At 34.5% G+C, this 72,089-nt stretch overlaps 1 protein-coding gene across 2 annotated transcripts; it reads right to left on the reverse strand.

Moving 5' to 3' along the window:
* Positions 1 to 7,177: 7,177 nt before the first annotated feature.
* On the reverse strand, positions 7,178 to 45,424 carry FAM174A (family with sequence similarity 174 member A; the record flags this gene model as incomplete). 2 transcript variants are annotated; one of them, XM_079145534.1, is made up of 3 exons in its annotated part: positions 44,767 to 45,422; positions 26,160 to 26,294; positions 7,178 to 7,731 (listed from the first exon to the last, which is right to left on the reverse strand). In XM_079145534.1, exons 1-3 carry the CDS (start codon positions 45,201 to 45,203, stop codon positions 7,728 to 7,730), a joined length of 576 nt encoding a protein of 191 aa, XP_079001660.1. In that variant the 5' UTR covers positions 45,204 to 45,422. The 2 variants fall into 2 exon arrangements, with proteins under 2 accessions (XP_079001660.1, XP_079001661.1); XM_079145535.1 differs by lacking the exon at positions 7,178 to 7,731 and having other exon boundaries at positions 26,156 to 26,294; positions 44,767 to 45,424.
* Positions 45,425 to 72,089: the final 26,665 nt, after the last annotated feature.

Consider the following 72,089-nt stretch of genomic DNA (forward strand, 5'->3'; position numbering starts at 1 on the left):
AAGGCCCCAAAGAAGTCTCTGGGTACAATTGACAATAGGGAACTCACTTAAAATTGATGGCATTGTGATAATGATAAGGGAGACAGGTCAGGCTCAAAAATATGCTGAGCTCCATTCCCTTGAATGCAGACTGGAAGAAAAAAAAGAGTAAGGTGAAGTTTTGTATATGCTGAATTGTCCAACCCTGTCCTGGAATACAATTTATTGTGTTAATTAAATGTACAGACAACAGGATTGTTACAGAATATTAATTTAAGAGAAGGTCCAAAATTAGAAATAAAAGAAAGTTATAGGTATGGAAATTTATTTTAATACAGAAAGTTATAAGGTAAAAGAAATATTCCTGGAAGGAGAAAGTATTTTGTCTGGTAAAGTAATGTTCTTATGTAAAAGTCCAAGATGAAAGAAGGGACAAAAATAAGGATGTAAACAAGTTGTGAATGTCTAAGTAAGTTGCAGAAGGTTTGCAGAAGATAAATTTCAAAAAGTTTGTGTTTGTGATTAAGTTGGCTATAATTAGAACAATTAGTCAAAGTTATTTGAACTTTAAATACTGATATAAAGCAAAGTCTGAAACATTTATCTGATCTTATCTATCAAGATACTTTTCCTGTATCTATTGTATTACTTAGGAAAACTATGTCTTAAAGGAATTAGGGTTTGTATGAGTTTTAAAGTCTTTTAAATGACTACTTTAACTGGTTAGATAAACAACTATTATTTTAGGTTTTAAAAATATTGCTAACACCCTAAATATATGTGACTAGATATAAATATACATCTGAGAACTATATATATGTGAGCCTTTTCTGAGTATAAAGTCAAAGTTTATAAAATGGAAGTTTATTGAGGTTTTCTGGCAAGATAACCAATAAGTGCTCTCTTTTATAAATTATATTTGACATAGAAGGACCACACTATCATTCGAAGGCCTGTCTTACATTTGTTTGCTTTGACTAAGTCAATTTCTGATCATTAACACTATTTCCTAAATGTGTAAGAGATTTAAGGCTATCCTTTGACATTTGCTAGTAATGCTAATCTATGCAGATTTGTGATTATTATTCCTGTAATCCCAGCAGCCCAGAAAGCTGAGGCAAGATGATTGTGAGTTCAACGCCAGTTTCAGCAATAGTGAGGCACTAAGCAACTCAGTGAGACCATGTCTCTAAATAAAATACAAAAGAGGCTTCAGGATGTGGCTCAGTGGTTGAGTGCCCCTGAGTTTAATTCCTGGTACCCCTACCCCCCAGAAAAAGTTAAGCTTAGTTAAATGTAAAGTTTAGAGGAGAACATTTTACCAAGTTGGTGTTCTCCAAACTAAAATTATATGTAGTAATATCTTGGACTTGTATAGATATAACTAATTTGGTTGGCATTAATCATGTCATTTGATGTTTTATAGCTGGATAAATTCACCTGTTGTCAATAAATTATATTTACAATTTTGTGTTATTCTTCACACTGGAATAGAATCTAAATGTATTTTTGGAAGGTTATAGGAGAGCCTGATCTGTTAGAAGGAGATAATATAAAACATGGAAGCATTCCACCACATTTCCATAAAAAGAAAGTTAAAAGCCTTTGTTTGATTCATGTTTCAGATGTAACATTATGTTGTGTTATTTGCCAAGAGCCCCACCTTACCTGAGATAAGACTCTGCCACTCACCTTACTCCATGTTAGAATGGCTCCAAAATAGGCTAGACTTCTGCCTTCTTAAAGTTGTGTTAACTATTTCAAGTTTTGTTAAAGGTATTACTGAGATCTCAAACTAAACAGGGGATATAAAAACAATTAAGTAAAGGTTTAAGATTATAACAATCATTTTCTTGGTTTATAGCTATTACATAAGTTGAATATCTTTTAGCTCTGTTAATTTCACTTTGTATATTCCTTGTAAACTTTATAACTGTTCCCTGTTAGTGTTTCGCAGAGGTACTGCTTCTAATAAAACAACTTTAGTTGATTTTGGATAATAAGCCATCACCTACAGGACAGATTGTATACAAGGCTGACTTCTAATACTACTACCCCAATTAAATGAAAGGGATAACTGGAAAATTATAGATATTGGAGTTATAATGTGTTACTCCCACTGGTGAAACTTGTCTGCTGGATGTTCAAAACCAAAAATTTGGAGACCAATCAAGGAAGTAAAAGGGCCAGGAAAAAGCAGTCAACATTTTGGCCCTTGCCCTTTAAGATCAGCCTGGACCCAGAGAATGACAAGAGCTTTCTCTGGGCCTTGCAACTCTGGTGACTCACCCAATCTGCTAATCAGGGAGATCAAGAGGACCCTAGAGAATAGGAAACCAACAAGTGCACATTCTGCCAAGAGGAGGGTCATTGGTGAGGGAAATGTCCCTGATGCTTCCAAGAGAATCCATGCATCATCAGCAAGACTCTGACCCTCCTGGCAGATGGCACCACTAGTAAAGGAAAGTTAAAGGAGCCAAGAACCTTCAAACATGTCCACTCCAACTCCAAAAAAAAAAAAAAAAACAAAGAATTTCCTATACCTATATTTAGTAGGCCATTTTCTACTTTCTACTTTGGGTTTGGAACGAATTCTTCAATATTTAAAATTTTTTTAAAAATTTGGCAATAGGCCTTTATTTTTTATTTATTTATATGCGGTGCTAAGAATCAAAATCAGTGCCTCACACATGCTAGGCAAGCGCTCTACCACTGAGACACAACCCCTGCCCAATTCTTCAATTTTTTGAGCCTCAGTATCCTTACTTGCAATATGCAGATTATAGCCACTCCTTCAAAGAGTTATTGTGAGATATAAACAAGCTAAAAATCTATAGTGCTTAGCACACTAGTATTAATTTAACTTAACTGTCAATTATATGTCAAAAGTAGTAGACTGTGGGAAAAGAAATATTGAAGATAACAAAGATGGGGAAATGATAGAGCCAGAATTCAATACAAGGTCTGTTAGTCCCAAAACTCAGATATAAATCATGGAGTGATTTATTTTCAGACTTGGAGAGGTTTTCAGTCTTGAAGTTGCAAAAAAGAGTCACTCCTGGAGTTCTCTGTCTGTCACAAGTGCTTAGGCCACTCCTTATGGCAATGCAATATACATTTCTGAGTGTGGGACAGCACATGTTCATATTTTTAAAAACTTTCTGTAGACTAGGAACACAGCACTTCCTATGGAAGTTGTTTTTCTCCCCAACTCTTCTACAGAGAATCCTTTTTGTCCTTTTTTGACTTTCAAGTTTTTTGGTATAATTTTATACCCTGGATATCATAAAGGGGCTACAGGTAAATAAAACTATGCATAAATATCCAGAGGAGGCACCTGTGCTAGATATAATGTTCAGTGGTGTCATGATAGGCAACTGTTGCAGAGCAATAAGCAGCAGAGCTTATGAGAAATATGCTTGATTAATCTGCCCTTATCTATCAAAATTTGTTTTCCCTTTGAATGTTGAAAATATAAAATTATGGGATATTTTGAAGTAATTCATATATGCTGAAAACAAAATACTAAAATCTATTAGAGAAGCCAAGCCAAATAACTGGGATGCTTGCTTTTGGAATTTTGCCATATTTCAAGAAATAAAGAATTAGCAACAGAAATGATCTGGAGTTTATCTTTTTTGAAAGACTATACCTATTAAGTTCATGTCACCTCTTGGTATGTGTTAAATATCCAGCTCTGAGTATTGTGTATTTTTATCTGACAAGCAAAGGGCAACTAATGAAGGACATAGGACTGTTGCTTAGGAACAGATATATCTGCACACTCTCTGCATCTCCTTGTCTTACTGATAACAGTCCACCAAAACCTTGGCTGACTTATCTACTAGATGCTATTGGTTCTCCATAAGCTTCCTTAGTACTGGGGGAAATATGAAAAATTGGCTTGAAATTCCAGCTAGAAGGTGCAAAGACTATTTCTTTCCAAGTCTGTCTGAGAGGTACAGTTCTCAAAAAAGCAAGTCCTATTTAGGGAGGGAGATAGATCCCTACAAAGATGAATAACAATAGATTCAGTGAGGAAAAATTCAAACAAGACAATAAGAGCTGAAGCCTGGAGCTTAAAGATTGTCATCTTTGTTTTGGAGATAAGATATTAGAAAGCCAGCCTAAGCTGCACTCCAGATCTAGAATTTTATTCAGGCAAGGGGGTGAAAAGCCAGAGGAAGAAATTAACTCCCAATTGTTTTTACATAAAAATAATAGGTGGGTGCCCAGGTTACCCAAAAAAAATCCTAACAGATTAAGGTCTGTCAGAGCTCTTGAGTTTACTTTGCTTCAAAAAACCTTTGAGAAAAACTACTTAATTTCACCTATCCTTTGTGACAGGGAATCCATACTGAAGAAATCTAAACACAAGAATGGAGACAGGTCTGATCAAAAACATGTAATATAGGAATCTGATGCAAAAATAGAGCCAGATACCTGGCTACAGAACCTCTGTTGTGGATACATAAGGAGCTCTTTCAATAGGAGATGAGGCATCTGTAGTTTCTTAACTAGTCAGATAAGGGTTTTAGGAGGGTTTCTCCTAAACCTCTTCTATCTTTACCCACTACCTTGTAAGATGCTTTGGCTCAGGCAGGCAAACTATGTTGAAAACTATGGATTTAAAATGTTCAACTCCTGTTGTAGAGATCAGATAATGTGAAATGAAAGGAAATACAAAATCTTAGTAAATCAAGCATAGCTCCTGTATTAAGAATAATCTTTGCTTGATTCTTGTAAGTCACAGAAGATAAAATTGTGTATAGAAAAAAAAAATCGTTGAAAATGACAAGATAGTCAAGGGAAGTATTCAAGAAAGTAAGTGTTCCAACTGTCCATGTTCATGGAATGACTCATTTCTCTGTAATCATCCTCCACTTAATTTTTCTTCAGGTTTTCTGCCTACCTTCCAACATAAGAAAAATATGAACTATCTTTCCTTCATTGCCTTTATAGAAGTGCACAACCAATAACAGAAAAGTAAACTAGTTAAGAATGGCAAAAATTTATTGAATTCATGAAAACAAGTGCAACTCAATATAAAATAACTTAAAAAAAAAAAAAAAGAAAGCCAAACCTCCCATTTTTAAAAGTAGAGGAGATAGTAGATAAAGGGTAAGAGAGTACATACCCTTGGTAAAGCAATTAAACCAAAAACCCATTGCAAGCTGACAAGGTGACGTTGTGTAACCAGCATAAGTGCTTTCATCTGTTTTTTCCACAGCAGTGAATCTCTAGCTAACAAGAGAAATGGGACAGAAAGAAACTACTTGATTTTTTTAGCTACACACAGTGGTTGGTCAGAAGCTTCCAGTTCAAGTGCACATCCTTAAATGACTCCAGCATGTATTCTTTCTATCCCTTTATTCTTTTCCTGAGCTGTGAACTCAGTTTTACTAGCTCCACTAATCTCCAATTCCTAGATGAGGGGATTATCAACACAATATCTAAAAGGAGGTAAAAGAAGGGAAGGGACAATAGTAGCATGTTTCCATAATATCAAAGGTATCACCTGTTGTTTTAAAATGTACATAAACTTTTCACTTGAAACCACTACTTCATAACACCATGTTTGTTACATAACTAATGAAATCAATATTCAGCTTACTGGTTTTGTAGATGATATTATAGATATAATACCTTGCACTTTAATCAAAATGTGGCTTATTGCAATAATTATGGCTGATAGTAATGACTAGATGAACATAATAAAAAAAGGGCATTTTTGACAAATGTGAAAATTTTCATAGTAGTCATCCAGAGCAGATGTATATTTCTAAAAAAGCTGCTGCCACTACTCAAAATATTTTAGAAGTATTTTTTAAAGGTAAAATTGGAGGTCATTTATGAAAATGATCATTAAAATACACTAATTATGAGAAGTCTTATTCTACGGTAGATTTGATTTTTTACTTTTAATTAATTTGACTACAAATGTTTACAAATACTAGCAGTTATTAAATGATTAATCTTTGCAAGATGTTATGGTATATGATTTTCCAGTATCACAAATTGCAAGATATAGGGATTAATTTAATCCAAACGTGTTTGTGTTAATAAAATTTTAAAAGAGGGCAATTTCATATAAGAAATCTGGAGTCCTAGTGACTCTTAGATATTTAAAACAAAGAGTTAACAACACTGGGAAGGTATTTCCTCATACTACTATTAGGGAGAGCTAAAGAGAACTGATTCCTTTAGCATAAGTGCTGTCTTCCCCTTTATTCCCTGCTACATGTCAAACACATATGCACTGATGTCAGGATAACTTGATGGGCTGTGCAAAGCCAGTTGGCATATTGATGCAAAACTAGTTTGGCTTTCCCCTGGCCCCTTCAGTGCTGAGGATCAAATCTAGGGTCTTAAAAACATGAAGCAAACAATCTACTATGGAGCTACATCCTGGCCTTAATTTGGCATTTGGGTGGGCAGATTTGACAGATTTCTCCTTTCCTAGAGGATTATCTATTCTTGCCTTGTTGGACTCTGTAGCATCCTTAGGGTTTGCTGGTCAATAAAAGGTAGATAGAATTGAAATAGGTGAACTTGAGGCAGAAGCTATGAAGTAGAATAGAGTTTGCCTTGTTTGGATGTTTAGTATAAGACAACATTTGAATCAGAAATTTTGCCACCAGCTTCGTACAGAGAAAAGAAAATGAAGAGAGCAGAATCAGAACGCAAAAAACTCATGTGGCATGAGAAATTAATCCTTGTTGTAACTCATTGTGACTGGGGCCCATCTTTTAATTCTGTATGTCCCAGCTCACATATCCTAACACACACATTAGTTTATCTCTTGGTGTCAGTAAGCAACTGACTTTGGGACCCGTGCTTTTCCTGTAAGTTCTCCTTTAACTATTAGAATGTGTAAAATTGAAGTTCACTGAAATTATATAATTTGTTCAGAGACAATGAGGTTATTAGTCTCTGTCTAAATATCTCACCTCAAAGTCTATGCACTTTAATTTCTTGCCTTCCCATATTTTAACGATTGAGGTTTTGAACTGTACCATTTTTGCGTTAATTCTGTTTCACATTATACGCTACATGAATAAAATATCTAATCAAAGTGGATATTGTATCTTACTTTCAATCTTACTTTGTCCCATGTGCCTTACTTTTACACATATTAAAAGTAGTTCTATTATCTTCAGATTTATTTTGTGAACATATTTTCTGTACCACATTTAAAGAATTTTATATCACATTTATTGTTTTGCATACAACTCAGACATTTATTAATATTTAAAAAAAACCAAACACAATATAATAAATTTGGCTTCATTTCCCCACAAAAATGGGAAATATATTTCACTAAAGGAAAATTTTAATTATATTTACACACCAGTTGCTTGTTGGGGATTAGGGTTCTATAAAATGATACAAGCAAAAATAATTAACATTAACTGATTAGTACATAAAAGAAAACAATTTACAATAATATGGTAAGCAATAAACAAAAACTCATCAGAAACACCCTGTTTTAAAATAATTTTCAAACAGATAAACTATTACAATATAGTTTATCCCTAACAACACTGAGCCCATTAAGAGCACTTCTATACATACAAAGGTATGACAAAGTGATACAGTATTTATTGCAGCAACAACAAATTAAAGGTTATCATAATGTATGTAACTTAAATACCCCTCCCCCCGTTGATATAGTGGCTTCGTATTCCTTAAACAGACTCTGCTCTTCACCTTAGAAGGATTAAGTCTTCTCATCAAAAGGCACATTCTTATCTGAAAGGAAAAAAATATTAAAATGACCCTTCTGTAATAAATTCAAACACATCTTAAAATATTCAGAAAAAATTTCAGGAGAGGGAAGAATATAATGAAAGTATTTAATCTACAGGAATCACAATGAAGGATACCATAAACACATGATTATTTCGTCTGTATTTATGACTTCAGATATTATCTTTTGAATTATAATTCTAATTTTCAAAGGAATTTTATATATAAATGCTAGGGGTGAACACAAAAGTTATAGTCACAATGAAATTATATCCTCATGTAATATTAATAAATAATCATGATTGACTTCAGTATGGAATATAGTTGTTTATACAGTTTCTATAAATGCAATTATTTAACCAATCCTGTTTTTAAAACTTCAGAAATGAGGATTAATTAAAGCTGCAGGCCTGAGAATATGATCTGGTAAAAAACAATGCTTTGTATTTTTACAGTATTGTAATGAAAATTGTCCATACAGAAGACAATAAATACTCAATAAACACAATGGGGCAAATTTGCCCATTTTTTTCTTACTGACTAGTTTACAGTATAAAGTTATATTTTTGTCACACACATTTTTATATACATTAATTCTAATTAATTTATTGTACTATTATTTAACTTTACATCACAATTTAAAGCATTTAGTAATACAAAAGAATAGCCAAAGGATTATTACAAATCTTCTTATAGTTACCAGTAATGCTCAGAATTTCATTGGAGATACAGCTTGAGCATTAAGTAAAGTTCTTTTTCACATTTTTATCCAAATCTTAGTCATCAATCTATAACAGATCTTTAAATTAGCAAAACTTTCAAAGATACCTTGAAGGTAATTTTGAAAAAAATGTGAAACTTAGACAACATTTTTCACAATTCTTATTCTTTCAATGCTTGAAACATGATTATTTTTTTAATGGATTTATGGTTTGTTAAAAAAATCAATCTTAAAATCCTTTTCATAAATAGGAAAAGAAGACAAAATTATTAGAACTTAATCAAATTCTACCACCAAGTATCCTTTTGAACTTGGAAGTAACTGAGAACCTAAGAAAAATCTGACTAATGGCACCACAAGATGATTTCTGACAGAGAAGTAACTGGGACAAACAAAGATTTTAATGTATGACTTCAGAAATGCATCTCAACAGTCATAATTTATCTCACAACAAATGTGGATAAGCGTAACTATTATGATATATCATATCACATCATGCCCAACGTGTACTGAAACTTTATATTTTACAAGACTATAGGCCAGTTCTCCCCGCTTAAGAGTATACATTCCTTGGAATTTTCCAAGAAATCCCTTGTATTGGGATTTCCTCAAATTTTATCCTGGATGTTGCCATCATGACCAACACCTATTGTGTGATATAACTGCCATTCCCAACCCCTTCCTGGCATGACCAAATTAAGGATTAAAGTTAATACTTAGATTATTACTTAGATTATTGTTCTTTATTTATATCCCCCCGAGGAAATATTTTTAATGCATCATTAATCAAACCCTATCATTTGACCACCTTAAATCTGGTATTCCTCTGTATCCTCCTAAATAGTGACAATATTGTCCACTTTATCACCATTCCAGTGGAAGCAGGGATGTCACTGCTGATTACTTAGGTTCAGACAACTATTATCCTGAGTCTTATTGCTGAGTAACATTATCAATGTTTTCAGTTCCATCCACTTCAAACGCTAGCTTCCCTCCCTGTTTGAAACTCTTCACCTGAACTGAAATAGGCTCAAAATATTGTACCTTAGGGTTTCCAAACTCTAATTAATCTCTTAGAAGCTCACTGGAACCATCTTCTCGAACATAAATATGTTGGGATAATTCCTGCATTCAAAAGCATTTGATGTCTTGTTGAGAAATAAGCCAAACCCAAAAGACCAAAGGTTGAATGTTTTCTCTGATATGTGGATGCTAATTCATAATAAGGGGTGGGAGATTAGGAAGAATAGAGTAATTTTATATTAAAGGGGAGTGAAAGCAGGGTAAGGGGCATGGGAGTAGGAATGATAGTAGAGTGAAAACAGACATTATTACCTCATGTACATATATGATTGCATGACTGATGTGATCCTACTGTATGTACAAAAAAAAATTAGAAAAATCAGAAAAATTAGAGATTGTTTTCCATTTATGTATGAGTTATCAAAATGTATATATGCATTCTAATGTCATGTACAACAAATTAGAACAAATATAAAAAATTTAAAAAAGCATTCGATGATCCATGAGTCCTCTCAATTGATAAAATCTAAATCCTTAGGGTATTGTTTCCAGATTTGGTTCTCTCACTGATTTTTCATAACCCAGTGTATATCCTGTATTTCTTTAGGCCTTACAGCATGTACACATTCTCATACAGGGCCAATCCTTGGCACGTGCTTTCAACTCCACTTGACATGGAACTTTCTTCTCCATCATAGGCTCTCTCTTGGTTATCTTTCATATTTGTTAAAATAACCACAGCTCAAATATAACTTTCTCAATGTAATCTTTCAAGTTGCTATCTCTACCTGAGTTGCTCCTTCTCAGTAATATCACAACAATTTGGAAGACTGTTGAGCATTATTATTGCATGAGGAAAATAGCCAAGAGTTCCTATCTAGAGAAGTGATATAGAAGTTGTACAAGCTGTAAAAGGGGACTGGCAGACTCAGAGAAACCTTAGAGACAGAACCAGAGTGGACAGTGTAATTTGTGGAGATTTTTAACAAGAGTCTTTTTCTTCAAAAATGGCAGAGATAGAGACTGAAGCTCTAAAGCCAAGCAGGACCAGTAATGCCTCAGCTGTGGCCAATAAAAATAGAGGACTATATGTGTACACTCTCTTGTGAACAGTACTGCATTTCATAATATATAACACAAACATTTTTAATATTCCAAAATAACTGAACTTGGAACACATCTTCCAGTTGGTGGCATGATAAAATTGCTATCACATAAGTGGTATTACTTAAGTAGTCATTATTATCTGTATGTGCATAAGATTGGTCAAATCTCTTTGTATTGCTGTCACTTCAACTGAAACATTGTTAATACATTGTTAATAAGAGATGGACTTAATGATGTTTAAAATACCTATAAAATTATATCATGAATCATCAATGAAGCCAAGTTATTATATATGAAGAATCTTCATCATGTACAACCATAGAAATGAAATGATGTACCCCATTTGTGTACCATGAATCAAAATGCAGTTTGTAAAAAATTAAAAGCTAAATATAAAAAATGATAACAATAAAAAAATGATTTTTGTTTCAGAGCTCATCAAATTTTTGACCACGTATTATGTAGTATATTTTGACTGATACAGATATGCACTGTTTTCATAATAAATGCTATGAAATTTTAAAAAAAAGAAAGACATGATGAAAATAGTAAACTATAATTTGATGTTAGCAAAGCAAACATTTATCACTAAAACCTTGGTTTCAATTCCATTCATTAGTATCAATTCTACACATTTTTGCTCAAAATGAAGATTTTTAAGAAGAAATGACATGCTAATTTCTGTTCTGATAAATCATTATTTACAAGGAAATGCAACTGCAAGCAGAAGTTGCCAATTTCATTAGAAGGGATGAAATATGTAACAGTATTAAAAGGCTGGTGTGCACAATTCCTGAATAATTTAAAACTATCATTGCATTGCTTCACAGTTAAATTGGTGGCCATTTCTTTCCTTTCCTAGTGGTCAGATTAAAATTAATAGTGTCTTAGATTAAATGAATACTGGTGTAAGTCTCCACAGAAATTAGGCCACTTGGGAGTGAAGGGAGAGGAAAAAAAGATAGGTAGATTCTTTCATTAATGATATTTAAATATTGAATTGATAAAATGTTTAAGCTGAAAACAACTGAACTAACTGAAGTTCAGAATTTGAAGCTCTTTAACAATAGTATATAAAATGTAGAAAAAGTAAGAATGTTCCATTCTTGCTAAACCACATCTTACAGTAGTGACATGACAACCAGTACAGAAATATCTGTTTCAAATGCAGTCTTCCATGAAAATAAACACAGATAACTATCATATTTAATGCCTAGTGGCTTTCAATGTATTTTAAACAGGAGAACATTAATTGAGCTGTGTGTGTATTTATGTTTAATAGCCAAATATCACACACACATATATAAATACACACATTTAATCACTCAACACATTCATTGAGTTTTTCTTAACCATTAGGAATATTGCTTCATATTTGGGAAGATGTTGGTGATCAATCAATTAATTAAATAAAAGGAAAAGTAAAATTCCATATTGTATTATTATAAAACCACAAATACAGCTTAGAAAATATTCAGAAGACAAAGAAACCTTGGTGTAGGTGGGAAGTCTGGATACTAGTACCATGTTGTCAGCTTTTTCCTGGATGTCTTTTTTTAAAAGGGATAAAGCAAATAGTTTTCAAGGGAATATGAAGGACTGCCTTTTTATTGTTATCTGCAAGATGAAACTGGCAATGATTACAGAACCCCAAAACTGGGAAGGAGTTAAGAGATGTAGCCCAATTACATCATTTCATGGGTGTATAGATAAAGCAGGAGGAATAGAGACTCAAGAGACTGACCTACGGTCACTCTGCTTGTCAGTAACAGAAGCTCAAGAATCACATGAATTTATGTAAACACTCTCAATACCCCTTATTTACCACAATACCTTTCAATCATGTTTAATCATCGAAATTTAACAATTAGATGAGCTGTCCAATGCTCAATTTTCTATCATTTACAGTATTCCTGCTGTATTAAAAAATAATAGAGTAGAAAAGAAATGGACAAGACCTACTCTGATACTCTGGTTATGACAATGGAGTCCTACTCCTTCTAAGAATAAATTTAAAAAATACTATTGGTATATTATAGGTTTTGTCTTAATTATTATTTCCTTTGGTGCCTCTGGCTTCTCTGTAAAACTGCTACTCACAAACAATAATGAAGGTACAACTAAAATATATATTAAAAGAATGATCTGTTTTTATACATCATTCAATAATACAAGTGATTTTTAAGACAGTATTTTAAGAATAGCTAAAAAAAATTCAGAAAAACCTACCATATCAAAATGGCTATTAATATAAATCAAATTTAAACAGAAAAACTGCTTTGGTGCCAGATCCTTAAGGTTCATAGTGAAGTGGATTAATGACAGAGGCAGAACATAATTAGTCATATGATTGCTTTGTGTGGGCAAATTGCAGGACAACACTGGAACCAGGAACTCAAATTTAGAAATGGGAATACCCTGAAAAATTTGCAAATATTAAACTCTTGAAGTTTTTGTTTGTTTCTCTCCTTCTCCCAGCTCCTTTTAAATAAGAAGAATGTCTTTGGATTTTACATGCTGAACACTACCTAAGAGCACTAGGAAAGGCTAATGCCTTTTTCCGCTATCTCATTCATTCATCCACCTCACTATGAACATTAAAGATTATGCAATCTAAACAATTGCAGCAAAATGTAAATCCTGAACCAAAGCTACAGTCATTTTGTAAAATGGATTAAATACTATATAAATAGAAACTTTGATTCATCTGTTATGTAAGAGCTTTCAATAAATAGAATTAAATGGGATCAAATACTTTTGCTCCAGATCTGTACTGTGTAACACTATAGCCACTAGCCACAACAGCAAATTAAGTAGAATTTCAATTAGTAAAACCTAAATAAAGTAAAAATGTCAGTTCTTCAGTAGCACTAGCCACATATAAAATGCTCAAGAACCATGTATGGCTAGTGACGATTGAATTTGCACATTGTGATGTCTAATTGCTAATGGAACAAGGAAAAATTTCTCCTATGGCTCAACATGAACTGAAAAGTAAAATGTAAAAAGCAAAACAAAAACCTACATGAAAATTCTTTTATTACTGGGTTAAGTAATGATGAATATGGTATGGTTTCTTTAAATGGATAAAGAAAGTATAAATTATTTTAATTATTTTGCATGTCTACTAATAAGATACCACTGGACATGCTGGGTTAGAAATTTCTAAAACAAAAACTGACACATTAATACATTTCTATATTCTATTTACTTTGAATAACTTTTGTGTTTATTCTGACAATATCTTCTTTTCCTTCTTTTTTTTTTGGCATCAGGGATTTAATCCAGGGTGCTTAACCACTAAGCCACCATATCCCCAGGCCTTTTTATTATTTTATTTTGAGATGGTTCTTGCTAAGTTGGTTAGAGCCTCATGAAGTTGCTGAGGCTGGCTTTGAACTTGCAATCCTCCTTCCTCAGACTTCCAAGCCACAGGCACCACCACACATAGCTACTCTGACAATATCTTATACTTAACAATTAATACAGTATTTTAGAGATTACAACTACTCTGAGATTGACAACCATTTGAATATGATCTTTTAAATTAGGTATTCTGATTAAACAGTAATATGAAAACTGTTTTCTGATTCTGATATGCTGATAATAGCCACAAAGTATTTTATGGTCAAGTAACACTGGAAAAAAATGTAACCAATACACTTAAATAGCAAATCCTATGAAGCAGAATAAATGTAGCCAAAAAGCAAATTTAGAGCTTTTTAAATTACACACTTGATACAAATTACTAGACTAGTCTTGAAGTGACAGAAGTACTAGCTTTTAGAAGAAGTTACCATAAATTTTAAAACATCTTCTAGTTTACATCATTATAAATAATAATTTTCCATTTAGTAGAAATCAAACATAATAGCATGAACATTTTGTTTCCATTTGTTGTTCTCTATTATAAAACTATGCTTTAAGTCTGTTTATTAGAGCCTGGTTATGGGTATTTGTTATCAATATTTTGCTTTGAGAATAATAAGGATAATATGTACTCAGAATACGGTCTTATTCCTTATCAGATTTTCTGTCTGAAGGAGCTGAGAACTCTACACAACAATTTAAAAACTGAAATTTGGAATATTCATATGTGGAAGAATGAAACTAGATCCTTTTCTCTCACCCTGTACAAAAATCATCTCAAAGTGGATCAAAAACCTAGTAATTAAACCAGAAACACTGAAACTACCAGAAGAAAAAATATAGCCAACACTCCAACATATTGGAGCAGGTACTGCCTTCCTTTAATAAGACTGCTAAAGTTCAAGAAAAAAAAAAAAAAAAAAAAAAAAGAACCAGTAAATCTGATAGCATCAAATTAAAAAGCTCTGCACAGGAAAGAAAACAACTACGGGAAGAGAAAGTCCATAGAATGAGAGACTATCGTGGCCAGTGGCTCTTCCCACAAGGGTTTAATATCAAGAATATATAAAGAACTCAAACACTAAAAAATATAACCCTATGCACAGGAAGCCAGGGCAAGAAGATTTTGTTATTTGACTTTCCTCTTTCTGCATTTTTCTGACACAACTGATTTTTGTTTGAGTAATCCACTGTTGTCTACAGAGCCATGCATTTAATGTGGATGTGGTTATCCAAATCTCTTTCTTAGTCATTTACTAAAGGTTATATTTGATGCGATATTTACTTAAAGTATATGTCTAATGAGGAAATTTTCAGAAAGATTGTTCTTACTGATTAAAAAAAATGCACAGGAAGAGATGGCTTCTTTTGTTCTGGTAGATATTATTGGGTCTGTATGGGACATCTGGAAATGTTTAGCCATTTTGTAACCATAAGGAGAGCTTTCTATGAACAAATCTGGCATGTTTAGTATGGCAGGACCACAAAAGAAAAAGAACAAATTCTGATAATGTTATTGAGATAATGAATTAATTCACCCTACTGGGGAATAACATATATGAAAATAAATTTTCCTTCTGGTTAAAAAAAAAAAAAAAAAAAGTAACCCTATCAATAAATGGACAAATGATCTAAGCAGACATTTCTCAAATGAAGAAATAGAAATGGCCAACAAATACAAATTTTCACCATCCACAATCAGAGAAATGCAAATCAAGACTACTCTGGAATTTCATCTTATTCCAGTTAGAATGGTGGCCTTCAAGAATACAAATAAATACTGACCAAGATGTGGAGACAAAAGTAAACAAACACTATTGGTAAGATTGCAGATTAGTATAACCACTTTGGAAATCCATGCAGAGATTACTCAAAAGATTAGGAATGAAACCATCATTTAATCCAGCTACACCCCTACTTGGTATTTATCCCAAAGAACTAAAATAAGTATCTACAGAAATACAGGTACATCAATGTGTAGAGCCATAGAATCAACCTAGGTGACCGTAAAACAGATCAACGAATGAGGAAAATATGGTACATATACTCGATGGAATTTTACTCAGTCATAAAGAAGAAAATTACAGCATTTGCTGATAAATGGATGAAACTGGAGAACATCATGCTAAGTGAAATAAGCTGGACTCAGAAAGTCAAGGGTTGAATGTTTTCCCTTATAGGCACAAGTGAAAGGAGAGACAAAGAGAGGGGGTGGGAAATAAAATGATTCTTAAAAAGGGGGGTGGAATATCGTGAAATAGTGAGGAGACCAATAAAGTAGAAAAAGGGGATAGGGAAAGAGGAAGAGCAAGCATGGGAAGTTCTGGGGGAAGAAATCTACAAATATACCACAATGAATCCTGCTTATACATAAAATCACAATGAGTTCATTAAAATAATAATGATAATAATAGAAGGAACATCAGTAGAGTAGAGCAAATGGATCAGGAGGAGGGAAAGAAAAGGTGCTGGGGAATGAGATTGATCCAGTTATGTTCTGGGCAGGTACAAATATGACATAATGAATTCTACTACTATGTATCATTATAATGCACCAATAAAAATACAGGCAAACCCCTGAGATTTTTCAGTTTTATACTTCCTTTGTGTAAAACGTTTCAGTAAGTGAACCAAAGTAAAATTAGTATAGCAACAGCACACAATCAAGACAAGTTACATTAATGGAGTGGTTGAAGATATTTTTGTTGTTGTTGTTGTTCACACACCTACAAATTTTCCCCATTTGACTGTATCAACTTCAGTGCTTAAAGCACTAGTATAGTGGTAATGGTGGGTATCTTCAATATGCTTTCTACCTCAAATGATGGTTCTGAGCTAATCATGATACTTCATTTCTTTCTCAGGTTTTAGATTAGGAATGAACACATCACCCAATCCTGGCCAATGAGATGAAAAAATAAAAATAACACTAACGGAGGGCTTCTGAGGCAACTTCTCATTGTTAAAGAGATGAAGAGAGAAGTCCCCAATTTCCACTGAATGTTACTACCTGGCTATAAAGACAGGAAGGATTGTCAGCTGAAGGAGAAGCAAACACAAGACAATGCAGAACCCAGGGAAGCCTGAGGAAAGGAGCCTGAGCCCTGTTGTGTTTTGAGTTGGCCCAATCAATTCTGCTACATGTATATGAAAAAGCATCCTTTAGGAAATTTAGATTAAATCATATATTGGCAGTTTTTACAGTTCAAATATGAAGAAGGAGTGGAAATAATTATCCCATCTCCTACTACCAACAATATTCACTGTTAATATTTTGGTGGATTTAAGGCCAAATTAGAAACATTTCTCTTTGAAATATTATAGAAGACAGTTTTATAAAACTAAAAAAAAAAAAAAAAAAAAAAAAAAAAAAAAAAACCACAAGGAAATTCCTTTTCCTTTCTGGAAATGACTTGCTTTCCTTTCATTTTTTGGGACAGACTTGGGAAAACAAAGAGGAACTAATTTTAGAAACTCTTAAACAATTAAAAAGATTAACCATTAGTAAGAGATGATCCAAAAATAATTACATGAAGTTATAGTGTAGAGTTCTATGCTTTTATGCCGATAAGAAACAAGACAAATCATACTACTTATATTCCTTATTTTCGGGGTTCATATTTGGAAACCTAAGAGGAAAGGAAAATCATAATACAAAAGACAGAATGAAAGGCATTGGAATAATTGTCCTTACAAGCATAAATCAAATAGGTATTAAACAAATGGAATGAGATTGCAGTAAGAAGAAAAAGCTTAGTTACTTAGATTCCCTTAGTCTCAGATTTCCTATTTTTCAAATGAAAGTCATAGAAATTATTTTGCAAGAATGTTTTGATAATTCTGCTAGTACATATAAAGAGTATCACTGTGTCTGAAATAATGTAAGTATTTACTTGCAAAAAGCTATTCTAATCACTCCTATTAGAGTTCTGGTATCCCATTCTGTCTGGCGTATGTATGAAAACCTGTACTGTTTACTTAAATATTCTTTTCTGCCCTAACTTTCAATTATTTGAATGCTATTTCCATTCAAATATAAATTCTTTGTTAATTTTTATATGAGTCAAATTTGGGTAAAGAATTGTAAGAAAGAAATAGAACTAAAGAATAAAGTCAAATACTTTTTATTTTAAAAGACAGTTGGAATGTGGCTTAAATAATTTCAAACAAATTATTCACTTTAAAAGTAAGAGATGGACCCACTCAATCATGAAAATTTGTGGAGCAGCATGCTTATTTACCCCTCAGAATCCTATTCAATAATATCCCCTATGATATATATAGTTCTCTTTTACAGTTGATGCATTATAATTTTACCTAACACTGGGCTTCCTTGTCAAATATTTATGCATGCACATAACACAACTTTGTCAATTTCATTAACTGCTAGCTCCCCTTTCCTGTTTTTTCTCCTCCCCTTCCCTTCCCCAGACTCCTTCCTCTATTCTACTGGACTCCTTTCCATTTTCATGAGATCTCTCCACTCCTGCTTTTTTTCTCCCTTTTTTAATTTTTCCCCTCTATCTTCCACATATGAGGGAAAATATATGACCATTGACTTTCTGACTTATTTTGTTTAACATACTGCTCTATTTTAGTAATAAAAAATAATAATTGGTTTATGGATTAGTGTTATGACCATGTACCTAGTATGTTTTCCTAGAGTTTTGAAATGGCTCAAATGCTATTAAGAAAAGGCACTTAAGGAAAAAGCTGTATCTTGAATCAACTTCTAAATTAGATAGATTAACAGGCTTTCTTTCCCTAAAGAGTCAAACTTCTAAACAGTTCATTTATTAAATAATTTGTGGGTTTGGGTAGATTGACTTTTTATTTATCAGTAGCACTGAGGCTTGAACCCAGGGCCTCATGCATGCTAGGCCAAAGTAATACCTCTGAGCTACATCCCCAGTCAGACACCATATTTTAAATTACTTTCATAATACATTTAATACTTCTAAAAAATTATTCAGGAACACGAGTCAGCAAAGGTATCCTCTTTCAGTACAATGATAAATTTCAAGCTGCAATGATTTTGTTTCCTGATATTCTTTAAAGGTTTATTCTAATTTGCTCTTGTTGACAAAATTGGTAACAAGCATAATTAGTACAACAACATGCAACCATAGGTACCCAAAGCTTTGCTACAAAAATGACTGTAAAGCCTACTTCATCCATCACAGGGAATCTGTAGTAATCTGAAGGCAGTGTTATTTATAACAGTAACAACAACAGCAAAAGGGATGCCACATTTCTCAACTTTTCTACTATTTCACTTTGTATCTTTAAAAAGATGAATGTAACTACTAGACAGCTTGGTATTAAAGGTCAACTGAAGAAAGAGAAAGACTAAAGTGAGGGGAAAAATAGAAAAAAGAAGGCAATAGAATGGTAAAAGGAAATACTTTTGAATACTTTTAATATGCCAAACACAACTGAAGATAGCTTTTTCAAAAATAGTAGCATTTATGACACTTACTGTATAGTGGAAGAATGGTTGATTTCATGGCTGGGGTGCAGAATGATTCTGGGATAGCTTATTAGGCCAGAAAGTAAGGGAGTTAAAAAAAAAAAAAAAAAGAGCAAATCACAAGGGAACATAAATTATCCTGGTGATGCTTTTACTGGTGAATTCTGGGATCACTTGGAATCCAAATAAACAAGTACATCAATGAATTATGAACCTCTGAAAACAAGAACGTCATTAGTCTATGATAGATAGATATAAACAAGAAAGAATAAATAATATTTGCTTATGATAGAATAAGCAACCACAGAGACTAGTAACCATAGAGAAAATACTTAAGTTAGAAAGTCATTATTTTGGGACTATCTAGTCAGATTAGGCAAAATATTGGTAGATGCCAAATACAGGGACTTTTTTTTTATAAGAAGCGGAATATTTTCATGATTTTAAAATATGTCCTGATTCATTTTGAAGGAGAAAGAAAAAGTAACACACTGAAGAAGTTGGATAAAACCTTTAACAGGTACACAACAGGTGCATAACCACTGCAATAAAAGACACGTGAACAACCTGTGTCTCCAGACATCACACCCTTAAAAGATAGCATGTTCTATACAGCATTTTAACTAAGAATGTATAACATGAATCTAATTATGAGGAAACATCAGGACAGCAAGTAAATACAAATGAGTTGATATAAACTCTTGTATATCCATAGTATGAAAGAAAAAGAGAGCAAGCAAGAGAACAAAGTAAAATGTTATAAATGGTTGACTCTGGGTAAAAAGCAACTAAAACTTCCTTTTTTTAATTTTAAACAAATGGGGTACAACTTGTTTCTCTGGTTGTACATGAAGTACAGGCATACCATAGAGGCATACCATTTGTGTAATCATACATAGGGAAATGATGTTTGATTCATTCTATTATTTTTCCTTCCCCTCACCCCTCCCACCCCTCTTTTCCCTCTAGGATTTTCTTTGTACTGTTTTTATTCTTAAAGATTTTCTATAAGTTTAAAATTATTTCCACACAAAAAGTTCTTTTTAAAAAAGTAATGTATGAATATATGTTCTTTGAAGAACAAAAACATCAAACAGGCAGATTTAAATGGAAAAGAAAATGAATTGTCAACCTTTTAATTTCATCTTTTCTCCACTAGAAGCTAAACTTCACAAAGTCAATACTTTTTATTTGTTTTTTACTCAGCACCAGACCAGTGCTTGATATCTGTATAGCTGCTACAATATTCATTTATTGGATGAATGAATGAGTAGTTAAACAGTTAACTGTTTTCCTTCTCTTACTTTATGTAAAGTAAAATTGTTTCTTATTTATGAAACAAATTGGATCAGATTACTAAAAAACTCATGAAGACATCATTATTTTTTCTCCCTTAGTATTTCTTCTCCTTTGCCATGAAAACAGAATACCTAGACCCATTAATAATATCTTCCAAAGTCCCTTGAGTAATTCAAGTCACTCCATATATTTGCACCCTTGCACCCTCCAAATGATCTTCTTTATTGTCCTCTCACTCCTTACCCTGGTCTCCTCCAACCCACTCAGAGAAATCTTCATAACACAACTGTGTTTCCCACGTATTAAGATTTTGAAACAAATTTTCATTACCTGTAGAAAAATTACTGAGAAGTGTGAATAGCATATTTTACAACTTTTTTAAGATATGTCTTCTTAGCTGGGTGCAGTGGCATATGCCTGTAATCCCAGTGAATCAGGAGGCTGGGAAAGGGGGATCCTAAGTTCAAAGTTAGCCTTAATGACTTAGTGAGGCCCCCTAAGCAAATTAGCCAGACCCTTTTGAAAATAAAAAATAAAAATGACTGGGGATGTAGCTCATTGGTTAAGTGCCCCTGGGTTTAATCCCCATACTTAAAAAAAAAAAAAAAAAAAGATATGTTTCCTTTTCTTTTTCCACATCTCTACTGAGATATAGTTGATAAATAAAAATTGTTAACATTTATAGGCATACTAAATGTTTTGATATACATGTAGTATGTGAAACAATCACAAAAAAGCTAAACACATTTATCACCTCAAATAATTAGCAATTATTTTTCTGGTGAGAACAATTAAGATTTGCCCTCTTAGCAAATGTCAAATATGCAAAATAATATCATTAACTATATTTATAATACTGTATATTATTTTCAGAAATTAATCACCATTAATAACTGGAGTTTGGACCCTAAGCCAAAATCTCCCATTCCATTCTCTCTATCCTCTGGCAACCATCATTCTGTTCTCCATTTCTATGATCTTCATTATTGTAGATTCCAATGTAAATGAGATCATGCAGTATTTGTCTTTCAGTGTCAGGATCATTTCATTTAGCATAGATCTTCCAGGTTCATCCATGTTGTCACAAATATCAGGATTTCTTTCTTTAAACACGAAATAACACTTTTGTCTTTACATATTTACATATTTTCCATTCATTTTATCCATTAACCCATCAAAGAAACTTACGTTATTTACACTTCTTGGTTATTGTGATTAATACTGCAATGAGTAGAAGCCTGCAGACATCTCACTTACATACTGATTTACTTTGGATATACACCCAGATATGGAATTGCTGGATCATAACTTAGTGTATTTTTAGTGTTTTGAGATATCTCCATACTATTTTCCATAACAGTTGAACACACACACACACACACACACACACACACACACACATATATAAAGGGTCTTTTGCCCACTTTTGAGTCAGATTATTTGTTCTGTTTTATTTTGCTCTTGACTTAGTTTCCCGATAAATATTAGATATTAAAGCCTCTCTCCACACAAACACACACACACACACACACACACACACACACACACAAAATATATATAGATTCACAGAGATTCTGACACAAAAAGACAAATACTGCATGATCTATCTACATATAGAGATATAATTTTTAGTATGTATGTGTACATAATTTGTATATACCCAAATATCTAAAATCCAAAGTTTTTGAAATCTAAAACCTTCAGGCAAAAATTCCAAAGAACAAAAATCTCTGAAATCTGAAATACATTTATTCACAAGCATCTCAGATAAGGGATATTAAAAACAAGTTCACTGGATTAGACAAATGGGGATGAGGGGGAGGGAGTGGGGATGGGCAAAAGAAAGATAGTAGTATGAATCAGACATAACTTTCCTGTGTTCATATATGAATACATGACCAGTGTAACATTTAAGTCTTTAACCCATTTTAATTGATTTTTGTACATGGGATAAAAAAAAAAAAAAATGGTTTCATTTCATTCTTCTGCATGAAAATACCAGTTTTCCCACTATCATTATGGTATACCATTTATGGAAAAGATTATCTTTTCCCATTGTGTCTTTGTACGTCATATGGAAAATGTGTGGATTTATTACTGGGGCCTTTGCCCTTCTACTATGTTTTTATGTGAGTACCATACTGTTTGAATTACTGTAGAATTGTACTGCAGAAAACAGGGACTGTGATGCCTCTGCTTTGTTTTTCTTTCTCAGATTGCTTTGGCTCTTTGGAGTCCTTTGTGGTTGCATGTGAATTTTAGGATTGCTTTTCTATTTCTGAAAACAATGTAATTGGAATTTTGATTTAGATTATGTTAAATCTGTATATCACTTGGGTACTAATGGACATTTTAACAATATTTAATTTTTCCAATCTGTAAACAGTTGTCTTTTATCTGTGTCTCTTTTATTTCCTTCACCAGTGTTTTAGAAGCACATAAATATTTTGCTTATTTGGTTAAGTCTATTATTAAGTATTTCATATCTTCTATTGGTATTAAGGGGGATCTCCCCGACCCCAGGTGCTGGGAATTAAACCCAGGGCCTCATGCATGTTAAGCACATGCTTTACCATTGAGTTATGCTCCAGTGTTTCACTGCTACTAGGAATTGGATTGTTTTCTTAATTTTTCTCAGAATAGCTCATCTACATGACTGATCTTTGGATGCTGGTTTTATATCTTGCAAAATTTTAAATTATTGTATTAGTTCTAACAGTCTATTTTTGTTGAATTTTAGGGTTTTTTACATAGATGATCATGGCACTGCAGATATAACTTTACTTCTTCCTTTATAATTTAGATGTTCTTTATTAATTTTTCTTGTTAAATTATTATGCAGGTAGGACCTTTAATACTATGTTGAACAGAAGTAGCAAGAGTAAGCATCCTTTCGTTGTATCAGGTCCTAGAAAAAAGCATTCAGTTTTTCCCCACTGACTATGTTGTTATTGGTAGGTTTTTCATAAATGGTCTCTATGGTGTTAACTTCCTTATATACATATTTTGTTTAGAGTTCTTTTCATAAGTAGATTTATACTTTATCAAATGCTTTTCAGTGTCTACTAAAATGACCACATATTTTTATCTTTTTTTTTAAAGTAGTGTATGTTATAGGTTGATTTGCATATCTAGAAATATCCTTGTATTCCAGGGACAAATCCCATTTGATCATGAGGTATCATCATTTTAATATCCTACTGAATTCAGTTTGGTAGAATTTCATTGAGAATTTTGGCAACTGTGTTCATCAAGGGTATATTAACCTGTAATTTTCTTTGGTTGTATCTTTGTCTGACTTTTGATTATCAGGGATTGCTAGCCTCAGAAAATAAAATGTTAGTGTTCCCTCATTAAAAAAAAATAATTGAGAAAGATTGCCATTGACTCTTTTTTGAGTATTTGTTATAATTCACCTGTGAAGTCATTTTGTCTTGGGATTTTTTTGTTTCCCTGTTTTAGACAGGACTTTGCTAAGCAGGCCTCCAACACACAATTCTCCTGCCTCAGCCTACTGAGCAGCTGAGATTGATTACATGTGCACTACCATGCACACCTCTTGGGGGATTTTTGATTACTAATTCCACCTCCTTTTGTTATTGGTCTCCTGAAGTTTCAATTTCTTCTTGATTCAATTTTGGTTGTACATTCCTAGGAATTTACTCTTCTTCTAGGTTATCAAATCTGTTGGCATATAATTATACATGGTATTTTTTATTTGTGAGTCATTACCTTTCACAATTACTAAACTTTGGGTAGGTACTTAACGCAATTTTCAAGCATTGTCTTCAACCAGAATGCTGAAATAGATGAACTAGAGTTCAAATTAAGTCCATCTTTGGACACAATCTTGAGTTATTAACAATTTTGTTTCCCATCTTCCCTTACTATGTACAGAGTAGATGCCTCATGTGTATCTAACTTATTTAAATATAATTATAATACCTGTGCAAAATTTTAATAAGAATAATATAAAAAGAGTAAAATCCCACTGCCATCTAAATAAACACTTTCTTAGAGTGAGCCCAAGATGAGACATAATTTCCATTGTTCCTTTAGTAAGTCTCTGTTCCCAATTTGACTTCATATTATTCAGCCTTTTATTCTAATGTATAAAGTACCTATTATATACAATGACTCTTGAATGAAAGCCTACAAATTCATCTGATCCATGGCTTAAAAAACAAAAACTGGTCAATAATCAGCAACATTAACCTTGTTGAAAAGTCTACAACAGTTATAGGCAATTTAAGGGCTTTTTAGAGGGTAAAACCAAATGTTATAAACCTTTATGTATTTTAGGCATGTTTATTTTCTTTAAGAGGCTAAGGTCTTAATGAGCAGATTAAAACTTTTGTTCACATCTGCATACCTAGCTTTTAATATTACTATAATTGTATAACTGAAATTACATAAATGTATTTTTGTATAAATTTTCAGCATTACTTGAAGCTCTTTCATATACTTATATATGTATATATATATATATAAACATATATACACACACATACACATACACAAATAAATATATATATTTTAAAAAATACCTGAGAACTTTTAATAATACTGATAATTCCTTCATTTATATATTAATTTATAAGAATATATATAAAATTTTATTTATATATGTGAGTTAATATATATATATAATATGCCTAAATATGGGATTTAATACATATATCTTTTATTGATTAAAATACATAAATATATAATTTAGATCATATGTAGTGTATATATTAACATGTAATTTAATAGCCCAATTTTTGTTCATTCTTTTCATTTTAATTCCAAGATTTCTGTATTCTTTGCATTCGTGTCTGATCCTTGACTGTAATTTTCCTTGACCCAAGAAATATCCTTTTATCCTAACATATCTTTACTTACTTTGTAGAATCATTGCTGTCTCTTTTCCTCATTCAATTTGCATTAATTCAATATGTAATTTCATTCATTCGAACATTTTAGGAAAGGTCTTAACATGGAGTGAAAATAAATCTAAATATATATATTGTAGTTACACAGTTAAACCATAAACAATTAACTGTACAATTCTGTCAAGAAGCACTGCAAATAAAATAATTCAAATGGAAGACAAAATGCCTTCAGAATATAAAAAGAAAAAGAAAACGATTACTAAATATCCCCCCAGGCCCACCACACTGACACAACAATACACATTGTAAGAATGAAGAAGTTAAAAACCAAAACTTTTCAAGGAAGCCTACAAAAAAGATATTGGGGGCAGATGCATTCTACTCTTTTTGGCTATTTTAGAATAGCAATGTGAATGTAAGCTACTGATTGGGTAGAGAAAATAACTTCATTAAACAGAACTCAATAAAATCAATTAAAGTAAAAATTGCTAAGCGAAAGTCTACATCTTCAATTTTCTTGGCAAGGACTTGCTTTCTGATAGATGGAATTAAATGACTGAATACTTACCTTCTAGGATGATTGGCATCAAACAATGTGTTATCATCATCCTCATCATCTTGTTCTAAGGGTGTTAATTCCATGTTTTCTATGTTAGTGTCCAGAACTCCGTATCTCCTAGTTTTTCGGTTTCTTCTCCTCATCCTATAAAATACACCACATTAATGAACAAAAATTATTTTAATATGGGATAGATGATCCTTAGTTTATATCCTATATTAAAAAATAAATAATTCTTATATTTCTGACCTCAGAGGCACTCAATACATAGATGGTTAAGTTTCAAGTATATAATTCACCACCAAGGATTACTTATGATTCATTAAACAAAATGTATTCCTACAATTGTTTCTCATGTCTCATGCTCTTTTTTGTCTCTGTCACCTGGTGGTGTTGATAGATAATTCTTTAAATCTTAGTTCAGGCAGTACTTTACCAAAACCTTCTATTTCAGTTTTGCCCTCATACTTTCTTATCATTTTCTAGGATTAGGTATTTTCTGAAACATTAAGAAACTGTATGTATACGTATATACTTAAATTCTAGACAGGTAGCTTGCAACCCAGGCTACACATCAGAATCACCCGGTGTCTTTTAAAAAGTTCCATGCTCAGGCCATAAGTAAATTAGAATTTCCAGGGACAGGAACTAAGCATCATTATTTTATTACATTTCTTCAAGTGATTCCAGAGTGCTGAAAAGTTCTATCCTAGACCACTGGTTCTTAAAGTGTGGCTCTCTGGATTCCCAGAACCATACTCATCATGGTATTTGTGAGAAATACAAACCTTTATGCTCAACCTAGACTTAAGTAAATAATAAACTTATAGGGGCCAGAAAACTGTTTTTTTAACAAATATTTCTTGTTATTTTGGTGCAAGATGAATTTGAGAAATAGGGCCCTAAAGTAAGGAAAAGATCAGGATACTAAATATTAATTATTGTCAGCTGTGTATATGAAAGGGTTTCATAATTTAGAATTCTACTCTATTTCTCTAAAATAGCTTTTTCTTTTCTTTAAATCATTTAGTTTGATTTGCATACATTTGTATGTATGATTATGTGGATGTTGATTTTTCTCTTTCCCATTAAGTTCCATGAGGGGAGCAACTACACCTGCTTTATTCACCATTATATAATCACAGTATACAAATAATTACGATACTTTTTAAATATTTGTTGAGGGTCGTGCGACAATTTGAATGGCACTAACTTCAAAGATGAGCCTTTTCAAACATGAAGAGGTGAACCCCTAGAAGATAGTGTCCTACACAAAAATGTATACATATATGCATTCAACAAATACTTGAGACTTCATATACTAGCTTCTGGGTGCTTCACACCTCCTGTCAAAAATTTAAATGTATAAAATATACTAGTCCTAGACAACAACATAATTTCTACCAAGCACTGCCTGTACACCAGTTGATATATCCAACAAAAGGTACCCAAAGGTGATGGAACAAAAAACAGTGGTTTAAGTGAAGTGTTTGAATTTACAAATTTAACCAATGAAAGAGGTAATAAATGCTTAAGTAGCAAAAATCAGGCAGTGTGAAGTTTATGCTAGTTTTTTATAGTGAGAAATTAAATTTAGATTGTTACCATTAATATGTATATGTATGTATATGTGTGTATGTATGTGTGTGTGCATACCCATACACACCATGTGGTCAGAGGTCTAAACTTTTTCCGTTAAAGGGCTGACAGTAATTTTGTTTTAATGGATTCTGTTTTTTCTGTCATGTACTCATTTTAATTTTTGTTTTGCTCACAACCCTTTAAAAATATTAAAAATACCTTTTGGACTTTACAAAAACATGTCAATGGAGAGGACTTAGTCTATTTACCAACCTCTTATTGAGAGTTACAAAAGTAATTAACAGGAAAACCAAGAGCAGAAGGGGATAAAAACATTGCCTCTGGAAAGAGAATTTGTCCTTTTGTGCCACATGATTTAATTATTAAGATGGTCCTTAAATATTTGTTGAGGGAGTGATGCTTTTCCTGCTTTCCCTTGATTTAAAAAAGTGAATATACAGTATTCACAGTAGTAACTGAAACATTACTGCAACACTGGTTATGGATAGTGAGTGTTATAATATCTCCTCTTTTACCAGTCTTTTGCACATTTTTCTAAAACAAATGGCTTCCCGAATATTCTGGAATTTTTAGTCAATGAAGAATTTAATGTCATGTAAAAAAGTATTTAGGGTAATATACTGGATTCTCCCAGGTTACATATATTAAATAGTCAATCCACTAATAACCAGGCTGTTGCTAGTCACAGGATATTCTGGTTAAGTCTTAAAACAGAGAAGGGCTTGAACATAAAGTTTAAGGATTTAAAAAAAATAATAATCTCAGCTAATGCTCTTCTGCACTCTCAAAGTCTTTATCATACCTTGAAACAATTCCTAATCTTCCAGTGAAAGGCCAAACCAATCTTCATAATAACACTGTTTTCCCTATCTCTGTATGGTGTAAACATTTGACCATACAGGGTTGGGCACTGTATTATTAATTCTAATCTGTACTGTCAATAGGTACATTATCTATATATTTTGTATTCTAGATTTTTAAAAAAATCATAGATCTAAAATCTATCTTCCAAACATGAATCTTTTAAAAACAGTAACCTATTTCATATAAACAGGCAGAATACTATTAAGCTCTAAATGGGAGATTCAGTTCAGTTCAAATTAATTTAATATTTTAGTATATGTACTAATTCATACCAAGAATTAGTCAAATTCTCAAAACCTATTTTAGATATTCAAGTTGATAATCAAATAGTTGTCTCAAAACAGAGGAATATTTAATATTCCAGTATACTCAGGTTAATTAGAACTATGTCCTGTTCCAATAACATGTAGAAATGATAGTATCAAAATAAAAGTACTAAGGTAAGCTTGATAAAATTGTATAAAAATTGGTGCCACATAAAATAAACACAGCAAAATAAGACTTCATTTAATTTTACTACTCTATGAATGAAAAAAGTACCAATAATGTAACTTGTTACAACTTGCTGTATCCACCTGAATTGATTCACATATTTTGTTCCATTTTTTTCTTTTAATGGAACATGTGTAGGTTACATATTAAGTATGCAATAATATAAATAATAATATTCTTTAATTTACTCTATAACACATTCAAACTACACTGAAGAATATGTTAATTACACACATACATTCTTTTGTATATGGTTGGCAGGATGATAAAGCAGAGTAAACATCAAAATAAATATAAAACTACTGATATAGAACTTTTGTCTTGACTATTTTTCCATAAAAGTGACCAATAATGAATTTGATCAGTTATTGACCAAGAAATAATTTTAAACTACAATTTTTGCCATAGTAACATAATAAGTTAGTAAGCTACAATTTTGGTTGTCCATGATTTTCATCAAAAAGTCCAATTTGATTAGACACAAGATGAATAGTAAAAGTTCTTTTTGTTATTTTGACATCTCTCTGTTTCAAACCTTATTCTCATAACTCAATCCATCAGTTCTCAACTTAAGTACTTCAGGAAGCAAACCCTTCAAAGGATTAGAGCATTTTATGGGCTGATCTTTGCCCAGCAAAACTTCACGTTGAGGTCCTAACTCCCAGGACTGGAAAATGTGATCTTTAGATCATATTTTAAAGATAGGGTCTTTACAGAAGTAATCAAGTTAAACTTGGGCCATTAAGGTGAATTTAAATGTATTATGTCTGGTATTCTTATTAAAAAGGAAATTTGAAAACTATATGAATACAAGATGAATGGCATGTGAGCTTGAAGACAGTCATCTACAAGCCAAGGAAAAAGGCCTGGAAGAGATCCTTCACTCAACGGCCCTCTGTTTAAGCAAAAGAAGTTTAACCCCATTTGTAGGACTTTCTTATAGCAGCTCCAAAACATTAATACAGCATGCAAGAGATTTATTTATTATGAAAGGCATGTGAAGGATAGAGGGAACTAGAGAAGGTCAGGAGATATTATAGCAGATGATGCAGGTTTGAGACCTGTGAAAGACAGTGGAAAGGACGGATAACTGGGTAGCAAGATTTGCAGCTTGCAGTGCACTTCTGAAAGAATTTTGATCAGGTCAATGGTGTGTCTACAACCAAAGACTACCCATTAGCTGTCCCCTGTCAGTCAGGATAGCCAGACTTTTCTGCACTTAGTCACTGACTGGGAAGAAGCCTAGGAATTATGATCCTGGCACTGATGCTGCAGTGGATTAAAAACTGCAACAGGTGGAGGCTGTCAGTCAAGCATGCTTCCTGCAGTAGGTTATCCTAAAGTAGGTAGGATTAATATATTTCCGTGGCTACCACAATCACTAGGCCCTATTGAGTATACTTCCTGAGAATCACTGAAATTATTTTATGTTGCTTCATCATATCATTGTGATCATCTTTCTATCAAAACAGCATCCTAATTTACTACTTCCATCAACTCTGGCTACAGACTAAATTGCCCTTTATATCCTCAAACCTTCAATGAGTTCCCATGACTCAACATTCAGTAATGAGTCTGTAATAGGACCTTAAAAAGATGAGCACAGGCTGGCTCATATTAACAGCTCTAGCTCCACTTTGGTCTTCATTCCACATTCCACTTCACTTTCCATAGCCAGTCACACAGCCTTCTGTCTATCCTTATGGTGGTCATACTTTCTCTGTCATTGTACTGACAGTTTTTACACTGACATTACTGCTATATTAATGCTCATTTATTTAGCTTTCAGCTCAAGTGTCATTAACTTAGGGAAATCTTCTCTGATCTATCTAGCTAGGTCAAAAACGCCTCCATAGTATGAATGCAAAGTACTCATCAATGGTGCACTTGTGCATTTATTTAAGTCATTATTTGTCTTCTCTACCAGACCATTAGTTTCATGGGAATAGGAGTTCTATCTGTTCTTGCTCACCACTATACCTATAGTACACAGGTTCTGCCATAAACACTTAATAAATACCTGTTAAGTAAACTGACCGAAATATGTGGATTAATAATATATCTTGCATTTTCTTTCTATAGCAAAAACGTTTACAATTTTACATGGAAATCATCACCTCTGGGATAAGAGAAGCCTATAAGAACATTCTCTTCCAAATAGACTACAGAAAAAGAAGTTAGCCAATTTTCAAATCTTAATATGGATCTCAGGAGGCAGTAGCCTTGCATATCAAAACAAAACTGTACTAAAATATTTAAATATATCAAATACGTACTCACTGTAGGACCTTTATGATCTCATTTAGGTATATCTTAAGTGATTGCCATACTCTACTCAAATTAGAACCATTAATAATTAGCTTGTATCCTGTGCTAGGGAGCTTCATTTTTATCTTTTGATATGTGGATTTTCCATATTAAAACACACCGGTATCCTGTACTCTACATAATGGTTATGTATCCTTTCAAAAGTCAAACAGGATTTTAAATTTTCTTTTAAAAAATTCTCTGCATTCTATCTGGAACAATTTCCAATGCTAGAGATATTTTTGCCTTCCTATACAGAATAAAATGAGTGTTCTAATCATTTTAACCTCAAGACCATGATGCTTGATCTACTGACATACAGCAATAATGTTCCTGGCAGGGGGTGAAGATATGTGTGACTCCATAATGAAGTTCTCAGACTATTGTCCTTTTGAAATTTTTTAGTTTCTTTACACAATTTTTTTGGGGTCCTGTGTATTGGCCTGATAGTTGCCAAGTTTAGAACCTATTACAACTTTGATGAAGTACATCATTAAGTTAAATATTGTCCCCCAAAAGTATCTTGCCACTGCTTTTCTCCAGAAAAATGTTCACTGCTAACATCCATAGGTTAACAAAGGAAAGATCAAAAGCATGTTCATCTATGTTTAGGACACTGCAATGTTACTTTCTCTCCAAGACACCTTTTTCACCTAGCTCCTTGTAATTCAGTCCATATAATCAGTTCCTGAACTTAGATTTGTCTCATTTGATGATAACCTGGTCAGTAACCCCAGGTGAAGTAAGCTGTAAGTTAATCTCATATTGTCATAATGTCATAAAGTTGGCTTTAAAGAGCCTGGTATGAAATGAATAACAAATCATTTCCTTGTCATTTCTCCTCTTTATCTTTACATGGATTTCCTAATTTTTTCTTTTACTCCACAAAGTTTAGAATGTGTAGATAATTCTTCTGAGTTTCATTTCTAAAAGTTCAGTATGAATTTTTTTTTCTATTCAACTTTAAAGTCCTATCTATAGAGAAGCACTCCCAGATTTCATCCCCCTTGGACTCTAAATAGCACTATGGCAAACCCCATTAGTTTTCTCCTACAATCTTCTTTTTTATGCTACTCTCCACTTTATCTCAAGTCCTGTCAGATCTACTTTATTGCTGATTGTATTTTGGAGATCAGACACCACACAGATGTGTGTGTTTTATGTGTGTATTATATAATGTATATAATATATATATATATAATATTACATATAAATAGAGGTTTGAAATGTGTCCATGTATTTATGCAACATAATTCTATGTATATATTTCAAATGAAACCTGTTTTATAAATGCCTAAAATTAAAGTATAAAAAGGTAATAATGAAAGCCATGTTTTAAAATAATATTTTGTTTTAAAATATGTGAAGGTATTAGAAAACAAAAAAACATGTAAAATATACATTTGTAATTCTAGACACAAAATAATCTCAGTAATAACTAAGGTTTACTGTAAGTTGCCATATGCCAGGCATTGAGCAAAGCAGCTTATAATCATTACCTTTTTATAATCCTTGCAACAAGTTTTTAGGAAAGTACCCTCATTTTATGGAGAAAAAGACAGAATTTGGAGAAAACCAAATATGGGTCTATAAATTGTAGTGCTAGGATTCATATGCAAGTAATTTCACTATCTGGTTTGAGTTTTAAATCATTAAGATACAGTGATTTCATGATAAAGTAATATTAACCAAGGTCACAAAATTAATTGACAAACATTTTTATGATCTTCAGTATGATTTCACATTGTACCAGACTGAATATTTTTTTAGTTAAAATATATTTCTGGTTCATCCTTCTGTTGTTAAAAGTAATGACTTGACACCCATTTGCATTAACAAGTACAATTATGTTGTTCTCATTAGTCCATCTCTTAGTTTTGGTCACTGTAATAGAAAGTGCTTTTTGTTTAGAGTCAACTGTGTTATGGCTTACAGAACCATGATTTTGTTAGAAAGCAATAAAGTCTAACCCTAAGGAGTATATAATGACTATAACAATTGGTATAAACCAATCATAACAATATTATTTTTATTTTGCCAGTCATAATCTAGGAGCGAGGAAATGAAGCAGCTCAGTCAAATTAGGTAGTAGGGAATGTCTCTGGTGAATTTTCTAGGAAATACTTTTATCCCTGATTTAAGAAAAACACAACAGGAAGAAAAGGCATCCTTTCAGTACCCAGGCCCCCTTCCCTCCATCCTGTATGAGACAGTATTGTGTGGGAATGTAATATTTAGAGTTTATGTAGCCCTAGCAAAGAGAGACAGAGATGAAAAAATTCAGAATTCTTCATTATCTCCTATGGCTATGAACCAAATCATCAAACTATTCACATTCATGATAAGAAAACAACAATAAAATGTGTGTTTGGTAATTACTCACTTTTAATGTGTATTCTAGTTCTTAAAGCTAAAAACCTCCTGATCAGAGGAGATCATTTAGCATCTTAACTTCTGAGTAGGATTGCCACTTCATATTACCTACCTGTATATTCCTACAATGAATCTTTCATGTAGGTTCTATTAGCATGCCCTCCGCTCTGAATAAACTGATGACATGTTTTCTTAGCGTTTTCAAACAGGCCACAGACTGTTCACAGTTTTATTTCACACTTGCTTTTTCAGCTGAGCACTGTCGTCCCCATAACATCTAGATCATCAAGTCTCTTTTTAAAAATATTTTTAGTTGTAGATGGACACAATAACTTTATTTTATTTATTTATTTTTATGTGGTACTGAGGATTGAACCCAGTGACTCACATATGCTAGGCAAATACCCTACCACTGAGCCACAACCCCAGCCCCATCAAATCTTTTTCATCATATTTTCTCCTCAGAAATTTAAAAGTCCAAAGAAAAGCCATCACTCCTAGCACACTGTGCTCCTCAGAGTCCTGGGTTTCAGTGGAGGTATGGCCAATCACTGCAGTGTTATGTTCAACTAGTTTATACAGAGGAACCCTCCCACTAAAAAATGTAAATATATAAAATATTAGAACAATGCAAACAACATACTACTATGGTATCTGTTAGGTCCTCCGGTCCTACTCCTTCCAGAGAAAAACTGCTCTACCTATAAACTTTTCTGAATGAAAGGCATTGTTTAATCATGTTTTCTACCATGCAAAATCACCTACTCTCATCCAAAAGTAATATGATCTTAATATAAGCATCTTTTCTAAAACAGGATTGTCAATCTCCAGACTGGATTGTGACCTATGCTAAGGCCCGAACTACAAAGATAAGATAGACCAATCAGAATACATGCTTTATGAAGTCAGTATAGGAGAAAATGCACCCACATATATGAGGCAGTTTGACTGAGTCTTGAAGATTAAAGGATTCATGAAGATACTGCAAATTATCGTGAAAGAAATGATAGGTCATAGAAAGTTAAGTTAAAAGACAGCAAAATATGGAGAAGTCAGAAGCTGTGGAGTAGAAAGAAATATACATAGTGAGTAATTTCAATGGTCAAAAGCAAGAAATAAAAAAACCTAGTAATCTAAGAACAAATAAACTTTGTTGATTTTCCATGGCAGCATCATTTTTTAAAAACTAGGATACTTTTATAATGGGAATCAATTCATATCTGTATAATCTACATAATTTGCAAGAAAATGTGGGGAAGTGAGGTCAATGAAACTAACTTCAAAAGCATAATTAATTGTGCATTTTCAGTTACAGTAAGAATTTGTTTTACTGTTTTATAAGATGCAAATTCATTTCAGTTATAAAGGGGGGAAAAAAGGGGCTGGGGTTGTAGCTTAGTGGTAGAGTGCTTGCCCCTCATGTGTGAGGCACTGGGTTCCATCCTTAATATCACATAAAAATAAAGGTATCATGTCCATCTACAACTAAAAAAAAATAAATACTTTAAAAAAGAGAAAAAAATGTAATAGATCAATTACTTTAAGACCTGTTATTCAAGTCTCTGAATAAAACAGAAGGAATTCCCAAATAGAATTCAAACTCTAGGTTCTACCGGATTTTGTGCATTTTTCCAGGTATTATGATCTTCTGGTGTATGGATTCATATGGTATCATTACTAGTGCTCACTGCACAGGGATCTTCCCCTACCCCACCCCAAATATATATGCCTAACTCCCAGCTTTCATAATGTTAGGCTAATATATTCTTTTGATAAATAAAACATAAATAGAAATAAATGCCATTTCTCTGCTGAGGCAGTCAAAAGCTCCTGTGCATTCTCTTGTCTCTGTCACCAAGTTCTGACAACTCTGGAGGACTTAAGTTGAAATAGCAAAATCATAAAATGCAAGGTAGCTACCTTGCTGAGTTAGCACACGTAAGACAACTACCCTGGATGATAGTGAAAAACTGAAGATGAAATTTCATAAGGAAGAACCTTATCCCATAAGATGCTATGGGACTTTGATGCTATGGGACTTTGCTGCCCAAGAAAAAGATCTAGAATGATAGACTTATTCAGTATTATTCTGTTCAATAGTGTAGTTAATTAGTGATGCAGTAATTGAACCTTTGAAATGCAGCCAATGCACCTAATCGACTGGAATTTTAAATTTTATTTCCTTTTAGTTAAGTTTTTGAACAGTCACAGGTAGCTACTGCTATTATATTGGATAGTATGGTCATAAAAAATTAGAAGCAAAAACACATCATGATCATATATACATATAAGGAATATTATCTATTCAGTATGGAAGACAAATTGAAGGAGAGATATATTTGTAATGAAGAAAGAAGAATATTATCTATTACAGTAAACTAGTGAAGTGAGCATAGTGTCATTCAGAAAGTGGTGATATGCTAAAAAATATTTAAAAATTGAAACTGGATGATTGGATGTGAATAGTAACTAAAGAGAAAGATTTGGGGTGGCTTAGGTTTCTAGCTTGAGAAACTGTAGAAATAACATCATTCACCCAATAAAAGTACTGCAGCAAGAGTTGTTAAAGGTTAAAAATGACAGTTCCAAAGTTGAGCTTTAGGAGACTGTATCACCTCTCTCATAATGAGTTAGCTGACTAAACAAGTCTATAACTCAGACAGCAATTAAACAGGTTAGAGGTAGAAAACAAAGAAATGAATGGATGGATGAATCACCCAAAGAACACTGACAGACAAAGCACAAGGGGTTAAGGAAAGGGTCCAGACATCACTGAAATGTCAGAGTTAAAATCATTTTTTCCCACAAACATTCAGTGAATACCTTCATATTCCAACAGCTGATCAGGGCCTGGAAGGACCAAAGGTGAATAAGATATAGGCCCTGTTCTCTAGGACAGGAGAGTTGTAGGAGAGTTCTAAAAGTAGAAAAAATAGTACATAGATGAGGCAATTCATTGAGAAGCAAGAGACTAAAGAGGTAAGAAGAAAATCAGAAGATGAGTCACAGAAGCCAAAGAAAAACCAGTGTATTGATTGCTACAGAACAGAAGGGAAATATCTGTAGAATGGAGACAATGTGGTTATTAATTACCTTCTGAAAGGACAATTTTAGAGTGATGCAATTAGAAGCTTGACTGCAACAAGAACAGAAGAGAATGCAAGGTATAGAAATAGGAACACTTTATTAGAGAATCTCTCTCCAGTCTTGCCCATTTTTTTTTTTAACCACATCAGGAGCTTTATTTAGAGTCCCTTTTCATATCTTTTTAGGTTTCTTACTTTCTTATACTTTCAAATTTCCTCCTCTATTGGCTCTGTCCCCACTACTGGCATTTCAAGATAATTGGATATTCCTTCTTAAACAGGTAATTTTTTATATCTCTAATTCAAACTTGTCTCTGCCTACAGATTTAAGATTACTAAGAATGACCAAAATCCAAGCAGTATAGGTCAACAGAAAGTAGAAAAGTAGATTCAGTTACAGGATTAGCTTATAGATGACTCATAATGATTACAAAGACCACAGTCTTGGGCTGGAGTTATAGCTCAGTGGTAGAGTACTTGCCTAGAACAAGTGAGGCACTGGGTTCAAATCTCAAATGCAGTCTGTAAAAATAAAAAATAAAAAAATTAGAAATAAATAAATAAATAAAAGGCTACATGAAGGAATCCTAAAACAAATATTCAAACTATGCAGGATGGGTGTATGCATACAAGTAAATTCATACTTCTTTAACACTGTAGGCACAATAAAATGTTTAAGATATTGAAAAAAAATAAAGGTATTCTGTGCATCTATATCTAAAAATTTTTTTTAAAAAGACTTCAGTCTTTTAGACAAATATAATAGTTCTGTTATAATGTTAAATGGCTTTTTAAATGGCCTTATCTACAGGAATTAGATTTTAGAAAAACTACCTTCAACCACCTTAGTCTTTTGTTGTCATATACTGACAAATTGAATTTATAATCACCAAAAGCAATGATGCTCCACCACTGGATTAAGTGCTATTTGAGGTCAAACATGACTTGTGTTGTTATATCCAGGAAAGTTTGAGAGGTACAACAGTCATTCCAAAGTACCAAGAACTGAGATGCATGGGTTTAAAGGTGGTTCATATGATTACTTGTCTGCCACTTGTTTACATAATTCACAATCAGCGTCATCCTTAAAAAACCTCCTAGTGAGTATGTTGTATGGTCACTGATATGTTGATACAAAGTTCCCCTCAGCTCTTGAGGTCAACTAGGCAGAGTCCAGGGGAACACTGTCTCATATTTATATCATATGGCTGTCTATTTCTATGTGTCATAATATGAAAAAGGTTGGAAAGCACACTTCTGGTTTAACATCCCCAACAAACTAAAACCTCTTTACTTTTACCTCTCAAAACTGCACACATAACAGATATTGCTTAAACACAGAAAATCCTATTATCACATATGTAAAGACAGAGAAAAAAGATTGTTTTAGGAGTACTCCAAAAAGCTTTAGTTATATCTGTATCACAGAAAAAGGAAAAGATATGTAGACAAAAATCAAAAACAAGGAGAAAAATAATAATCATTACTACCAAAATGCACTGAGGAGTTATTATACGTCAGAAACTATGATAAGTACTTTATATAGATCTTTGAAACAATCCTTCCAGGTAGATATTTTCTGTTTCACAAAATGTGAGCTGAGCCTTAGAGATGGCATGTAACTAGTGTGTGAAGCTTGGATTAGACCTCAGGGATGTTGATCCCCCCACCCCCACACACACCTGTCAGGATACACTGAAATAGGATCAGGGTAGGATAAGGGAACAGAAGTCAGTAGAAGAAAACAATTTAAAAGAATGAAACGATCATGAGCAACAAATCTCACTAAACTATAGAAAATAAACCCACTTTCTGTACATAGTTCTTGATAAGACTGCTGGGCTTTGAAGAAAGTTCAAAGATTCTTCTTCCCCCTAAATTATCTCCATCTATAATAGGAGGGGTGAATGATCTTAATGGGTCAAACTGCAGGATACTTTTTGAGCCAGTCCCAAAGACTGGCACTTTAAGTTGTTGGGTTACAAAGGAAGGATCAAGAAGCATGGAATACAAAATAATTCATGTTCATTCCCAAAGCCCAGAGCAATGAACACCCTTTATTTTGGTGACCGTATCTACTTTCTTACAATATCTCCTTATTTTTTTACTGGTATTATTCTCCTACAATAAACATCATCTGATGAGATGACAATTAGAACTATTACCAGCCTTGCTATAGGAAAGTGAAATTTTTTTTATCCGTCCTTGGAATATGATTCCTGAACCAAGGAACAATCAATTAATCAATACCTAAAAATTATTGCACACCCATACAATGGAATGTTCCTGCTAAGAGACCTCTGCATTGTGTTGGCTTCGTGTTTTCTAAGCTTCCTTGATTTCTGCCTGTTCCCCAAACTGTATTCTTCAGTTTTTCTTTGACTTTTTATAAATCTCAAAATTCTTCCAGTAAATTCCCTTAAGTTAGCTAGAATTTTTTTCACTTATTTATTCAAAACAATAATTGATGCATTAGTAATATATTCTTTCTTTAATATTAGAAGAAAGCATGAAAAGAAGTTTACACAGGAGGGGAAGCATGAGGGATATATCTGGTGAAAAACCTAATAAATAACCAGTTTTCTCTACCTGAGACTATTTCTTCAGTCTAACCACAACTACTTCATTCATTAAATGTTTGAGTATATAAATAGTATACTTCAAACTGTATACAAAAGTAAAATAGTCTCTTCCCTCAAGTTTTTCTTAGTATTTTCTAGTACCTTCAGGGATCATCACCTCACACTGATGATCCCTGACATACTTAACTGCCATATCACTGACACCATCAATGGTCATCTGTATGACATTTTGTCAGTTGACCACAGAGCCAACTTAACACAACAATATTTTAAGCACATGCATAAAAATTTTTGGAAGGTAAGCTTCATCTCAGCAAAGAACACCAAGTCCTTGACAAACCCGTTCTTCCTAAATACATATCTAAGCCCCTGGGTATATCCAATACATATTGCTAGGCTGCATAAATGAGGGAGAACCAGGACAATCTGCTTGGCAGGAAAATTCCTCTTTTCAAGGATACACAAACAACTAGAATAGATGCTTCATAAATGCAAAGACTTTCCCATCTTATGCACAACTAATTCTTGCCACAGGACCTGGTATTGACACATAATATTTTCTAAATCAAAAGCACTATATACACAAACGGCTAAGCAGACAAAGTATTCCATTTTCGCCCAAACTGAAAAATTTCTGTCAATAACATGATTTTACAAGAATTGTTGAAATCACATCTTCTGGAAAAAAATTAAATCCTTAACTCATACTCTTAAGTATCTAGATGGGAGAGAGGTGGTTACCATTTCCACAGACATAATTTATTAGTGTCTGGTTTCAGAAAGAATTAAAGTAAAACATACGTATGATTAGATAACAGAGGTTGCTTAAATGCCACCATTCCTGATTATATTTAGCAATTAGGAAAATCTTTGAATGAGGGGAGGAGTGTAAAGGGTTGAGACAGAATGAGAAACCATTTCATCTTGGCACAGACACAATAACCAATAAATATTTAAGTTGAATTACTTTTATAAAACAATAAAAAGTGGAGATTTATCATTTGTTATTCAACAAAACTCAAATATTTTAAACAGAAATGTACTGGACATACAATATCCATTTTATTTTTTTCATAAATTAGACATTTTTACATATAGTATGACTTTAAATCAGTTACTTTCATCACAAGAAGAAGTCCAGTAGTTGAACTTAAGTTCAGGAAGAGCTGGGTTTGGGCAAGTTCTAGGGCAATCTCCTGGATAAATGGTTTAAACTTGCTCAGCATCAGTTTTCTCAAGAAGGTATTACCCACTTTGAAAGTTTTTGCAAGAAATAAATTGAAAAATTCACATAAAATATATAGCATTATATGAGAGAGAAATTAACAATAACAATTTGCTATTAAGATGGACAGTAAATACTCAAAAATAATGTTTCAAAGTTTCTTTGAAAGAAACCTAATTTTGTGCTTTCATTTACAGGCTTGGGTAATCACTCAAATTAAATAGTTTGTTTCCTATAAGTATTGAGGGGACCTGCATTATTATTAGTAGTTTTTATAATTTAATTTTTAATTGGCATATAATAAAGTATACATGGGTGCAGTGTGATGATTTAATATAAATATTCACTGTGTAATGATCAAATCAAAGGATTAGTATTTCTCCTTATCATTTTTTTGCATTTGGAACTGTCACACTTCTCTCTTCCAGTTTTTCATAAAACACATATTAAACTGTTGTAACCTACATAGTCACCCTACTATGCTGTGTAATACTAGAACTTATTCCTCCTATCTGTGTTTTGGAGAACATTACATTAAATGAAATAAGCCAGACACAAAAGACAAATAGGGTATGTTCTGACATTTGTGGAAGTTAAAAATGTTAATCTCAAAAAAAAAAAAAAAAGAAGGAGAAAGAAAAAAAAGTAGAATCAAGATCAATACAGGCTGGGAAGGAGATAGGGAGGTAGAATGGAGAAAGATTATATGAGGAGGTCCTATGATTCTGTGATTTAATGCCCTGTTATTATATTTTTATAGTCTATATGATTGATAAATGACTCTGCTGCTCCAGTATGTAAGTACCATGGAGGCAGAAATCTTGTCCCCCACCCCAACCACCAATGATATCTCCAGTGCCCAGTAGTAGGCAGCTGAATAAACACTGATTGCCAGAATGAAGGCTACGAATGCTAAATTTCACATGCATCTACACCACATCAAATAGCCTTTCATCCTCATTTCATAAGAAGGAGTTCTGAAACTGGAGAGGTTAAGTGACTTTTGAAAAAAGATTACAGAGGTGGAAAAATGGAAGAGTTGGAATCTCAACATTGTTCTCCTTCCAATACGCCATAACAAAGCAAAAGAGAAAAAGTAACAGTGACATGGTATGAAAAGAGAAATGATTCTCTACTTTTACAGAATGGACAATTTTTACATACTCATACCAGAAATTGCTTTTATATAATCAACATACATACTCAAAAATAGTAACAGTGCTCTAAAGTTCTTTTAGCCTTATACAATTTTATACATTTTATATATTTTTATATTTTTACTGTAAGAATCATTCACAAAAAGGAAAGAACTCTAAGTATTGAGATCTTCATATTTCTTCTATCACTAAGCAGCAATTATCTCTAAATTTTTAATTTTCACAATCTAACTATACAGTAATATAAAGAATTAAGAATATTAATTTGGCAACTACTTATTCAGTGTTCACTATATTTTGTTCCACAATGGGCACATAGCAAAGAATTAAACAGTCAATAAGCCTCTTTCATAGACATTATGTTTATCTTGAAAAATTTACTCTGTCCTTTCTGTGTTCCTTGCATATATTTTTTCAGTTACTATGGAAAGCAACTGATTTTTCTTCAGAATACTTCTTCAGTTAAAAATATAACTAAATTACATTCCAAGAAAATTTGGAAGTCTCAGAGTTCAATATAATAAAATTTTACAAGTAAAATATTCTCAGTGTCATCTCATAACAGTAAAGGAAGTGATGATTTTGGCATATTCTTCCCGCTTGGCACAGATAACTAATGCTGATTCGTTGTTGCACATATTTTGGAAACAAGGGCCAAAATGAGCATCCACCAAAATAAAAAGCATAATCTGGAAACAGAAAGTGTGGGCTCTGACATGCCCAGACATCGTTAGCATCAATCAAGCTTTGGACTTTAGATAGCCAACTAAATTTAGAACTTGGACTACATGAATGTGTTAAATACTGGTTGAAGAATGTAGTTTTTAATGGCCATAGTTCAGAAATTGGCTGTTCTCATACAGTATGATGTTGCATTATCCAATAAATAGAATCTGATTGAAATGACTGTATTTTTCAAGTTTTATAGCAATGAAGACAAAAAATCAATGGTGATAATCCTTTGTATTCAAGATTACAAATAAAGCCAAATTTTTAAAATTTTAGAGAATACCAAGAAAATTATCCTCCTACTTATATTATATTATAATAATTAATATATTATATTATATTATATGCACAGAGTAGCATATAAGGAGGATAATTTATATATATATCATATATTTCATACATATATATGAATTATTAGACTCAAGGTATTCTGGATCTTTATAGGAATTATTCTCATTTGTTTAATAAGAATTTCTCATTAAACAAAAATGTTATGAGAAAAATAATGTTTCAATTTTCTTTTAATATTTTGTATCAAGAATTTTGGTGATAATATGCCATTAACATCTGCTATAATGGGTATATTAACACCTTTAGTTCCTGTATGATAGAGTTGGCCTGGATTTAATCATCTTTGTTTACCAAAGGTATCTAGCTCAATAATATTACTTATACCAGGAATTTTCAAATGCTTTTAATTCCTTTACATTCTCAAAAATTATTCAGAGCTCTCAAAGGACTCTTATTTATGTGGACTGTGTTTATCAATAGTTAATGTACTAATTAAACCTGCCAACTTTTAAATACTTATTGATTTTAAATAATTAATTATAATTCACACATTTTTATAAAAAAAAATTATTGTCAAAAACGAAAACAAAAATGGTGAAAAGAATGGCAGCAATTTTTTTCCAAATTCTGTTAGTATCTGGCCTAAAATAAGAGTAGAGAGAAATAAAAATGGAGAGGAAAATAGAAAAGTGCTAGATTTTCTTATTTGCTTCTGACTTCTATCATTTGCAATGTGTTGTTTGGCTGAAGGACACAAAGAAAGTCGTTTTATATAGATATGAACTTGGAAAGGGAGGTGTGTCTTAATAGTTTTTCAGATACTAGTGGTTGTACTTTTTTTGTATTACACCAAAACTTGGCAAGAGGTAGTTTCTTAATGTTAATTGAAATGTAGAATCTGAAATAATATCAATGGTTTGTACTTTATAAAGAATGAATTATTTGGAAAATAGCTGAATACTATAGATATCAGAAGAGGTCTCAGGAAAACCACCAACTTCCCATGGTTATGTGGACCATAGAACACTGGATCCATATTCAGAAGCACTGGCACCTTCTCCAATCAGCTATTTGAGCTAAGTGATGTTCATTTTCTATTCATGATAAAAATGAATTGTATGAAAGGTAACTCTGGGTTTAGACAGTTTTAAATGTAAGATAGTATATAATTATGGGGAAAATATGAAGTAGTTTGGAAAACAATCCTGCAAACCCACCCTCTACTCTTATTTTGTACAGAAGAAAACTGCTAGACAGCATTCTCAGCTCTTGGCTGGCTCCTTCTGGTAAGATCTTGGCAGTATGTCAACTCTTCAGAGAGGAGGGTTCCAACTAATTAGGTATGATCTAATTATATAGGTCCAGATTAAGGACAATTCTAAGAAACACTGGTGATAAAGAAGAATTTCTCTTCAAAATTTTATAAAATTAAAATGTCTACGATAAGGCCCTCTACACTACTATTAATGCACTGCATTAGAACAAAGAACACAAAGACTTACAAATGGGGATCCTAACCTAAAGGAGTTTGCATCCTGACAGGCAAATTTTTGACAAGTTAGTTATATAAAAAATGCACAGAGTAGCAAAGGAGGAGTATTACAAGATAGTGTGTTCAGTGAAATTCAAGGGAATATAAGATTACTTCCACTTCAGGGAAAGGGTGTCCTTTGAGGCTGAGGCAGGCCTCAGGCAAGAGGAAGATATTTGAAGGTGGAGTATGGATTTATAACCAAAAGGAAGTAACTACTAGGCAGTTTAAAGTCCCCCAAAGGTAACACAGGCAATTAGGACTGTCAATCGCACATTCTCATGATGGTAAGAGGCCCTGTTGCTGCGGGTAAGGAAGGAGGTCACTGGTATGCCCATGTCAGGCTGCGGGGGTGCCCCATCGAGGCTTCGCCTCACCTGACTGTCCTGACCACGAAGTACACCAGCACCGCGCCGCTCACCACCATTAGCACGGTCAGAGCCCGCTGGGTCATGGGCTTGTCGCCAGGGTTGGGGCTCACTGCAAGGCCGCCACCCACTGAGCCTTCCCCGGCCTTTCCTCCGGGATCCTCCGCCGCAAGCCCCGCCCCGGGACTGCTGCCATTGCCGCCCTCTGAGCCTCGAGGCCCTGAGGCTTCAGCCAGAGAATGGCCCGGTGGCTGGGCTGCGGTGGGGCCCGGGGGCAGCGGCGGCAAGGTCCGCGGGCCAGAGACTGGAGGATTGGGGCCCGGCGCGGCCTCGGCCGCCTGCAACCACACGGCCAGCGGCCCGCTCAGCGCTGTCAGAAGCAGCAGGAGGAAGACGGATGCCAGGAGGCGGCGGAGACAGCAGCAGCAGCAGTTCAGGGCCTTCATCGTCCCCAGACCTCACTCTCACCACGCCGGAGCCCCCAGGCCCGTCAATCTGGGTCCAGGAGGGACCATGGGCTCGCTGGGGAACGAAGAGGAGGTGACTAAATCCTGGGCTGAGGTCCGGGGACAGCAGGTGGCAGAGACAGCGGCGGCTGCAGCGCCGGCAGCTGCTGCCCAGAGAACCGGAAGTTCGTACATCTCAGCAGCCACTGCTGCTAAGGACGCTTCGGTTGCTAATATGTAGGGGCGGGACGCAGACAGTGACGTCAGCCTCTCAGGGCAGAGTGCGCATGCGCCCTGACGGAAGGCAAAAGGAGACGACTCTTGAGGGTTTGCTGCTTTAACTAGTGTAGGAAAAGGGGTGATTTGGAGTGGGTAACAAGTAAGAAAGTAAACAAGTGTAAAGTGTGCATCAACTCCATGCGAAAGCCATAAAAGTTAGGAAGCGCATAATTTTAATTGCTTGGTGTAAAACTGCAAAAATACATAAAATCAGCCAGAGAAGTGTAGACTTAGTTTCTCTTGGCTTGATTAAAATTTTTCTGCAGACTTTTTTCTTTCCTCGAGACCCCAGATTTCCTTTTTTATTTCTGTTCAAAAATACAGAATTCTGAATTCTTTCTCTGCCCCTTTGAAATGCAAATCTGCTTTAAAAGCCTCCAATGTTTCAAGGACCTGGGAGTCATTCCTTTGAAATTCAAACAAGGAAGACAAGCTCTTGTCTCCCAATTTCTGTGAGAAGATGGAAGCCTAACCTAAGCAGTCTCTTTCAAGTTGGAAAACCTTCTCCTACCGGTGAAAATCTAAGGTTTCCTTTTAATTTTGGTAAGTCAATTAGCAAACAGGCGGCCTATGATTTTCCCTCCCCAGATCTAGCTGTTTGTCTCCTTTACAGAAGTCCAGCTCAGACTGAATGCTTGGCACTCTCCTTTGTTAAGCAACCTTTCTTCTCTTTGCCTTTGCAATCAATAATATGTCTTTTCAGTTTGAGCAGTTTTATCTTACAGGAAAGCATCTGACTTGAATCAGTTAATTTTTATGTTTTTAAAAATTTGTTTGACAAGCCCATTAGAGTGCCAACTTTTTGCTTAGGACTGTGCTGATTTTGAGTATTGGAGTGTGAATAAATAAGACTTGTTCCTGCGTTCATAAAGCTTAGGTTCAAGTGACAGTAACAGCAGTATTTACATTAACTGAATTCTGAAGTTTGTATTGTAAATAAGAAGTACAGGATTTACAGGGAAAACTTTTTGTAAAAGACTATTTTAAGTGAGGTGGACAGGATAGTGTCATACAGCTGCTTTCGGAGAACCAGGATGATGCAGTTGCTTCTGCCTTGTAGAACTGCCAGGAATAGGCATCTTAATGCTGGGTTGCAGTGGGAGGAAACCTATTTGTGACACACCCAAGTGTCAGCTTCCAACTGGCATTTTTCAATAATAAAGTGGCTCTTTTGATTTCCCATCTTCCATGCACAGACTATTCTATTCCAAACCATACTTGTAAGAAAGTTGGTATTTAATGCCACTCTGTGTGACCTCTTAAGGGAGTCTTACATTCAGTTCCACAAGGAAGGAGAAGTAAAGGAGAGATGGAGGAAGAAGGAAGGAAGGGGTACCTGCAGTATCTTTCCTTTCTTCCAGAATCTGATTATACCATTTTGATCTTCATCTTTATTGATGGAATTATTGTTCTCCCAGTTACTCGGGCATAACATTGGAGGGATTTATTACCTTTTACTTCCCAGCTACAGCAATCCTTGCCAGGGACATGTAAACTTCTGAACCTCAAAATCAAAATCATGCTTCAAATGTTTATAGCAAGATATAATCTAGTGTTTCTCAAAATATGACTCTCAACCATCTGAATCAGAATAAGACAAAGACTTTATTAAAATTGCAGATTCTAAGTCACTTTTCCAGAATTTCTGAGACAGAATTTTTGGAGGTATAAACATAGACCATATATGCACTACAAACAAGTTTGTGGGGGTGGTTCCATTTAAGATAAAATTTAAGCATCTTTTTCATTTCCTTCATAATTTGCATCAAGGCATTGAAATATCTTGTCCATTCCCTAACATCTTTTCAATTAATCTGTACTCTTTTGCTTCCTGCTGTGACAACTAATCATTTTTTATATTGCTAGGGCTATATACGATCCTCCTTTCTTCCCGCCCTTTATGCCTTCAGTTAAGTCTTGTATATTAATTCAGGGTAAACTTCTCAATTTCAGGTCTAACTTGAAGTTTCAAACCATAAATAAATCATAAGAATTTTCTGACATTCTCATTCCTGAATAACAATGAGAATAAGCAGGGAAATCACCTGAAAGTTATTGTATTCTTTGTAGAATACAATATGATATTGTACAATACAATATCATATTTTTAGTAAAACATCATAACATAAAGATATATACAAATCCATCATAGCAATGAGGAACAATATTCCTGGGGAAATATTGTGTTTTGTTCATGCAATATTAAAATGACAATTTGAGTCATGTGCTATCACATGTATCTATAATCTCATTGACTTGGGAGGCTTAGGAGGAAAATCACAAGTTCGAAGTCACCCTCAGCAATTTACCTATAACCTGTCTCAATATAAAAAGGACTGGAAATTTGGCTCAGTGTTTAAGAATTCAAGAATTCAAGCCTCAACACCCCCTCAAACTGTGAGCACATGTATCTATTTAAATATGTTTTCAAATACATTTATAATTGTTTATTTTTAATTTTTCTGTTAATATTGCTATACTACTCATTCATTAGCTCGATATTTAACTTACAAATGAGTTGTGTCAAGTACTAGATATTAAAAACAGGAGAAAAAATTTAGAATAAGAAACTTACATCAAATTGCTTAAATTCATCTATATACTGGGTAAAGACCAACATTTTTTGAATTTATTAAGAAATATGATACCTTAGCCAACCAATCAGTCATCTTTTATGGAAATATAATTAAAAACCACTGACCTTCTGAGTAAAACATGAATTCATCAGTCTTAATTGGATCATAATTGTGAATATTTTTAAATACCTATTATGTACCAGATATCACACTATCAACCATTAAATGATTAACTTGTTTTATCCTCAAAAATACCTCATAATTGTTCTTAGCTTATGATTGAGGAAACTGAGACACAACATAATTAATTTGGTTCTTGTGCTTAAAAATAAAACTTGATATTGAACACCAGTACTTTAGCAGCAAACATGGATTATTAACTGTTCATAAACGCTCCCATGATTTCATGCTATCTTACTGTTTCAATCAGCTGTTGCTGGAAGAAGTCTCCATAACCAATAATGGTAAAATCTCAGAATTTAATAGCAAATAAGTGTTTCTTTCTTATGTGTCTTTGGTCAAGCTGGGGTTGACTGACAAGCTGAACTTGGATGTACTTGGTTCCAGGCCACAGGTTGAGTTCAAGTTTATACCAAGTGTCTCCTCTGATATTATTTCAATGTCAGGGGGCTGTATTTGTCATGTTCTTTTCTAAGCTAAGGTCTAAACTTCCTGGGCAGAGAGGGAAAGTAGAGGGGAATATATAATGGGCATGATGAGAAGCCACTTGTGTTTGGGTACATGTACTTTAGTATTTTAAACCAATGGAAACAATAACTTACTTAAAAATCCCCTCCTAATGCTCTTGACATATATGCATCTCTTTGGTGAGAGTGCCACCTGGACACTTTTAGCTTTTAGAGAATGTTTATACTTAAATTGACAACAGAAGACAATGCAGTAACATCTTTAAGATGGTAAAAGGAAACCCAAAGCTATCAATATTGACTATAACCGTGAAAGTATCCTCCAAAAGATGACAAAATCAACATTTTCAGACAAATGAAAGCTATGGGAATTAATTTTCAATTAGATAGTATTATATGAAATAAAAAAGATGTTTTTCAGGCTGAATCGAAAGATGGGTAACTTCAGTTTTACAAGGAGAGACTAGCAAAAGAACGTGGAAAAGTTTTGTGAAAATACAAACATCTTTGTAAACCTCTTCTAATTTCTTTTAATATTAAAAGAAATAAAATGATTTGAAAAATAATGTCAGAGGGCCACATTTTGATGCAAATAAAAATTCAAAATGACAACAGCATAGAAGTACATTTTAGGAGAGGAGCAGGGAATGGTAGCATATTGCTTCCTATTTGCTGAATAATGACATGTGAAGTGTAAAGTTTGAAATGATAGGAGTGAAGTGAAAAGTGGGTTTTTTATAAATAGAATCACACTGGTTGTAAGGCCATTATGTTTGTGCACAATGAAGTGGGAAATGCGACACGTGAAGTGGAATCTGGAAATTAGGAAGCTGAAAATATTAGGAGTAAAGTTTGAAGTAATACATTATCAAAGCTAAGAGACTTATTGCTAAATTAAAAGAAAATATAGTTACACTTCAGGAACCAGTGAAAAAATAATGAAAATAAGTATATCTAAGAAAGGATGTTATAAATAACTACCAATGAGAAATTATCCTTGTCAGGCATTTCTCACAGAATGATTTTGAAAACAACATCTTTCTGATAGTAAAAATAGAACATTGACATTATTCGAAATAGACAATACAAAACTACAATACTTCTATGCCCTTCAAAATTTCCACTATTCCAATATGGTATGTGCCTGTGCATATACATGTAATCTTCCTTATACATATTATGTATTTCAAGCAACACAGTATATTAAATTGTATTCTAATATGGTACTTTATATCAGACATGTCTATTTTCTGTTTGTAAACATTAATTTTACCATGTTTGTTTACTGTGTTGGATCATTTCCCTTTAGCTCTTACACTTTTTTTTGGTACCAGGGATTGAACCCAGTGGTGATTAACCAGCAAATAACATCCACAGCCCTTTTTTATATATTATTTAGAGACAGGGTCTCACTGAATTGCTTTAGGACCTCAGTAAGTTGCTGAGGCTGGCTTTGAACTTGGGATCCTCCTGCCTCAGCCTCTGGAGCTCTGGGATTACAAATACACATCAGTGTGCTCAACACCTTTGACTTGCTATTAGATAGAATTTTATGTTATTATTTTATTTAAATTATTTTCTACATCTCTGCTATTGAATTACTTCTTACACAAATATGTGCCAGTGACCTTCTTTTAGGGTATTATATATTCAGAGTCTGTCAGTTTTAAAGATTCTTTATGAAAGTATTGTGTCAGAGTTGTGGGTTTACCTCAGTGGCCAAGCATCTGCTTTGCATATACAAACTTGGGTTCTATCCCCAGCACTGCAAAAAGAAGAAAAATGTAAGTTTTGTGTCAAAAAGCAGAAGTGAATTGAGCTAAAGCAAGTGCTAAATGGTAAATGGCTCTTACTGGCTGTAGCTGAGCAACCAACCCACAGAATAATAATTGTGGAAAGGAAACTTGATACTGCAGTCAAAGCATTAGCAAGAATAGAGGAAGATGGTGTTGGAGAAAATGGTCAATGTAGAGAAAGACAGCTCCCACTCCCTGCTATCATCCCTTAGGAGAAGGTGGGCATTGCACAGGAGAACAATAGTGAACATTCAGTCCTATACATGGGTTTATTGCTCTCAAGATGAGCTGATTAACCAGTGAGCCATATCCCCAGCCAATTTTATTTTTTATTTTAAGACAGAGTCTCAATAAGTAACATAGGGTCTCACTAAGTTGCTGAGACTGATCTTAAACTTGTGATCCTCCTGCTTCAGCCTTCCAAGTCAATGGGATTACAGGTATGCACCACCACGCCCAGCTATCCTCCTTTCTCCTTTCACGCTGATAAATATTCCTGTTCTTTTTTCATTTTTTTTCTTTCCTATCTTTACTTTAAACTTGTTCTAAAGTTGTTTGTACACTTCGGCAAAGTTAAAAGTTAAAATTTGTTCCCAAATTGGTATTTGAAGTGTCTGCATATAATTTCCTTCTGCATTAATACACAGATATGTAATCTAATGCAAAAATTACTCCATGTGGTGTAAAATGTGGCATCAAAATACCTTGTACCTGGATTTCCACAAGCATGTTATATCTTTCTTTTTTTACCTGAACTTCATGCCAAGATGTTGAAAAAAATCATCCCTTGGATTTTCTTTGACATTGAAACTCTTCAGGCAGACTTAGTTCAATATGGCTTCTTTAAATAAGATATTTATTCAGCTACTCTTTTGTTTATACATGGGGGATTGACTGAAAAACAGCCAGGAGGAGGAGGTAATTGCATATAATCAGATGGAGAGCAATGTCCTACCGAAGAGTAGAAGTTGTAATATCAGTGAATTTTTGACATACAAGAATAAAAGGAATTATTTGATTTTTTTTCAATACAAAATAGACATCCACATTTTTTTTATTGTAAACAAATGGGATACATGTTATTTCTCTGTACATGGCGTAAAGGCATACCATTTGTGTAATCATAAATTTACATAGAGTAATGTTGTTTGATTCATTCTGTTATTTTTTCCCTTCTCCCCACCCCTCCCACCCCTCTTTTCCCTCTATACAGTCCTTCCTTCCTCCAAACTTGCCCCCCTCCCTAACCCTAACTCTAACCCTAACACTAACCCTTCCCTCCCCCCGTTATGTGTCATCATCCACTTATTAGCGATATCATTATTCCTTTGGCTTTTTGAGATTGGCTTATCTCACTTAGCATGATATTCTCCAATTTCATCCATTTGCCTGCAAATGCCATAATTTTATCATTCTTTATGGCTCAGTAATATTCCATTGTATATATATACCACAGCTTCTTTATCCACTCATCAATTGAAGGGCATCTAGGTTGGTTCCACAGTCTGGCTATTGTGAACTGAGCAGCTATGAACATTGGTGTGGCTGTATCTCTGTAGTATGCTGATTTTAAGTCTTTTGGGTATAGGCCAAGGAGCGGGATAGATGGGTCAAATGGAGGGTCCATTCCAAGTTTTCTAAGGCATCTCCACACTGCTTTCCAGAGTGGCTGCACTAATTTGCAGTCCCACCAGCAATGTATGAGTGCACCTTTCTCCCCAAATCCTCGCCAACACCTGTTGTTGCTCGTATTCTTGATAATCGCCATTCTAATTGGGGTGAGATGGAATCTTAGGGTGGTTTTGATTTGCATTTCTCATTACTAGAGATGTTGAACATTTTTTCATATGTTTGTTGATTGCTTGTAGATCTTCTTCTGTGAAGAGTCTATTCATTTCCTTAGCCCATTTGTCGACTGGATTATTTGAATTCTTGGAGTAGAGTTTTTTGAGTTCTTTATAGATTCTGGAGATTAGTGGTCTATCTGAAGTGTGATTGGCAAAGATATTCTCCCACTCTGTAGGCTCTTTCTTCGCATTGCTGATAATTTCCTTTGCTGAGAGAAAGCTTTTTAGTTTGAATCTATCCCAGTTATTGATTCTTGCTTTTATTTCTTGTGCTATGGGAGTCCTGTTAAGGAAGTCTGATCCTAAGCCAACATGTTGAAGATCTGGACCGACTTTTTCTCCTATAATCTGCAGGGTCTCTGGTCTGATTCCGAGGTCCTTAATCCATTTTGAGTTTAGTTTCGTTCATGGTGAGAGATATGGGTTTAGTTTCATTCTGTTGCATATGGATTTCCAATTCTCCCAGCACCATTTGTTGAAGAGGCTATCTTTTCTCCATTGCATATTTTTGGCACCTTTGTCTAGTAAGAGAAAATTGTATTTATTTGGTTTTGTGTCCATGTCCTCTATTCTGTACCATTGATCTACCTTTCTATTTTGGTACCAGTACCATGCTGTTTTTGTTACTATTGCTTTGTAGTAGAGTTGAAGATCTGGTATTGCAATACCCCCTGTTTCACTCTTCCTGCTAAGGATTGCTTTAGCTATTCTGGGTTTCTTATTCTTCCAGATGAATTTCATAATTGCTTGCTCTATTTCTGTAAGGTACGTCATTGGGATTTTAATTGGAATTGCATTGAATTTGTATAGCACTTTAGGTAGTATGGCCATTTTGACAATATTAATTCTTCCTATCCAAGAACATGGAAGATCTTTCCATCTTCTAAGGTGTTCTTTAATTTCTTTCTTTAGTGTTGTATAGTTCTCATTGTAGAGGTCTTTCACCTCTTTTGTGAGATTGATTCCCAAGTATTTTATTTTTTTCCATGCTATTGTGAATGGGGTAGTTTTCCTAATTTCTCTTTCTGAAGATGCATCACTTATGTATAAAAATGCGTTGGATTTATGGGCATTGATCTTGTAACCTGCTACTTTACTGAATTCACTTATGAGTTCTAAGAGTTTTCTGGTGGAATTTCCAGGTTCCTCTAAATATATAATCATGTCATCAGCGAACAGGGATAGTTTGAGTTCTTCTTTTCCAATTCGTATCCCTTTAATTTCTTTCGTTTGTCTAATTGCTGTGGCCAGAGTCTCAAGAACGATGTTGAATAGAAGTGGTGAAAGAGGGCATCCCTGCCTTGTTCCAGTTTTTAGGGAGAATGCTTTCAGTTTTTCACCATTTAAAATGATATTAGACGTGGGCTTAGCATAGATGGCCTTTACAATGTTAAGGAATGTTCCCACTACCCCAATTTTCTCTAGTGTTTTGAGCATGAAGGGGTGCTGTATTTTATCAAATGCTTTTTCTGCATCTATTGAAATAATCATGTGATTTTTTACTTTAAGTCTATTGATATGGTGAATTACGTTTATTGATTTCCTGATGTTGAACCAACCTTGCATCCCTGGGATGAAACCAACTTGATCATGGTGCACTATCTTTTTAATATGTTTTTGTATGCGATTTGCTAAAATTTTGTTGAGAATTTTTGCATTGATGTTCATTAAGGATATTGGTCTGAAATTTTCTTTCCTTGATGAGTCTCTGTCTGGTATAGGTATCAGTGTGATATTGGCTTCATAGAATGAGTTTGGGAGGGTTCCCTCCTCTTCTATTTTATGGAATACTTTGAGAAGTATTGGAATGAGCTCTTCTTTAAAGGTTTTGTAGAACTCGGCTGAGAACCCTTCTGGTCCCGGACTTTTCTTTGTTGGTAGGCTTTTGATGACTTCTTCTATTTCAGTACTTGAAATTGGTCTATTTAAATTGTGTATGTCCTCCTCATTCAGTTTAGGCAATTCATATGTCTCTAGAAACCTGTTGATGTCTTCGAGGTTTTCTGTTTTGTTGGAGTATAGATTTTCAAAATAGTTTCTAATTATGTTTTGTATTTCAATCGTGTCTGTTGTGATATTTCCTCGTTCATTCCGAATTTTAGTGATTTGGGATTTCTTTCATTTTCTCTTTTTTAGTGTGGCTAAAGGTTTATCAATTTTGTTTATTTTTTCGAAGAACCAGCTATTTATTTTGTCAATTTTTTGTATTGTTTCTTTGGTTTCAATTTCATTGATTTCAGCTCTGAGTTTAACTATTTCCTGTCTTCTACTAATTTTGGTGCTGGTCTGTTCTTCTTTTTCTAGGGCTTTGAGCTGTAGTGTTAGGTCGTTTATTTGTTGAGTTTTACTTCTTTTATTAAATGTACTCCATGAAATAAATTTCCCTCTAAGTACTGCTTTCATAGTGTCCCAGAGATTTTGATATGATGTTTCTTTGTTCTCATTTACCTCTAAGAATATTTTAATTTCCTTCCTAATATCTTCTGTTATCCATTCATCATATAATAGCATATTGTTTAATCTCCAGATGTTGGAATAGTTTCTGTGTTTTACTCTTTCATTTATTTCTAACTTCAATCCATTATGATCTGATAGAATACAAGGTAGTGTCTCTATCTTCTTATATTTGCTAACATTAGCTTTGTGGCATAATATATGGCCTATTTTAGAGAAGGATCCATGTGCTGCTGAGAAGAAAGTGTATTCACTCATGGTTGGATGGTATATTCTATAAATGTCCGTTAAGTCTAAATTATTGATTGTGTTATTGAGATCTATGGTTTCTTTGTTCAATTTTTGTCTGGAAGATCTGTCCAGTGGTGAGAGAGGCGTGTTAAAATCACGTAGTATTATTGTGTTAGGGTCTATTTGGTTTCTGAAATTGAGAAGGATTTGTTTGACGTACATGGATGAGCCACTATTTGGGGCATAGATGTTTATGATTGTTATATCTTGCTAATTTATGCTTCCCTTAAGCAGTATGAAATGACCTTCTTTATCCCTTCTGACTAACTTTGGCTCGAAGTTCACATGATCTGAAATGAGGATGGATACTCCAGCTTTTTTGCTGAGTCCATGTGCATGGTATGTTTTTCCCCATCCTTTCACCTTTAGTCTATGGGTATCTTTTTCTATGAGGTGAGTCTCTTGCAGGCAACATATTGTTGGATCTCTCTTTTTAATCCAATCTACCAGTCTATGTCTTTTGATTGATGAATTCAGGCCATTAACATTCAGGGTTATTCTTGAGATATGATTTGGTTTCCCGGTCGTTTGGTTCATTTTTTAAATTTTATTTATTTATTTGTTTGACACAACTTGGCTCCTCCTTTATTTGACAATTCCTTTAGGATAATTCCTCCCTTTGCTGATTTGCTTCTTTGTTTTTCATCTCTTCCTCATGGAATATTTTGCTGAGAATGTTCTGTAATGCTGGCTTTCTTTTTGTAAATTCTTTTAGCTTTTGTTTATCATGGAAGGATTTTATTTCATTGTCAAATTTGAAGGTAAGTTTTGCTGGGTATAACATTCTTGGTTGGCATCCATTTTCTTTCAGGGCTTGAAAAATGTTGTTCCAGGCCCTTCTAGCTTTTAGGGTCTGGATTGAAAAATCTGCTGATATCCGTATTGGTTTCCCCCTGAATGTAATTTGGTTCTTTTCTCTCACAGCCTTTAAAATTCTGTCTTTATTTTGTATGTTAGGCATTTTCATTATAATGTGCCTTGGTGTGGGTCTGTTGTAATTTTGTGTATTTGGAGTCCTATAAGCCTCTTGAACTTGATTTTCCATTTCATTCTTCAGATTTGGGAAATTTTGTGATATTATTTCATTGAATAGATTGTTCATTCCTTTGGTTTGTTTCTCTAAGCCTTCCTCAATTCCAATAATTCTTAAATTTGGCCTTTTCATGATATCCCATAGTTCTTGTAGATTCTGTTCATGATTTCTTACCATCTTCTCTGTTTGTTCAACTTTGTTTTCAAGGTTAAATATTTTGTCTTCAATGTCTGAGGTTCTGTCTTCCAGCTGTTCTATCCTATTGGATATGCTTTCTATGGAGTTCTTAATTTGGTTTATTGTTTCCTTCCTGTCAAGGATTTCTGTTTGGTTTTTTTTCAATATCTCTAACTCTTTATTGAAATGATCTTTTGCTTCCTGTATTTGCTCTTTTAACTGTCGATTGGTGCGATCATTCAATGCCTGCATTTGCTCTTTCATCTCATCGTTTGTTTCCCTGATCATTTTAATTATGTACAATCTGAACTCCTTTTCTGTCATTTCTTCTGCCATGCTGTCACTGGGTTTTATTGATGTAACATCTAGATTTGTTTGCAGCATTTTCTTTCCTTGTTTTCTCATATTGTTCAGGTATCAGTGGACCGCTGAGATATTGCAGATTTCCTTTATTGACTTACAATGTCCCTGAAGATTTCTATATATATCCCCTCTTAGTCTTCAGTAGGCTGAAGTCTTGGAGGAAGTTGATAATGCGATGCTCCACAAGGAAGCTGCCTCTCTAGGAGTGGTGGCCTTCAGGTGGGGTATATTCCCTGCTAGTGGGCAGAGGTGTCTCCACTTGTTGACCAATGGTCATCTAAAGGGCAAGTAGGCTGCGGGCTGAGGCAAGGCCTATTTGGGCCTGTGTCTCTGGTTTTACCGTCCTTGTGGGGAAACCTCACCCGGCAGGCAAGACTCACCCAGTGGGGAGGTCTCGCTGGTCAGTTCCCTCCTAGAGGTTCCCCTCAATTTACAGCTACCACCTGGGCTGGGCTGCCTTCCTCTACAAAGTTCCCAGGGGCCCGGCCCTACCTCCTGGGCCTGGGAGCCTCACCCTTCGCAGATGAATCTCCTTAGGCTGCCCCTCCTCAGAGAATCTGCCCGCAGGCCTGGAACCTTCGCTCTGCCCCTAAGCCTGTCTATGTGCAGCTCTTCCACCAAGAAGCCTCCTAGGTCCTGGGACCCTGCTCTGCTCCTAATTGCCTGGCTATGCGGCCCCTCCTCTGAGCAGCCACCTGGGGCCCCATACAATTGCTCTGAGTCCCAGAGACCCGCCACACACCTCTTCCTCCAGACAGCCTCCCAGTATTCCTGTGCGGTCACTAGGAGTCCAAGCAGCTCACTGCATGCTTCCTCCTCCCACCAACCACCCATAGCCCGGGGCAATCAATCACTCCGAGTCAAAATGACCCTCCCTGTTCCTCCTCCTCCTCCAGGTAACCCCCCGTGTGTTCAGGAGCGGTCACTCTGAGTGGCTCTGAATCCACGTGACCTGCTGCACGCGTCCTCTGGGCAACCGCCTGGAGCGCTGGTGCGGCCACTTGAGACCAAGCGACCCACCGCGCTTCTCCTCCAGGCAGCCCCCCTGTGTTCAGGAGTGGTCGCTTTAAGTCCAAACAACTCACCAGTCGCCTCCTCCTCTGATTAGCCGCCTGGAGCTCTAATGCAGTCACTGCGAGTCCAAACGACCCACCGCGCTCCTCCTACTCCTCCGGGCAGGCCCCGGTGTTCAGAAGTGGTCTGAGTCCAAACAGCTCGCCACGCAGCCTCTCCTCTGGCAACCCCCTGTAGCTCTGGTATAGCCACTCCGAATCCAAGTGGCCGTGCTCCTCCTCCTCTTTGTCCTCAGGGCAGGTCCGGTGTTCAGAAGCAGTCGCTCCAAGGCCAAACAGCTCACCGCGCAGCTTCTCCTCTGGCAACTGCCTGTAGCTCTGGTGTAGTCACTCTGAATCCAAGCGGCCACGCTCCTCCTCCTCCTCCTCAGGGCAGGCCCCGGTGTCCTGAGTCCACACAGCTCTCTGAGCCCCAGTGGTTGCTCCGAGTCCCAGCGCTGTGCTGAGTGGCCTCCTTTAGGACACTCCCAGTTATCTGAGTTCACTGCTCCAGCGGGGGGAGGGGCGTCCCACCAGCAGCTCTACTTCACAAGTTCCCTGCGTTCCGGGACTACCGCCCCGTCCGGGATGCCTCCCCAATGGGAGAGAGTCACCCAGCTGCTTTGAGTTGGTCCCAAGTCTCTCAATATCTCCTCTTTTGAATCCTGAGTCCTGGAGCAACATGAAATGCAGCCACCCTCTAGGCCGCCATCTTGAAACTCGACATCCACATTTTTATGTAAGTTCACTTTTTGATTAGCAAACAAAATAGATGAAAATAAGAAACACCATATAGTCAGCACTCATTGCTAAGAGCTTAAAACCACCAATAGAAGTTTTTTGGTTACAGGAGTTTGCAACTGCTCTTGATGTCTAACAGAAGTGTCTGGCACATGATGGGTAGTCTGTAACATTTGATTAATTTAGAGTATGAATAAAAAAGTAAATTTTTAAAAATTTCTTACAGTATTTGTAATATGTTTATTTTTTCATGTACAATTCTCTGAAATCTAAAATACATAGAAGATAAAATTCAAATTTTTCATGTTAATCAAATTCAATATTTAAGAACATATTTAAGACATTTAAAACCATAATTGTATGTTCATAGAAAAATCAGTGGAGTAGAAGAAGTGAGCAGGAACTGGGAGGAGGGGAGGGGAAGAAGAAGGACTGGGAACTGAATTAGAAGAAGACATATTCCATACTTTTATAATTATCTCAAAATGGATTCTACTGTCATGTATAACTGAAAAGAACCAATAAAATGAAAAATACATACATTTAGAGTTATAGTGAAGCGTGGATGAAATATAACATTATAAATATATTAGGAGAGAAAACAATGTGTAGAGATTGTATGATTTTTATGGTGTGATCTACTGAAATGTAGGACTAAACTCACATTATCTGATTTTTTAAATTGAGTCCTTTTGGAACACACAATCTTTTCCTGTCTTAGGTTAATTCTTTATACTTCAACAAATCATTGACTAGTAAGGATTTACTCTCATTTTCCACAAGGGGTTTCAGGTAAAAATAAGTTACAACTCCTGTTACTAAGAAAAGAGATGCTTTTTCCCTTTTAATTAGAGTAAATGTAACTGGATATTTTATATATACAAAACGTTTGATCTTTAGGAATACGATATCATTAGAAAACATTAAATATATAATGAACTTCTAACTATGGCTTAAACACTGTTTTGCATGGTTAGCTAATACTAGTGAATAAATTTTCCTGTTTTATCAGATAAATCATTTTTTTATTTTTGTGTGTGGAGGGAGGGTCTCAAGCCTGTTAGGTAAGTGCTTCTACCACTGAGCTACAACCTCAGCCCTAGGTAAAAAAGTTTATAAAGTTAAAAATAATGTAGTATGTCCATAACATTCATGGAAGGATATCAAAAATTATAGGGTACATTTTAAAACATTAAGAATCTTCCTCATGTACATATACACTGCATGATTGATGTGATTCTATGATATGTATAATCAGAAAAATGAGAAATTATGCTCCATTTATGTATGATCTATCAAAATGTATAAAGGCATTCTACTGTCATATACAACAAATTAGAACAAATAAAAAATTTAAAAAATAATCTTCCTTTAAAAATCGAACATCAGAACTAGTTACATACACACACACACACGCACACTCATGTATTTGTTATAAAAATATTTTTCCCAATCCTAATAAGATTTGGGCTTATCTCTTATCTAATTACACTCAGGATCATACACAACAATAAGCATTGATACATCAAGAAGGGGAATCTCTATGTGGTCAAAGAAGTTTTTTCTTCGATGAATTTTGTTCCAAACTCTTCATTTGGGTTTTATAGAAAAAATTCCAAGAAAACTATGATGGCAAGCTACTTGTTACTTCAGGAATGGCCTGGAATTCATATAAATTTATGGGTGCAAGCCCTAAAATTTGAGTCAGGAATGGGATAGTTTGTTTATGCCTGTAATGCTAAACATTTCAGTGGAACCAGCCAGTTCCTTCTCAAACCTTGGCACATCAAGAAGTATCCACAAGTCACAATCTCAAAAGTTAGTTCAGATGTATACTCAGCATCACCCTTCCGCTAACTTCTCTGCCATTGCCTCTAAGTACACTTGCTGGATTGTTTTACTTAGGCTGCTCTTGAAGAAGTGTACCTAATCTTATCCAGCACTCAAGCCTACTGCACTGCAAGCTCAAGAAACTACTTTGAAACAGGGCAGACTATGTATAGAAGCTCTTAGTTCAATTTTTCATGTCTTATTATACCTGTATAGGAACACATCACCCAATTAGGGGAAAAAGGAAATAAAGGACATGGAAGAAAATGGCAATTCCAATGTTAAAATGTTAAAATGTTAGTGTTTTTTACTTGCTTCTAAAACAATCTGCATTGTTCCTGTGTTTTGATTATGAATATCTTTGCTCAACATGAATCACTGGAAGACACTAACAAATATATCAGTATTAAAAACATACACTGAACGTCCTGTTTTTTGTGAAAATCATACATTGTCTCACAGCAGAAGAAAAAAAAAAGTTGAAAAACCATTTCTGAACTTTAAAGTCTTCCTGACTAATCTGAAGTCAAGACAAATATGTTAGAGGAAAAAAGAAAAAAATATTCAAGAATTACATCAGTCACAAGATACTGCTTTAATAATTACGTTGCTTGTCACCAGGGAAAAATACTTCCCATTCCAAGAATATTTCAATCAAAACTTATTCATGGGAACATTTTATTGGATTGTATGCTTTAGTGTGATTCATTCATTCATCCTTTTAATTTCTCAATACTGTATTGTACTCTATGCATGTACGCTCAGTGGCCCCTCTTTGAGAGTAGCTTTACTCTCCTACTCCCATGGAACAAGGGTAGTCTGCTGCCACTCTGGGCCACATCAGAAAAGTTCTAGGTGAACATCTCGCCCAAGCTGGGCCATTTAGAATCCATTAGGAGAATTTAGAACTAGCACTAAATTTTAATTTGAATCCGATAATGTTTACTGAATGGTTGAAATGGAAGAACTCAGCCAAGTTTTCTGCTATGTGAACTGCGTGTAGTAAAAGCTAATGTGCATGACAAAAAATAAAATTAAGAAACTTACATCATGGAGAAAATAACAAGGATGAGAAATTGATAGTGACAGTAGGTTTGATAGTTTTTTGTTCATTTTGTTATTTTAACCATATGTTATGTTATGTTTGTTCTGAATTCTGGAATTTTCCAAAGTCCATCTACATTGACACCTTTATTCTTTCTGAAATCATGCTCTTTTAATATATTCTCCTCTTAGTTGTTTCTTTTTTTTTTCATTAGTGCTTATTATGGCTATGTGAAAGTGAGATTCATTTTGATATATTCATTTTCTTGTGTTTATTTAGTGTTTTTTACTTGCTTCTAAAACAATCATGATTATTAACAATCCTGATCATGAATTTTCATGATAGACATTCAATAATTTAAGTAAGATGTAGCCTAAACTTTTGAGGTTTTCAGTCAGATAAAAGAGTTCATCTAATAATAACACACATTCAGTAAAGTTGTAATAAATGTCTAGAAAATAGGAGATGATGTGGAAATACAGATGAGAGCTAGGCTATTGTAAAATATGTTACAAATTTACAAATACCAAGTTAAAATAAAAAATTGTCCTCAATAACAACATATTTTTATCTCTTCATTCAATAAGTAAATTACACACAAAACTGTGCCACATAATGTACTTTTCACTAATTAACTTTAGTTACATAAATGGGATGTATTTGGATTCAAAATTGGTATATCTCATTTTGTTGATCTTTGTAAAGAAAAATGGTAATAAAATAATAATGTATAAGTTTATGTATGAAAAGGTAAGGAATCACAGGTGATAGAGTAAAAAGTTTAAAAATAATAAATGTATTACTGTACTTATACAAGATCTTTGTTTTATTGGGTTCTGTTTCAATTCCTGATGCCCAGTATGGTTTCTCCTTAAAACAATCTCCCCCAAGCAGGTGAAACAAGATTATTGGTTTAAAAGGTACAAATATTTAGTTATAAGATGAATCTGTACTGGAGGCCCAATTTATAGCATGGTGACTGTAATTAATAATAATGTATTATATATCTGAAATTTGCTAAGCAATAGATCTTAAGTATTCTCACCATATTCTCTCTCTCTCTCTCTCTCTCTCTCTCTCTCTCTCTCTCTCTCTGTTTCACTCTCTCTGTCACAAAGGGTATCTGAAGTGATGCATAAATTAACTTGATTGTGATAATCATTTCACTATGCATTCATATATCAAAACATTACATTGTACACTAAGTACATAAAATTTTTATGTGTCAATTCTACCTCAATAAAACTGGGCATACTTATATTACTTTACACAAAACTAATATTCTCACAGCATATCCAACAGGATATTTTGCATGAATTGATTTTTTTTAATGTTTACTAAAATCCTTTGCCCTTTAGGGCTTTAAATTAAAAGATTGCTGTGGGTGAGATTCATATAAGAATACCTATGGGATTCAAAGCACCTTCACTTTAATCTAGAGTATCAAAATATTTGAATCTGAGAAAACTGTTGTTTGTTTTGCAACCTGGGTGAGGTGAAAAATCTTTTTGCAAACTAGCAATGAAAGGTTATTTCCAGGAACACTATATCATTGAAGAGTCATAGTAAAGGAGGCAATATTTTCATCTGGGAAATTTAATCTCATTCTGGAAAAGAACCTTGAGATTTCTACTTTACAGTGACAAATCTTGAGTGTCAGAAAACTTCAGTTGCTTGGAGTATTCAAATTACAGCAAAATATAAGACACTCATCTTAGCTCAGAACAGAATGGTCTTTTATAAAGGTAGAGGTGTGTGTCTGAAGAAGGATTTCAGAATCAGATTTTATATTACTCTATGGTGAAATCAAATTGCCCATGAAGAAAATCATTCATCATTCAGTGAAAATCAAAGAGAGATCAGTAGAATAGAGAAAAGGGACCAGAGGGAAGAAGGAAAAGGGGAAAGGAAAAAACACTAGGGAATAATGTTGGCCAATTTACAATGGTATATTATGTGCATGTATGACTATATAATGACAAATCCCACCCTTATGTACAACCATAATCCACCAATAAAATCTACAAGGAAAAAAGAAATAATTATTCATCAGAAAAGGATACCAGGAATAATGAAAAAAAATTTTAATCCACATATATATTTTTAATGTTCATTTTTAAAAAGTTGATTTATTATTGGTGATTAGAGTTAATAATGTATTGTATATCTTAAATATGCTGAAAAGTAGATCTTGTTGTAATCATTTGTTTAAGTCATTACAGCGTGATCTTCCTACACTATTAGAGTAGATATTGGGACAATATTCTCGAGGGTTCAAAACCTTGGGAACACTACTGAGATCCAAGTCTCCCCATTTCTCCTTTCAATGGATGACTCTACCACAATCCGGCATCTTCCATTCTTCATGTCCCACCATGTTTAGGAAAAGAAAGAACTGGGTTTTAGAAGCAACTCTAGTTGCTTTCTAGTGAAAGCTGAAAGCGAAAAGTGGGAAGCAAATTGTTAGTGGTAGATCTGAGAGAATTAGAGTGATATTTTTAGAGCCTTTTTATAGTTCAGTATTTAATGCTTCAATCCTGATGTTACTGTTCCTTATGCCTATTCTACAAAGAGAGCACCTAATCTTCAATTATTTCCCTTATCTTCCTCTCTTAGAACCCAAATTACAAAATTGTTTTCTCTAGAATATCTTCTTATTAGTCTTTAGACTATATGTGTCTCTCACTCAAATTTTATTAATTTAACTCTGCAAATTTGTATATATGAGTCCACACTATTTTTGTCCTTTGCAAAATTCTTAGGTCATGTACGTATTTTTTGAAACTACACTATGTGATATTTAGAGTCATATACTATTTAAATTTCTATCATTGATTTAGCTCTACAAAAAGGTTTGGTGCTAGGATCAGCTAGGGTAAATACATTTCCCTCTGTCTTTTCTTTCCTTCTTTTTATAAATCTTATTTTTAGAGTAGAAACCCTAAAAAATTTCTATGGTGAGGTGGGGGAAATGTCAAACAAATTAGAGAATTCCATTCTCTAATTCTTCCAACCTGTTTCAAAATTCCCATAATATTTTAAACCTCTGTGAAGTCAATTTATATATTTAAGAGCAGTGGTCTTTGAACTTCTAACAGCGAGAGTACAGAAAAATACTATATTGAATTGAATTGAAAGGACAGATTTTTGGTTAACAACCAACCAGTTTTATTAGAATCTTGTGCTCTGAGGTTTATGTGATTGCTTTTTTAAATTCATCAAGGTAATTTGGGGAATAGGTCTTTCCTGGGGCCTGGGAAATGGTAACTGTTATTGTTTGGATCTAGAAAGTCCAACAAAGGCTCACGTGTTGAAGGCTTGGTCCCAGTGCAGCAGTATTCATAGTTGGAACTTTGGGGAAATGATTGGACCATGGGTGATCTGACCTCATTAGTGGATTCATTAACTGATGGACTCATAACTAAATGTACTATTGGGAGGTGGTGGAAACTGTAGGATCTAGACTCTAATTGAAGAGAGTGGGTTGGTGGGGGCATGTCCTGGGAGACTATATTTTGTTCCCAGCTCTTTGTCTCTTTATGCTTCCTAGTCACCATGAGGTAAGCAGTTGTACTCCTGCCTGTACTCCCCACCGTGATGTTTGTCCTCACCACAAGCTCACAGCAATGGAGCCAGGCGATTATGTACTGAAAGTTCAAATACCGCAAGCAAAAATACGTCTTTCCTCCTTTAAGATAATTTTCTCAGACATTTTGTAATAGTGTTGAAAGCTGACTAACATCCTAACTATGAACCAGAACTGATGATAAGAGGATTAAGCACCCAATACCCAGTTTTCTTTTCTTTTTCTTTCTTTCTCTTTTTCCTTTTATTTCCCCTCTTCAATACTGGGGATGGGCCTCAGAGATGCTTTACTATGGAACCACTTCCTTAATCATTTTTTTTGTTTTTTTTTTATTTTGAGACTGGGTCTCACTAAATTGCTGGTCTTGAAGTTGTAATCCTCCTGCCTCAGCCTCCAGAATCACTGGGATTACAGCCATGTGCTACAATGCCTGGCAAGTACCCAATTTTCTAACAAATGTTGAGAACAAATGGAAGCCAGACACTCCTTTGGGCTTACCTGAGGAAATATTACTCCTGTCATCTTATGAACCCAAAGAAGTCTTTGATAGTAGAGAAAGAGACCTGAGAGAGGATGATACAAGCCAAAAGCCATAAAAAAAATAAAGTTCCAAACAAATTTTTGTTTTGGTGTGGGGAATGGATCCCAGGGTCTTGCCTCCCTCATATATCCTATGCAAGTGTTCTATCACTAAGCTACACTCCTAGCCTTCATTTAACAATTTTAACTCACAAAGTTTAGATTAAATAAAGTGATTGTACAGTATGAGAGTTTTCATAATCCTTTTTGGAAAGACTGTTGTGAAAGAGAATTATTGGCAGTGTGATACCATACACCTACCAGCTGGGTTTCCACATGGAAACTACATGTGGAATTCCACTTTGGAAAAGAAGAACTTTGTAAGTTATAACTTTGAAGTTTCTGTCTCATGTAGCATAAGAAATACATAAAATTAATCAGTTGGCAATGTAGCAATCATTACATGTGAAATATTTAAATATTATTAATATTTACTTAACTTTTAGCTATGTAAAATTATGCAACATTATGGTACATTGCACAAATTACAATGTATGATCTGAACCTATCAATTATATAAATCAATTTATGGTTTAGAATTATAGTTATTATAAAATTTAATAGGACAAAAGTTATTATCCCAAATGTCTGAGTTTAATAAAACCTTATCACAAGTTATTATTTTATTAAGTACATTTAATATGGATAAATAAAAAATATGAGAATGTAAGCTCTAATATGATTATTAGAACATTTAAAAATTATCTTTCATTGGCAGTATGATTTGATTATGTGCCCCAAATGTTCTTGTTTTGGAAACTTAATCCTCAATTCACATGCTGATGCATTTAGAGATGTTACCTTTGAGGTGATTGAGATTATGAGCTCATGAGAATGGGCCCCCCCATGATGGTATTTATGGATTTATAATAATTGTTTTATATTACCAGAACTTACAAACAATAATGAATGACACAAGAGGAAAAATATTTTCAATAGGTATAACACAGAAGCATTAGTATCATGATATGTAAGGAACTCCCACAATTCAGAGTGAAACAAGGCATATGAAAAGGTTTGAAACCATTCTCAGTATGGGTGATAAAATGAAAGTACAAGGTTTATTGATGCATTGTTTATAATCATACGGTAAAAAACAAAAAATAACCCAATAACTAGAGAATTCATGGATGTTGCATAATAAGAGTGTTTCCAAACATAGGTGTGTGACAGATCCAGTTGTTTTTTGTCATCTCCAACAATTTGTATTTTCAGTGTCTTTAATTTTAACCATTTTGGTGACTGTGTAGTGTTATCTCTTGTTTTATCTTTCATCTAGGTGATAACTGTTGATGTTCAGCACCTTTTTATATGCTTATTGGCCCTTTTGGATATTCTCTTTTGGAGGGAGTCTGTTTACATCTATTGCTCATTTTTCCCAACTTGATTTTTTTTTTCCTTTTAGCATTATAGGACTCTATATTTATCCAGATATGAGTTTTTTATGTAAATATGCATTGAAGTATTTTCTTCTAAGGAGAAACTTGCCTTTTTTCACTTTCAATGATTTTTTTTTTTTTACAACAGAAGTTCTTAGTTTTAATGATCATTAACACCAATATCAACAGAAAGGAGTCCATATCCGCAAAGTGATATGCACAAAAAGAGTCAGGTTAGCTTTACTCACAACAGCCAAATCAGAAACAATCTAGACATTAATCAGTAGATAAATAAATCAATAGATATCATTCTTGTAGGATTCCCCTATTAAATGTTCAATTTGCTGAGTTTCAAGGGCTCAGGTTTCCAGGGTCTCGCTTACAGTATGACATTCATCTGGTGGTTATACACAACGTTCAATGCCTAGGAGCGTGCACATTCCAAGTTGGGAGGCAGTCCGTATTATCAAAGGCCATTTGATTTTGCAGCACTAGTTTCTTTATTTGGTACATTTCTTTATTTATGAGGGCAAGGGACTAATGGGTGGTATTGAAGACTTCAGCCGTATGCAGTGCCAGTACTGCAATCACCATCTCATTAACAATAATGGCCCCTTGTCATGAGAACAAAAGTAAGGGGTAATGCCATCATGGAGTGTTTTTCACATCATGCCATTTCTTGTAAGTCAATTTGATGACCACACATATAAGTTTTTTGAATCATTGCTGGGAGTCATGGTCTTTCCCATTTGCATTGATCTGTTCATTTGGTGAATAAAGATGGCTATCCATGTTGGCCCACATACCCATAAATATCCTAGTGAGACAGGGTAGGCACAACTATCATTTTGTGACACCTAGAACCATCAACTATTCCAGTGTACAAGACTCTGGGACCCACTAGATATTCCTGTGCCCCTCTTCTCTATATTCATTGGAGTACCTTCTGGTTAAACTCTACAGCTTTAGCAGGGAGCCATCCTACACCATCCTATACTGAACAATCTACGATGAGTCATGAGCAATTTACACACTATAGTACACTTCAAAACCATGGCTCTTTGTTTGAGGGTTAGCCATGTTCCATGTTAGGAACCACATCCAGTTAGGAGTTGTTACTGAATCAATTTGCCCTGGCAATCCATCTGCAACATTCAGCGGCATTTCACTGCACACCCAGCAGGCAGATTGATTGGCAAGAATAGTATATATGTCCACCCAGTGGACCTACGCATTGACTCATACGCATCTAGGAGCAAAATACATGGCAGTTACAGGTACTGAGAAAGACAAATCTCATCTCTCAGGCCAAATACAGGTCAGTTTCAAGTCCTTGGATAATACTGTTGTAGCCTGCAATGACTGCCCTGGCTGGTGGTACCATATATTAAGAGGTGCTTCCTTGTGTTTGTCTGACTCAATATGCATTAATAAAGGGGAACTCATAATTTGCCAGAGGAACAGTAAAATGGTACTTATAGCATCACTAGAAGGATAATTTTAAGTTTGGGCATCAGAATTTTGTTACCGATGGTGTCAAGCGCAAGTCAACTTCTAATCCTTGTCCTGGAGGAACTATCAATGTGACCCATCACATGTGGGGCACTGCTGTTGTCTAAGGTTATATCCCAGTGGCTTCTTTACATGGAGAAATTGCTCTTCCCTATTCAATTGTTTCCATAATTTCAACAAATACACATTTTGCTTGTGATATATTTCATCTCTATCAATCCCTACTCTATTTTTATTTGAGTCTTGTTATTTTAATGGATCTTTTTTTCATCTGAGGAGGCACAGCTGGGGTAGCCATAGTAGTGCTTAAACCCCCTTTTGTTGATGCTGGTCCACTGCCTTCCTCAGACTGGCAACCATAACAGTTACTTCATTAATATAGTGACCTACATAAGGAGCTAGGAGGGCCCTCAGGAACAGAAAAGATGCTGATTGGGCCATCTGCAGTATTAGGTTCTTCATGCCAGTTGTAAACTACTTGTCAACTGGCCCATGAGTACTCAGGTTAAACATGGTCTGTCTCATTTCCCACTCTTACAGTACCTGGATCAGGTCTGCATATGAATACCATTTACTCACAGTGTCAGGAATGGCCCCTGTATTCAACTGAACAGTGTGGATAGCAGACATTATCCAATCTAATAAAGAGTGGTCCCCCTTTCTGCCTCCATGGCATCAACTGTTTTGCTACCTCTGCTGTAAGGAGGGGTGAGCAGTTGTAGAAGTCAACTTTATAATTTCTATGGCACTACACATAGTGCCATCTACCCCTAAATTTCACAGACATAATACCCAAATATGCAGGGGTTCTCCTAACCTCTGTCTAAATTGCTTTCCCAAGTTCACCACCTCTGCTTGAGTACATGGATGGAATGTGGTGACCTTGATTATATTGACCAGCCTGACCAACTGCCCATCCAGAGCCATCAGCTGATGTTGTTTCATTTTCAGCATTACCCCTAGCTGAGCTTGGAGATGTTGATTCCTCCTCCTTCTTCAACTCCAACAGCCCCTACAGGGGAGTCCAAGAGGTACTTTTCCAAGGTATAGAGATCCTCCTCCAGTGATTGCACTTTGGTTTCCAAGAACTCTTCCTTATCTTTCAACTCCCACAGCTTGGAAACCTGTCATAAAGATGCATCAGTTTCTGTTCTCATAGCTGTTAGAAACTCATCTCATAGTCTCAGAGGCTGCATGTATACCTCACTTTTCCAGGGTCTCTCCCACTTGGCATAATGCCCTTTACAACCCCACATGGGTACCATCAATATCTTCCCATTTCTGGGGAGGGACTCAGGTAACCAGGAGGTTACCTGATACCATAAACTCATAACTGGCCACTTCTCTATACACACTCTGGCAAGTACAGAGGATTCTCTATCAGGCTGCTGTGAATCCTGCTGACTATGCAAACTGTTCTGTAATCACTCTGTCACAAGAAGGTTGACTTGAGATTTGGGCAGCCTGAAGAAAATACACAGGGCTGTAGGGAGATCTCACATGCTTTCATTCTATGGGCAGTCAATCCATGCATCAGCAAGTCACAGTTTGAAATTGCAACCAATCTGGCAGCATGCCAGGTAGGATATCACCAGTTACAAGAGTATGCACTGTTGTTCTTAACCTACAGAAAACATCATAGTCATTCCTTTCTGAACATCTGCATGAGGGAGTCTCACCAACTTCATTTTCTGGAAGTAACACTGTAATTTTTTAAAAGATGGTTATTATGATTATTCTCACTTATTTAGTTTTCCCAGGATCCCAAAACTTCATATATAAGTGTTTATACTTCCTGTTGTTTTCTCATTACAGCTGTGTGTTTAAGATTTCAACCTGAGTTTTTATGTGCAAGAAATTCTAGATGATGTGGTATCTAGGAAAAAGAGAACAGAGTTGTGAAAATCAGTATTTAACTCTTGCCCTGAAAACCTCTCACTTTGTTTTGGGAGACAAATGCATAACCAAAATATTCAAATCTAAACATATCAAAGATCAATAGAGATGAGAGTTATAAGTGGGGAAAGAAATAAGGACAGAAAAAAGAATTTGAGTAGAGAAATAAGGGAAATCATGCAAGTGTCTAGCATTTTCACATGTAAATGATGAGATGAAGAAGATGTAAAACCAAGAGAGCCTGGGCTGAATGGCAAAGAGGAAACTGAGCATCATAAAAGATGTATGAATGGGAGGATTAGGAGGTTGAACTTTCTCCTAGATGCAAGTGGAAAAATCGCAAGATTTTATTCCAGAGTGTACTGATTTAGATATTAGTTGCCCCACTAAAGTTCACATGTGAGACAATGCAAGAAAGTTTAGAAGTGAAATGATTGGGTTATAAGAACCTTAACCTCATAATTAATCAGAGTGTTAATCTACTTGAATGGCATAACTGCCTGGTAATTTTAGGCAGATAGGGTATGACTGGAGGAGGTAGATCACTGGGGCCATGCCTTTGGGGCATTAATTTTTGTCCCTAGTGAGCAGAGCTCTCTGTGCTTCCTGATTACCATGTTAGTAGCTCCTTTCCTCCACCAAGCTCTTTGCCTTGATGTTTTGCCTCACCTTGGGTCCAGAGCAATGGAGTTGACTGTCTATGAACTGAGACCTCTAAAACTGTGAGTGCCAAATAAACTTTTGCTCTTGTAAAATTGTTTTGTCAGGACTTTTGGTCACAGCAGCACAAAGCTAACTAAAATACAGGGAATGGAATGAAGAAGTCTTAGTTTCAGAATGATAAGGCAGTTAGTGGATGGAACAGGATGAGACAAAAGAGAATCAGTGAACAAGGGCAGTGGAAGAGAAAATGTAAGCAGGAAACATATTTTTAAAAAATTGGTACCAATTTATAACAAGCCATAAACGAATGAGTTTAGTGTTGAAGATAGAATTAAATCTCTTAGATCTTAAATTTTAGTAATTGGATGTTGAAGCCATTAACTAAATTATAAACAAAATGTGGAATATGGTTGAATTTTATACAAAATTGATTTGGACAAGCAAATCAATTAGCATTAACAATCAGATAGACTTGGATTTAAATCATTAAACTAGTTCTCACTGGCTTTTTGAAATTGTGCACATCACTTCATATTCTAATTCTTGGTTTTGTTCATCTTAGAACACATGGAGTAATCCCCTCTCAAGAGATTTTTATGGAAGTTAAAGGGGATCATGAATGTGAAATATAATTTCTGTTGTCATTACTATTATCAGTATTATTTTTGGACATAATGTACTTGAGATTTCCACTGGAGAATTAAGAGTTTGGAAAGTGCCTTAAAAAGAATTCACAAGACAGTTTAATACCAGATGAGTTATTTTATACATTTGATATTTTGAAGGAAACTAGATATATTAAAACAGGACAAAGATGTTCATATGTGTACAACAGAAAAGATGAAGAACTAATGCCAAAACTTGCAAATAACAGGAATGATAAGAAGGAAAATAGAAATCTTAATAGCAGTTAAGTCAAGAGAAATGAAAATTTACAGGAAGATATCACAAAGAAATGAAGACGGATGAACATTGAAAATCTATCTGAAAATTCAGAGGACAGTTGCTAGCAGTATAATGGAATGCTAGAAATAAAAATGAAGCTCAGTGGATTCCATACTCATTCGTTAAAATAACAAGACATGATTATACACCTATTGGAAAGATTATTGGGAAGACCACATTTCAGAATACTAGCAA

Source organism: Sciurus vulgaris (assembly GCF_902686455.1).
Source record: "Sciurus vulgaris genome assembly, chromosome: 6".
Classification (NCBI taxonomy): domain Eukaryota; kingdom Metazoa; phylum Chordata; class Mammalia; order Rodentia; family Sciuridae; genus Sciurus; species Sciurus vulgaris.